General features: G+C 38.5%; 3 protein-coding genes across 5 annotated transcripts in view; 1 reads left to right on the top strand and 2 right to left on the bottom strand.

The window, feature by feature from the left end:
• The window catches only part of LOC130071368 (FERM and PDZ domain-containing protein 2-like), a 33,465-nt gene extending 29,297 nt beyond the window's left edge, over positions 1 to 4,168 (bottom strand). The window contains exons 1-3 of the mRNA XM_056236115.1: positions 3,976 to 4,168; positions 931 to 1,052; positions 679 to 842 (exon numbers count right to left, since the gene is read on the bottom strand). Coding sequence (XP_056092090.1) covers positions 679 to 842; positions 931 to 1,051 — 285 coding nt within the window. The 5' untranslated portion in view covers position 1,052; positions 3,976 to 4,168. The remainder of the gene's footprint in view (positions 1 to 678; positions 843 to 930; positions 1,053 to 3,975) is intronic.
• Positions 4,169 to 5,310: 1,142 nt separating this feature from the next.
• mapk8b (mitogen-activated protein kinase 8b) lies at positions 5,311 to 24,844 on the top strand. Of its 3 annotated transcripts, none has more exons than XM_056236096.1 (12): positions 5,311 to 5,487; positions 12,456 to 12,634; positions 12,744 to 12,873; positions 13,384 to 13,442; positions 13,670 to 13,808; positions 15,113 to 15,278; positions 15,695 to 15,766; positions 17,539 to 17,721; positions 19,561 to 19,685; positions 19,801 to 19,864; positions 20,074 to 20,151; positions 24,268 to 24,844. In XM_056236096.1, the coding sequence occupies exons 2-12, from the start codon at positions 12,513 to 12,515 to the stop codon at positions 24,414 to 24,416; spliced, it is 1,287 nt and encodes a 428-aa protein (XP_056092071.1). In that variant the 5' UTR covers positions 5,311 to 5,487; positions 12,456 to 12,512; the 3' UTR covers positions 24,417 to 24,844. The 3 variants fall into 3 exon arrangements, with proteins under 3 accessions (XP_056092071.1, XP_056092069.1, XP_056092072.1); XM_056236094.1 differs by lacking the exon at positions 15,695 to 15,766 and adding an exon at positions 16,049 to 16,120 and having other exon boundaries at positions 24,268 to 24,843; XM_056236097.1 differs by lacking the exon at positions 15,695 to 15,766 and adding an exon at positions 16,049 to 16,120 and having other exon boundaries at positions 5,312 to 5,487; positions 24,263 to 24,431.
• A 5,052-nt stretch (positions 24,845 to 29,896) lies between these two features.
• On the bottom strand, positions 29,897 to 58,736 carry si:dkey-191m6.4 (rho GTPase-activating protein 22). Its single transcript, XM_056236112.1, has 10 exons — positions 58,440 to 58,736; positions 49,464 to 49,663; positions 45,719 to 45,806; positions 38,709 to 38,831; positions 36,637 to 36,844; positions 36,419 to 36,551; positions 35,647 to 35,720; positions 35,442 to 35,563; positions 32,384 to 33,242; positions 29,897 to 30,179 (listed from the first exon to the last, which is right to left on the bottom strand). The coding sequence occupies exons 1-10, from the start codon at positions 58,480 to 58,482 to the stop codon at positions 29,957 to 29,959; spliced, it is 2,073 nt and encodes a 690-aa protein (XP_056092087.1). The 5' UTR covers positions 58,483 to 58,736; the 3' UTR covers positions 29,897 to 29,956.
• Positions 58,737 to 60,948: the final 2,212 nt, after the last annotated feature.

A 60,948-nucleotide genomic window follows, 5' to 3' on the forward strand; every position in this document is an offset into this window, starting at 1 on the left:
GAGTTATGGTCTGGCAAAAAGCGTCATAGACAAATCATTTCCAGAGAGGCGTCACCAACGGACGTCGCGGATAGACCTAAACCCAATCAGAGCGATGAAGGAGATGACGTATGCAGAGCGGCGGAGAAACATCTCCGAGTGTTGTTCTTTGCTCGGTTTTTAACAAAAAGGAAACGTTCAAATGGCTTAAAACAGACGCGATAGCTGATTGGAACGAGTGATGTTCGACGGCGGCATCCATCTTTGTAATGTAGGCTACAAAATCTGCTTCAAAATCCCAGCGCTGTCGTCATCGTGTAAAGCCCGCCCCAACGCTTCTGATTGGTGCCGCGATTTCGACGGATTGGAAATGGGCTTGAATGAGCTCTTTGCCAGACTAACTTTCAGAGCAAATCTACATTTGCCGGAAGTTGTCTGGGTTTTCCCAGGCTAGGGTTCTTCCCACCGGAGCCTCGCTTTCGATTTCAAAATGGCGGCTGCGTGAAATCAGCGTACTGTTTTTGTGTGCAGATCTCAGAGCCTAGGCTGCAGAGACGCGTTTTTTTGACGGCCTGCTTATGGGGCGGGCAGCTAGCGGATCGTTAGGAAAGATTAGATGAATGTGATCATTTATGTTTGGGCCTAAAATCCCTGATACAACCTTTAACATTCAGCAAGAAGGTCAGTAGGCCAACTCACCTTCTCCGTGGCCTGTCTCCTGGGGGAAGTGTTGCTCTGTGACAGTTCTGGGGAAGTGAAGGATCCCACGGCCTCAGATCGGCCACAGGTCTTGAAGGCAATCCTGCCGACTGCAGAAAGGAGCATGGAGCCGGGGCTGATGACACAGCACATGTTACCAGGATCTAGATAAAGGGAAGGAGGTACAATGGTGACAGATTGTGTTGGCAATGATGGATAAGAGCATGAAAAAGAGTTGAAAGAGCGTTCTACCTTTACTGGAGATGTCTATCAAGACTTCTGCAGCCCCTAGGAGGAGAGCCCAGACCTCGTCCTCCTCCAGAGGTGCTCCTCGTGACTCCAGCACCTCCGCCAGGGTCACAAACATGCTCATTCTGCCAGACGCAAAACACACACAAGCACATTACAATAGCACACACACACATGCATGAAAAGGTTGAGTTGGATTTCATAACTGGTCTTCCCTCCCTACCTACACTTTAGCATACTTTTAAAAAGAGTATGGAATAATACACTTTAAAAGTGTGAACTGAATGTAATTTTTACAGACACTTAATTGCATGTTATTTACAATTGAATGAAAATGTGTTTTAGTTTAAATTCATATTAAATGCAATTAGTTGAACTTAAGAGTGCTTTTTTGATCTTTATATGTTATTACATATTTACTTTTATGGCAATTTAGCATTTATGGCAAACTAAAATATACTTAAATGCCATTTCTGTTGTAAATTGTATGTCATGGTTATTTTATTTACTACATTATTTACATTTATTTTAGCTACACATTTGATGAAGTTGAAATTTAGTATATTAAATTTAAATGCAATATCAAATAACACACTACAGTTAAATCATAATCAAGTCATTTTTAAATCAAGTTTTATAATCAAGTATGTGCTTTAGTCTGTTTGTCAACACATGAAGATAAGTGTACTTCTCTAGTAAAGCATGACAAAAGATTATCAAACTTACACTGTAAAAAAAGGTGGCTGCCTTAAATTTTTAAGTAAAATCAACTTGGATGTTTAAGTCATTTCAACTTAAATTACATCAAACTGACTACTTTCTGACTCTTGTATAACATAAAAAAAGTAAAAAAAATGATGAACTTTTTTGATAAGTTAAAGCAATGTCATAACTTATTGATCATATAGCCTACTTTTTTACAGTGTAACGAGTCAAAATATACTTTGACATTATTACAGAGTTCACTTTTTAAAGGTGTACTTATGAAACAGTCAGTTTTCTTTTTTTAAATATACTTTTAAGATTTGAACTAGCTTACTACAAAGTACATATTCAACTCAACAAAGCCTTGGATTTCATAACTGTTTTTCCCTTGTTTGGCAAGAAACACCTTCAATCTTTTCTTTAGACTCCAGGTTCTTTGACTCGTAATGCCAATTAACTTTTGAAGACATCGTTAGCCTAGGGTTTTACATACCCTTTCCACCCTTGAGAACATTACAAAATTTGTTCACATATCATTGTGTTTTACTTGCAGACTATCTTTCTTGGCTGTTGCTTATTTGAAGGTCCCATTTAGATCCCATTTAATGACCAATGTATGCAGAAATCCATGGAAAATCCACATTAATTGTATACTTTTTCCTCAAGTACTCCCTTCCATAAGCTAGCAACATATTTGAGTACCATTTTGAGTGTCCATATGAAAGTCAATGGGGTCCAAAACAACACTGGACCCCGTTGACTTTCATTTTTTAGAGAAAAAGCATGGACACATGTTTAAGCATTTTCTTTTGTGTTACACATTAGGAATGACAAGAGTGTGAGCATATTATGACAGAATTTTCATTTTTGAATGAAATGTCCCTTTGATTGCAGATGACTGCAACCTAAACTTTAAAAGGTCCATCATTACACTACATGTAACCTTCATTGCATTTGCATTTGCGCAAGCTATGATTAGCGAAAGCACAGTCTCCAGCAAACCTCTTTACTAAAGGAGTTAAATGAGGGAAATACCTCGCTTGCATAGAACGTAAGAAAGCACTAAACACTGCACATCTTCTCTTCATCATGTCAGTCTCGCTTTTGCACACTTGCATGCAAGACTTCTCCAGTAATTGGCTTTGACAGAGGTGGATTTGCTCTAATGTGTCTTCTAACTCAAGTTAAAGCACCATAAAAATGCTAATTAAAAGACAGTTGTCATTGACATCCATGCTGTATGTTACAAGATATGACAATTTCCTCCAAAAGAATGAATGAGGTTTTTTTTCCAGTTGGATGCTGGCTCAAAGAAAGGTTAATCAGATGATCTTGTGCTGGAGTACTAATTAACACGCAAATTGGCTTGCAAAGGTTGAGTCTAAATATTTTCAATATTACTTTAAAGCATCTTGTTCTACTGTATAAGATTAATTTATATATTTATTTGTAATTGCATTTATGCAGTAAAATGCCGGTTGCCCTCCGTAGAGGATTAGCATGACTTTTGCCCCTCAGGACTGTCACTTGCATTGAATAATGGAGTAGAAACAGTGGTAACACTTTAGTTTAAGGTCCAATTCTCACTAACTAGTTGCTTATTAGCATGCATATTACTATACTGGCTGTTTATTAGTACGTATAAAGCACATATTAATGCCTTATTCTGCATGATCATATTCTACATCCCTTAATCACCCAATACCTAAACTACCTTACTAACTATTAATAAGCAATAATTAGGAGTTTATTAAGTCGTAGTTAATATAGTTAATAGTAAGAATTGGACACAAATCTAAAGTATGACAGTCTTTCCTTTACTACAATACACTAATTTCAAGAGAATCACCTCAACCGTATACAATTGAAATGAATGTTTGTCATGATTTTCTCTTCTTGACAGAATGATACTGTGATTAAAAACTTGCTGCTGCACTGAAATATTAACGTTGGCAAAAAAGCATCACCTATCTTGTCTGGACTATATGTAAATGTTGTGTTGAAAAGAATCAGATGTAGGCCACAGCCTACTGTTTCTCAAGCAAAGGGTATTATAACTGCCATGTATGAATAGGCAAAACACTCTAAACTTCATTATTGTACCTGCCATAAATGGTATAACTGTGCCAGAGGGCTTACAACTGTTTTGCTAAGGGAAAATAATTTGTTATTAAGATAATGCTGTTAAATATATATTAGAGAGAAGATGTGCCCATCTCATTCCAGTTTTATGTTCGCCACTAATACTGTGCTTCCCACATTTTTTGTGTGTGCTAAGAAATTGTATTTATCTATGACTATGTAACGTTAAACGTTCAAGGACAAGTTGCAAAGCATGTTTACCTTTCTTCATTCGATATACGCAGAGTTGTCCTCCGGATATCGTCTGCTCAGTAAAAATCCTTTCAAACATCTTGCTCTGTCCCTCTCAATTAGCCTACATACCGACAAAAACACTCTTTTTATAATTATCGATATCACCGTTGTTATACAGGAGCATTTCCTCCATTGAAATGTTGTCGCTGCCGTGTTTTAGCTTAATTAGTCCTATTCTTAGAGTCCAGCCATAAGAACTCAATTGGATTAGAAAAGGCCAGTGGGCGACTAATCAGTGTGTCCAAACCCCCCAGACCTTCACTAATCTAACTCAATAGATGTGAACTGTGACAGTTTCACTACTGTCCTGTACAGTATATTCTCATGATGCATTTACAGAATCTTATGTATGATTGAAAGGTTTTAGAGGGATATCCATCGGATGCGTTACATTTGTCGCATGAATTACTGAATTATTATACACACATTGTCATGGAAAATAAATAATAGGATGCAGCTTTCCAAGTGCAAACATGCATTAAAACACACACACACACACACACACGCACACGCACACACACACACGCACACACACACACACACACACACACACACAATGCGTGTATGTTTCTTTATAACATATTTTTAATGCTATTTTGCTTCCATAACGTCTTTCTTCAGATTAGTTGAAAGAAAGCATCCCAGAAATACACATTTAAGTACAATACGTTTTCTCAAAAAAGATTTTTTTTCTTCTTCAGAAATCTCCACTTCAGCAGCAATTTCATGCACCAAACTTTATAAGTTTTAAAGCCCTTTGAGTGCCAAGAAAAGTGCTTTATAAATGTAATTTGAATTTTTATTATTATTATAGATTTAAATTGCTATCTTCTAAAGGCGTTTACAGGTTTGGTCATTTATCATTTGGCTGATTTATGTAACTTTTTTTTTTTTTGGCTATTGTAGTAGGCCTATTTCTGATTTTATGTAGTGATCACTGATCATCCAAAAGAGAATTCCTTAACGTAAACATAAGTAGATAATGTGTCATTTGTAGTATATGTAAACACCATTTGTAGCTGATAGAAAACATTTATGATTAATGAACTGGGGAAGTTAAACTTCTTGTCCAGTCTTGACATCTTCAAATGTTTTAGAAGGTACAATGTTGATGTACTGGTTTAGTATCTGTGTTAGTTATGAAATCTAACAAGAAACAGTCAAAGAAAGCCTTAGCTATAGCGATTTCTTTCAGTAGTCAGTACAGTAGTACACAAGCAACGCGACGTCATCGCACGACCTCGATGACGTCGGGAAGAACGCAGAAACTGCGCACGTCACAGTCACGCAGAGTTACGGTGACGTAGTACGCAAGTGTCCGCAGCTCAAGGCCTGCCAGTGGACGGAAGCAGTGAGCGCAGAGCTTGTGTCTTCAAGTGGAAAACAAGACGAATACAACGAACTGCTGTGCTCTGTGTAAAGAAGACACTTGTCCTTTTATGAATCATCTCTTGAATTGTCTGTATATCTTTTAAGAGGGTGAGTAAACACTTGCAGTTTTACCGCTGATGTTTTTAAGGTGGGTTGTGGGGGAGGGTAACCCTGAATTGCTGCTGTAAAACACCACAGTAAACACCGTTGACTCGCTAGTTTAAGCTGGTCATTCGCGAGAATAATATCTTAGCGCGTTATTTCACTTATTGTGGATTAGTGTGTTTTACAGTATGTTGTACAATGTACCGAATCGATATGGCACATGGATTGAGACCGTGGTAGTATATATACTTATATATACGTTATATACTCCATGGTACTGGATACAATGATATTTACATGGTACTTTACATCAAATATCATAGCAAATGTCTTAAACATGGTATTTTATGGTACTAAAACATGGTAAATCTACCCATTTGTCACTCTGTAAATGACATGATGTGTACGTTTGAGATCCTAGATTGAATACTGACATTGCCTGTGTCTCAACCTAGTGAGCTGACAGCATTTTTTCTTAAGTTAACACGCCTATGATGCCCCAAAAATGCTGTTTATGTTTATGCTCGTTGAGTTTTGAGAGACAGCCATGCATAACTCGCTGTGTTCTGATAGTACAGAACAGAATGTCTTTCACAGTATACATACAGCAGTTTTGATTTGATTTCAATGCAGTGTAATGGACCCATCTGGAGGTGTGAGGGGTCAGATCAGAGAAATGGATGGATGGTGTTGTGAGATGTTGAATTCAGGGCATTTGGGTGCGGTTCTCAATATTATTTTAAGAGATGATTGACACTTTCCATTCACATTGATGTTAAAGAATGCAGTCTCTGAAATCTGAAGTATGAATTAAAATTCAATTAAAACCTGATCCCTCAGGTATTGATGCACCATTGAACAGTGTGCTCAAATGTGTTAATCTGGATAAGATTTAGTCCAGTTTAGGGCTGCAACTACTAGGCCTAATTAATGATAATCAAAAATGAAAATAATAAGCAATGGGTTTTATCATCAATTAAGTTTACAGTGGTGAATAACACATTTCTATGGACAAACAAAGCGCATCTGAAATATAGCGGAGGACACATGGTGCATTCAAGTCATTTTGGATAGATTGAATTTATGAGTGAACCGACGCCACCAAAAAGTGGTAAATACAAGTGGGAACTAAGCTCGGGATTTTCTTTAAGCCCGAGTTTACAAATTGGAGGCACGTCAGTGAGAGAGAAACATGTCGTAATACAGCAATAGTTAAAGGTATTTAGCAGTGACATTGTCAGCTTTTTTTATTTACAACAAAATAGGATTGTAATATGTGTAAAAAATAAAGTTTACAGTGACTTCATAAATTAATTAAAAGCATAAAAAGCAAAACACCCTATATGCACATTCCTTGTTTTTAATTATTTAAAATTAAAGTCGATTTTTTTGTATTTTGTGTAGTTAATTTAGAGAAGGGACAGCCTTGAACGCACCCGACGTCGTAAATACGTCCTTCCCAGGAGGACTTTAACGCACCAATAATATGAGTTATTGTGAGAGAAGTTTAGTCTGGTAAGAGTTAATACCACCAGTTAACATTTTGTCTACGCTTTCGTGTTTCTTTTTTATAATTTTTATGTTTAGTGATTTTAACTTAAATATTGTGGACAAGCAGTTGTTTTTTGGTTTTACAATGTAATGTTTCCTCTTTTTTTTTTTGCATGTTGTGTTAAGCATAGCCTACGGAAGCCATGTTTCCATCCACTTGTCAATCGAATTATCTTAAGTTCAGTAAAAAACCTCATGCGAATAAAGCTGGTGAAAGTGTGTTTCCATCAAACGGCTTTAAAACGGATAAAAACCTGTGCGTAATGACGTCACATGCTGTTTTGCGATCAAATTGGTATATCGAATTGATTTGAGACATGTTAAGGTGTTTCCATTCATTTTCTCACCGAATTGCACAACATCCAAGCCAACATTTGCGAACAAAGTTTTACTAGGCAAAATGGATCGCACCATAATAACGTTTCCATCCGCGTTTATCACATTATATCGATCAAGATAAAATCCGATGAGACCGATCGTATTTCATTTGAGTCGATATTCATGAAATTCAATCGAATTTGACTGTTTCCATAAGGCATTTTTCATTCGATATCACTTAATGCGGATAAAAACGTGTGGATGGAAACATAGCTACAGATAGAGATACATTCACTATATTTGTTGTCAGGATGTGGAATAACATTTAGGCTATTATAAAAAAATGCTTTTTGATTAATTGTGGAAATAAATAACCAACAGATAATCAATCGATTATTAAAATAATCATTAGTTGCAGCCCTTAATCTTCTATTCTGTACTGTATAATGCTTTTTAATGAGTTATTTTCCTGCTATTCTGATTCCTTAAGCATTTGTCAAAGACATGTATGTCATGTTAGGGATCCTTGATGCCTTGAGTGGAAAAAAATGCACCATGTGAACAGAAAACCACAGGCTGTCCTGAAATACCGGTGTAAAGAGGGCAAGTCGTGTTTGCGGCTGTCACTGCAGCATCCTCAGCATAATGTGCTACATTTGAGTAATGACTGTTCCAGCCTGGGTCATTTGTTTTCACAGTTCCCGGAGCAGTGTACCTGTTTAAATATGTATTTCTGCTTCAAGTCACTATAACGCTGACGATGCGTTAAGATGATGAGGCTTTGCTGATGCTTCTTAGGTCAGATTCGTCACCCACTTTCCACAGCGCTTTCGTGGCAGTGCATGAAGAAAATATTTTGATATTTTGCACCATTTTGATGATATTCAATATTTATCTTGATATTTATGCCTTTGCTCTGGATTTCTTTCATCTAGTTAAAAATAAAGCATGTATTTCATCATATTTCAGCTTCTTTCACAACTTGACGATCGGTGGATAGGGTCTTGGCGTCCGCAAGGGTAAAGGCCTGTTCACACCGGGACGAATTTCGTGCGCGATATTCGCCGACGTTTAACGCCTCGTGACTAAACAAAGGGCGCCAATGTGAGTGTGCACACCGACGCGAAAAACGCCACGCGTAAAAGTGTCATTTTTTTAAAGGGGTCATATAATGCCATTTTTGTACAAGCTAATATGATTCTTTAGAGTCTAAATTAAAACTTTGTAATATACTTTAATTAAAAATTCTCATTAGTATTGTAAGAAAACATGCCGTAATGTACCCTGAGTGTAAACCTGAGACGCATTCATTGTGAAGCGTGCAGCTAGCGATTTGCAAAGATTAATATAAATATTAAAGGTTAATAAAACGTTACACTCACTTCAGTTGTTTTGGAGGTTCAGCAGGAACACGAATAGTTGGTACCGGTCCAGGAGCAGCTTCTTAGCAAAACCAGCTTTATACTGATCCTCCTCGTTTATAAGCAGTCTGGTGAGAAATGATTCGCGCAAATATGAAAGCATTGACGTTGCTCGTGGGGAATATTCCCTTCGAAAACAAACTCAGCCACTGCGTCTTCAGCGGTTCGGATTTAGGAACATTAAAATGACTGCTGGGTTCCTTATTACACCCAAGAACAGAACACCACAATCGCTTAGACGCCATTCTGCTCATAGACAGAGCTCCAGCATATCAACAATGACCGCGCCGGTCCGCGCGGACTATGATTGACAGCTGGCTCACGAGCGAGGGCGGGTCTGTGTTGAAACCCGGCTGTCAATCAACAATCGTGGGAGGGGCGTGCGAGCTTGTGACGTCACAGGCTCGAACGGCTTGATTTGAGGCAGGGGAAAACGTATAAGGAGATTAAAACAAAACCACTGGATGGATTTTTATCATTATATGATGTTTGTGTACAGGCACTGCCAACACACATTTCAGTACAATCAACTTGTAAAAGTGCATGTGCCATTATATGACCCCTTTAAAAACGCCTCGGGTTCGTTTTTTTAGTTTGACGCGCCACGTCAAAAACTATCCGACCAATGAGATTGGCGCTTTTGCTCACGTGTCTGGAGCTTCTGAAGTTACAGTGAAACACAACTTGGGGGCGCTCAAACACAAAACGGTCTTGCCGAGCACACATACGCAACGGCGAAGAAGATATACGCCAAGTAGCGTCTACACTGCCGGGAAGAAATAAGACGAGGAAGATGCAAGGCAAGATGAATGTAGAGCTGCTGGTCTCGTTGCTGTCGGAACATAAAGAACTATATGACAAACGCGACAGCGACTACAAAAATCTTGATAAAAGAGAACTGTTATGGAGTGGAATTGCAGAGCAAATGGACGCCATCTAATGTCAGGGAATGAATTTGCATGTTCACTCGGCTCATCGTCAGCGAAGATCTCTTGGGTGTGAACACAAAAAACGCGTTGAAAAACGCTGGCGAAAAACACGCGCCGATATTCGTCCCGGTGTGTACGAGCCTTAAGACGACGGATTTTTGAGGTCGTCTTCGACTTGCTTCCCCAGGTCTTCCACGTTGGTGGTCATCGGCACCAGAGTAGTTTGAATGGCAGTCTGGCTCATCCATTTGGCACACGTGCCCGAACCACCGCAGGCGTGCGTCTCTTCTGTATCGCATCTTCGATCGTTAAAGCCGATAACCGATATATTGGCTGATTAATCTAAATCCAAATTTTTATATAATTTTGAGAGCCTGATTACAAAAACAAAAATCTCACCATTAATAGCCATGTCCCAAACACACAATTATAATGATGTTCCCATTATAATTTTATGTAGCCTATATGACAGACTATATTATACACTTAACTGTAATTTTCTTTTTAAAATGTATTCAAGCAATTCAAAACCATCATGTCGAACGGTTGAGCATCTGAAGTGAAGGAAATTTATTATATATCGGCCAAATTTTCTTATCTGGCCGATAACGATTACTTTAAAAATGAACATATTTTGATCTTGCATACGTCCTAATCTTATAAACTCACAGGTTGTGAAAGAGCAAGAAACTAGTCTAATGACAGAGTTAGTCTTAGGAAACTTTGGAAAGTTTAATAGCAACGTAAAAGCACATTACATTAATTGCAATATGCAAACTATTGCGCTCTTATACTTAAATATAATGGCACTGTATGTTACATGCAGCTGCTTTTATGAATTTTACCTAACTTTGAAGGTCAAGTTTCTTTGATCGCAAACCAGATTATATGTTCTCTCTTTTCAATGGTAAACACAAAACCAATCCAGACCAGGGGGCTGTTCCATAAATGAAGCTTAGAAAAGCGGGGATTAAACTCCAAAACCTGACTTGAATGAGCCTAACAAATAAGTTGGGGCTAAAGTGGTTCCATAAAAGGTAATTGAAGTTCACTCAATCTCACTAATTTGATCCAGGTTTATCTAGTCTAGATAATTGCGTGTGCACGCGTTTCTGAAGCAGCCCTAGAGGTCGATCGTGGATCAAATCGATCCACCATCAAACAGCGTATATTTTGTGCTGTTTTATGCGTTTGTGACATGTTTTTTTTTTCCCCTCAGTGCACAAATTACATTTTACAGTTATATTTTCCATCTGTAAATGTTAGAAAGTCGTGCAAATGTATCCATTTTGCTGCTAATCTTCATATTGAACGAGCGCTGCTGCGCGCATGCGCGCCAAATAGGAGCGCAATAATTCTGACTAAAATATACATTTTGCTTGGAAAATTAATATGCGATCTTTTATAACACTAGAAATATCTTCTAATTATAATAATTTCTCTTTAGGATGTTGGATAAGTTGCAGTGAACTTCTAGCTCATTACACTCATATATTTTATACTTCTAATAAAAAAAAAAGAAATTGAACAGAAGTAGCCTAATTCAGGGAAGATTTTTTTTAAAGAAACTAAATAAATAAAGATAAAAAATATAGTTTTGGGTATAGGACCTATGCTACTTTATAAAGATGATATATACTTATTTAGAATGCTGAGAATTACAGCTTTTAATGCAATCATTTTTTTTTTGAGAAAGCAAGAATCCCCAGTTTTAAATGAGTGGTTAGATTTAGTTTCTAAAGTACATTATGGAGAGGATAACATTAAATTAAGAACAAATGTATACATTTTGAAAAGATATGTGCAACTCTAAAATCAAAGAATATTCCATAAAATAAAGGAATATATATTGGCCTACATTAACTACATTTTTATGTAACCTTCCCTTTTATTTCTAGTTATTTGTTATTTTATTTATTTACTTATTTAATATTGAATATTTGATATTTAAATAATATTACTTGAATAACTTTTAGGAATTATGTGTCATTCATTATAAGAGTTTGATATATGTGAATGTTATATTTTTATTAATATTTATTTATTGTTTTATTTATATGTATGTGTTGGTATTATCACAAAAGAAAAAAAAGTAGAAGGAAAAATAAGGAATATTTATTGGGGGAAAATATGATGTCTTTAAAGGAACTGTCCATTTGTATAATTGTGTTAAATGTGTTTGAATTGAAAGACATAATAAAGTACTTAAAAAAAAAAAAAATATATATATATATATATATATATATATATATATATATATATATATATAAGAGACAGTGTAGAGAAAGAATTCTCTGATAACCGAGGCATTCCTTAATTAAAATGTCTTTATTACAAAAATGACATGTCCTAAACGGAAAACTTTAAAATGCCTTATATATGTGTCTATATTGTAGCCTTATTTAAGTTGATTTTCTGTATACTGTGTATTTATAAAGTCCAATAATGGTATTAGAGACTGTCAGTGGTAATATCATTGTGTTCTTGTCGGTCAGTGTTGAGGATCTGTGTAACAACTGAGGCTTAGCCTGACAGTTAGCCTGCCCTGGACCAGGCTAGTTTCCCAGCATAAGTTGCCAGGGTAACTGAGTTTGAACTTTTTTAAGTTTGATTTATGAAACCGAATCTACCAAAAATAAGCTTGACTAACCGAAATAAGCCTGGCTTATACTCTAATCTTGGTTTATGGAACAGCCCCCAGGACCAGATGAAAGTGTTCCACTCACTCACTCATTTCTTTTTGTCTTTACAGATTTTGAAGGTGAAGTTTTTCGTGAATGCCCAAGAAACAGTCAGTACGGTTTTCAACATGAACAGGAATAAGCGTGAGAAAGAGTATTACAGCATAGATGTAGGAGATTCAACATTTACCGTTTTGAAGCGCTATCAGAATCTGAGACCAATCGGGTCTGGAGCTCAAGGCATCGTCTGGTAAGTTTAATGAATTTAATTAGCCTGTAAAATATGAAAGAAGCAGATTATCATAAAGATGGCTCATAAAAGAAAGTGTGTTAAATTAAAAACTCGTTTTTTTTTTTAGCTCTGCATATGACCACGTCCTTGAACGAAATGTTGCAATTAAGAAACTTAGCCGACCCTTTCAGAACCAAACTCATGCCAAACGGGCCTACAGAGAACTGGTCCTGATGAAATGTGTCAACCACAAAAACGTAAGACATGTTCCGTTTCAATTTAATTATAATTTTATTAATGTAAATGTAATTTATTCCTGTGATCAAAGCTGAATTTTCAGCATGATTACTCCAGTCTTCAGAGTCACATGATCCTTCAGAAATCATTCTAATATGCTGATTTGCTGCTCATTAAACACATTATTATTATTTATTATCGTGTTGTGTGGCTTCATATTTTCATAATACTTCAGGATTCTTAAAAGAAAGAGCAGAAAAGAAGGAAAAACATTGATTACATAGAACTTTTTGTAACATTTATAAATTTGTTTGCAGTCACTTTAGATCAATTTAATGCATCCTTGCTGAATAAAAGTATTAATTTATTTAAGAAAATAAATCCCCAAAGTTTTGAGTATTAGTGTATATTGAAGTTAATTTTTTAATTATATATTTTGGATAGTAAGAAGAACTTGATATCCTCATAGATGGGACAAATTAAACCACAGCACATGCACATCTTTCATGCAGTGTGCTTTCATTTCACAGATAATTGGCTTGTTAAATGTGTTCACACCACAGAAGACACTTGAAGAATTCCAGGATGTGTAAGTTTTATTTTCTGTAGTGAATTAGAATGGAATTGAAATGCCTTTTGACTCGTAACATGTATAACACAATATAAGTTTGGCCTTGGATTAATTCAAATTCACTGTGTAACATGATGAGGGCTGTACAGTGCACTGCACGTACTACAAAAAATCTGTGTATATGTGCAGGTATGCTTGTTTATTTGTGTGTTCCTCACTCCTTTACCTTCATCTCCTGTCCGCAGTTATCTGGTGATGGAGCTGATGGATGCAAACCTGTGCCAGGTCATTCAGATGGAGCTGGACCACGAGAGACTCTCCTACCTGCTTTATCAGATGCTCTGCGGCATCAAACACCTACATGCTGCCGGCATCATACACAGGGTACACACACACACACACACACACACACACACACACACACACACACACACACACACACACACACACACACACACACACACACACACACACACACACACACACACACACACACTTCAAAGCCTAGTGAACTGTCTTCTTTCTACATAGGCAGCATCTCCATAGGTTACTGGCTTTGAAATGCTTCAGTAACGGTCACATATGTGTGTCACAGGAAAAGCTCTTCATGCGTAAATACTCGGTTGTTGTTGACAATAGAGTTTTATTTTATGATGTTGCTAAACTAATGAATTGATACTCTAATACAGGAGTTTTCACACATTTTAACGCCAGCAGTATAATAATGCTGTGCAGTTGTGTTGTCTGTCGCTTTAAATGCTCAAGCTCTATAAAGAAGGGTGGATTCTGATTGGCTGGAAAAAATATGTTCTGTAAGCAATTTGGTCAATTGTGGTGTGGACTCTATTCTTTTATATTTAGAACGGTTTTTTAAACTATATCTTTATCGTTAAAGCTCTCGTCCGTGGTGGGAATTGGCCTTAAGCCTTGGCTTAATAAACACAAATTACCTAGAAAATCAACATTTTCCGATGCATTTGCTTTATTCAAGAAATATTTATGTAATGCTGCCTTGAATTTTGGCCAAAATAAGATATTTTATTAAGATAGCATAATTTAGCTGCCAATTATATGTAGCAAACTTGATGTAGGGAGTGATGCTTTTAGGACCCCCTTATGTTTCTTAGGGCATTATGATATTTTAAGGAATATCACACAATTGTTCTTTCATGTTTAAATTCGAACTGTAATCAAAAATATAAAATCTGATTTTAACTTGATTACATTTGAAAAGATTACATTTTTAATGTTTAATGCTTTTATTTGATTACCAATGTTTTTCTAAACAATGATAAATGTGTATCAAATCATAAATCTAGAAAAAATACAGAATCTCAGAAAAAAAATCAATTGATTACACATCCTTTTTGATGATTAAAATGTAAATCAACTTTAATAAAAAAATTTAATTAAAATGGGGAAACACTGAATTTGGAAAAATAAAAGAATTTGGGAAAAAATAAAAAAGTAAATAGCGTTTTTCAAGCTTTTAATAAATTGTTAAAGTCCATACCTTTCATCCTTTCAATTAAACAGATGTGAAATTTGATTACTAAAATTTGATGTAATCATTTCATATTAAAAACTAACGTGGAAAAAATGGGCCATAGTTTCTGAACTGTGCAGTTCTCATTCCTACCAGTGAGAATGTGACCACTCTGCTGACCCTTAACCTCTTCTCTTTCCAGGATCTGAAACCTAGTAACATAGTAGTGAAATCCGACTGTACGCTGAAGATCCTCGACTTCGGCCTGGCCCGGACGGCCGCCACCGGCCTCCTCATGACCCCTTATGTGGTGACGCGCTACTATCGTGCCCCCGAGGTCATCCTGGGCATGGGTTACCAAGCCAATGGTGAGTGCTAACCTGATGTCACTGCTTTGCAGCATGCCCACATAAAGGGTCCCAAACGACCCCAGAGCACCCTTCACATCATTCTGCTGAAAACAACCTTGATCTCACCAAATGGCTGTGGTGATTTAACATTAAAGGCCCTTGAGGGATTCTTTTGTCCAGCTGAACTAGTTTCTGCATGCCCAAGCACACTGGATGGGTTTGCCTGTAGCACTGAGCATTAGTCACTGAGCACCAGTCTTACTTGGGAAGTGAAAGTGGTTCACTGCAGTGCGAAAATAACAGATCAATTTGAAGGCCGAAAATGCTGACGTTTAGTCCTAGTCGGTAGCGGTGAGGAAAAATCTCAACCAGTCGCGCTGCCCTTTTTGCTTTGCTTATGTCTTCTCTCTTTCCTCTATGCTACACTCGTGTAGTGGATATTTGGGCTGTTGGCTGCATTATGGCAGAGATGGTGCGGCACAAAATCCTTTTTCCAGGGAGGGACTGTATCCTTGTTCAGCCTCTAGTTGTTTTGTTTTATGAAGAGTAGGCCCAGTTGGATGTCTTGATCTGTTTCGGATGATTGGCCCGTGATCCTGCCTGATGTACACTGAGATGTTTGCATGCACCGTCCCGTCACGTCTGTTGCATCCACATCAGTGCACCCTGTTCTTTGTTTGATATGTGTGTGTTTGTGCATTTCTTTCCCCATTTTTATCGGCATTGATCATGCCATTTCATTTGTAAGATTTTTGGCAGTTTAATTTGGTTGTCATTTCATTTTTCAGTTGATGTCTGGTCTGTTGGATGCATCATGGCTGAAATGGTCAGAGGTAGTGTGTTGTTTCCTGGCACAGACCGTATCCTTACCTGGTCGTCTTTACTGTCCCATTGTGAGTGTTTGTTTTGTTATTTTACCCGTGATATGTGTTTTTTCATTGATGTGCAAAAAGGATTGAAATGAAGATCAAGATTAAATGTCTCATTCAAATATATATGTATATACACTCACCTAAAGGATTATTAGGAACACCTGTTCAATTTCTCATTAATGCAATTATCTAATCAACCAATCACATGGCAGTTGCTTCAATGCATTTAGGGGTGTGGTCCTGGTCAAGACAATCTCCTGAACTCCAAACTGAATGTCAGAATGGGAAAGAAAGGTAATTTAAGCAATTTTGAGCGAGAAATGCCTTGTTGATGCTAGAGGTCAGAGGAGAATGGGCCGACTGATTCAAGCTGATATAAGAGCAACTTTGACTGAAATAACAACTCGTTACAACCGAGGTATGCAGCAAAGCATTTGTGAAGCCACAACACGCACAACCTTGAGGCGGATGGGCTACAACAGCAGAAGACCCCACCGGGTACCACTCATCTCCACTACAAATAGGAAAAAGAGGCTACAATTTGCAAGAGCTCACCAAAATTGGACAGTTGAAGACTGGAAAAATGTTGCCTGATCTGACGAGTCTCGATTTCTTTTGAAACATTCAGATGGTAGAGTCAGAATTTGGCGTAAACAGAATGAGAACATGGATCCATCATGCCTTGTTACCACTGTGCAGGCTGGTGGTGGTGGTGTATTGGTGTGGGGGATGTTTTCTTGGCACACTTTAGGCCCCTTAGTGCCAATTGGGCATCGTTTAAATGCCACGGCCTACCTGAGCATTGTTTCTGACCATGTCCATCCCTTTATGGCCACCATGTCCCCATCCTCTGATGGCTACTTCCAGCAGGATAATGCACCATGTCACAAAGCTTGAATCATTTCAAATTGGTTTCTTGAACATGACAATGAGTTCACTGTACTAAAATGGCCCCCACAGTCACCAGATCTCAACCCAATAGAGCATCTCCATCACAAATCTCCATCAACTGCAAGATGCTATCCTATCAATATGGGCCAACATTTCTAAAGAAGGCTTTCAGCACCTTGTTGAATCAATGCCACGTAGAATTAAGGCAGTTCTGAAGGCGAAAGGGGGTCAAACACAGTATTAGCATGGTGTTCCCAATAATCCTTTAGGTGAGTGTATATACAATATATATTATGTTAATGTAACATTATGACTTTCAGTGGAGACTTGTCACATCACGCTGGATTAGGAAATGTGCTAGAGTCATTCTTAAATAATAAAGAGGTTAACTGCTTATAATTTGGGTAATTATGTTTATGTATGTGACTTGGAAGTCACCCAAATATATTAGTCAGGTAAGAGAGCCATGATGATGTGCTTCCAGTCAGTAGTTTTCCTTAGCATGTAATCTGAAGATATTGACCAGTGGAACAAGGTGATCGAGCAGCTGGGCACACCAGCACAGGAGTTCATGTTGAAGCTGAACCAGTCTGTGAGGACTTACGTGGAGAACAGACCTCGCTATGCTGGATACAGCTTTGAGAAGCTCTTCCCTGACGTGCTCTTCCCTGCAGACTCTGACCACAACAAACTCAAAGGTGAGGGATACGTCGTCAATATTTCGGCCTTTTATTGTTTTATAGTGCTGTTACACTGTAAATGTTGCTTTTAGAAATATATTGTTGGATGTTTAAAGATGCAAATAGTAGATAAATGCAAACTTCTGACTGAATGTGCAACCGATCATAGACTACCAAGAGTTAGGCGAATGATGCTAGACTATTGTTATATTTGTTGCAAATATTGTTTTAATTTATACTTGTAATTATTTAAGGATAATGGTATATTTTAATATATTAATTTGTTGTTTTATAGAAGTAAACTAATACTACCTGCCACTGACTAGCAATAGCGAGTAGCAAAGTCAAATCTACTGGGTTCTTAAGTGGCAGGTGTATATATATATATATATTCTTTTTTAAATTATGAATTATAATAACTTTATTTTGTATAGCGACTTTAAAAGTTGCTTTTTTCACAGCACTTTACAAGAAAGACCAACAGAATAAAATGAAACAACATTAAAACAAATGCAATAAAGAATAAGTCATACGTTTAAAAACGACAGTAACAATACAACAAATACAAATAATTATACATGAAAATGCATATTAAACCAGTAGACCAATAGTCAAGTATAAGCCATCCAAGAAAAGAAAACGTTTAAGATAAGATATAAAAGTGCTTCAGATTTCTTGCACCATTTGATGCCATTTCTAGATAAGAAAAGTGTCCACCGAAACCAATTACAAATTAAAAAATTAGGCTTTATTTTTTAATACTTGAGTATTCTTGCTACTCCATAGTTCACAGCCATAAACTATTGGCTGTATATAAAAAGGCTTGAGCCTATTAAAATGTGCCGCACCTCCTGTTTCAAAAGGAAATATACCAAGAAAGGAAACTTATCACAAAAAATTTCATGGGGTCTTCAACCAGGTCTAAAATGACTGTAATCCATGACTCCCACTAGCTTATTGCTTTAATTAAAGGTGCATTTAATTCACAATTATGCTTTGCTGTTTCAACTTGGCTTCTAAAGACACTGAATTGTGTTTGTTTCCCTTCATTAAAGGTGCAAAACGCAAGTCTCTGAGTTTTTGCAGAACTACGCCCCCTCTGGCGGCAAGCGAAATTGCAACCAATTCTGATTGTACATGTATCTAGCTTATGCTAAAGCATTACACATTTTACGCATCGTCATTTGTTGTCATACATAGATTGGCCGTATCAAATATTAGAGACTGGGCTATATATCTTACCGTTTTATAAAAAAAAAAGCCAACTGAGGATCCCGTTTGAGACCAAGAGCAGACCGGAGATCTCTCCATTTGTTGAATGCCTTCCCGAGGTTGACTCGCGTCTCACTCCGACGCCTGTCTGACTCCAATTTGGACCTTTTGGTGGCACTAGGTAACATTTTTCTTTTCTTTACTTTACGTGGAGTTTGCGTTGGGGTTTAGAATGGACTACAAGTCGGTCTCTTTGAATCCATCTTCTACCTTTGACGCACGAGTTGTCTTCGCTGATGCGGAGAATGGCGGCGCCGGCGAATACACAAACCTGCGAGACATAGCCTGGTGAGCGTGAACGCGCATGACGTCACGCCCAGTCTCAAATTCGAGCCCGAATCCCTCTTATATATTTTACTGTACAGGATTATAGAGGCAATCTCAGTGCGCAGAGAAGGGCTCATTCAGCCCATCAGGCAGTTCTTTAACGATGTATAGGATAGAAAAACAGGTATTTTTAACATGAAAAGTTGCGCAATGCACCTTTAAACCCCCGTCAAATTGCAGTAATCCTAGATCAGCGTGACTGTCCATGGCGAATTCCCTCTCAATTCAGTTTCTGATTTAAACGCAATTATTTTTCAGCGAGCCAGGCCCGAGACTTGTTATCCAAAATGCTGGTAATAGATGCGTCGAAGCGAATCTCAGTGGACGAGGCCCTCCAGCACCCCTACATCAACGTGTGGTACGATCCGTCAGAGGTGGAAGCGGTAAGTGCTTCAGTGTTCATTATTCCGGGGTGCTCGTTGACTCTCCCGAGCGCATGACGTATTATTTTCTTTCCTTTGTGATGTATCTAATTGACATTTATCTGCTTGGTTTCAGCCGCCACCGGCGATCACGGATAAACAACTAGATGAGAGAGAACACACAGTAGAAGAGTGGAAAGGTGCTCGTTTTTTAAAGTTTTGACTGTTTTTATATGTTGTCATTCATAATTTTTAGTGTCTGGTGATTTAGTGACGCATGATTATTTTGCCTTTTTATTTAGATCTTGATGGACGCATGAAATATAAGATTTGTGATAATTTGTGTAACACCTACGACTCATGTTTCCTGACGCAATCTTGTGCTCCTCTGTATCTGTTCCCTGATCAGAGCTGATATATAAGGAAGTGCTGGACTTGGAGGAGCGAACGAAAAACGGGGTGATCCGAGGACAGCCGGCCTCACTAGGTTAGTTTCCTCCTTGATTTATGAAATTAACTCTGTGGGCTTTTCACACTGTGGTTAACCTTGGGTTAATTGTTTTTAACCCCAGGTTAAGGTACGTTTTAACCCTGGATTATGAAGCTTTCCTCTGAAGCAGGTTTAGAATTAGAAGAACTTACTAATGCGTTAACTGAAATCTTGATAAAGTGTTATGTTTACAATTATTTTCCACAGTAGTTATTTGGGCTCTACTAGAATAGCTCAATAGATCATGCTTGAATGTTCAAAAACACCTTATTTTTCACAGATTCTCCATTGTTGCAGCTCCTCTCTTCCCAATCTGTCAGTAACGCTCTGTTAAAGCAGGGATACTTCAGGATTTAGCATTAAGCTTTGTATTAGTAGAAAACCTGTAGTATTTTCGAATTACTGTGCTTTCCACCCTCATATCCCCCTGAGACGAGAGATTTATGTATTTTTTGTCTGGAAAAAATCCTCCGTTTATGCAAAAAACGTCATTTTGCGTCATCGGAGGATTTTTTGGCCAGAGGCTAAAGACTACAGTCAGTAGTAGGGGCTGTCCCGCATGTTCTCAACCCGCCCATAGAGGGTGGATCTCACTCACAGAATGTACACATAGTGTCAGCCATCTTTTTTTGGAAGCTAAGCTAAGCTAGCAGGCTCTTGTTCTGTGGAGAAAGCTGAGTAGTAAGGGTTACCATCCTCTTTTTCCCGGACATGTCCGGCCGTCGATGTCCGGGATTCTGCAGTCGCCATTCATTGTTTACATGTACAGGTTTTGTTTCAATCTAACTGAATTCATTCCGATTGGTGAATCTGAATGTAGTGTTTACATGAACGCTAAACAAGTGATCGGTTGATGTGCGTTATAACATTGCTAAGAAAATCCCCGCTCCTCCGTGAGAGATACGAGAGCGGTGCGTCTCACAGGTGTCGCTCATCGGTAATCACGCCACCGGCCTCGCGCCGTTCTCCCGCGGCCCTCGCCTCGTCCTGCTCGCCACAGTAAACATGACTCGTGTCGTTCTCCCGCGGCCCTCACTCGTCCTGCTCGCCACAGTAAACATGACTCGTGTCGTTCTCCCGCGGCCCTCACTCGTCCTGCTCGCCACAGTAAACATGACTCGCGCCGTTCTCCCGCGGCCCTCACTCGTCCTGCTCGCCACAGTAAACATGACTCGTGTCGTTCTCCCGCGGCCCTCACTCGTCCTGCTCGCCACAGTAAACATGACTCGTGTCGTTCTCCCGCGGCCCTCACTCGTCCTGCTCGCCACAGTAAACATGACTCGTGACGTTCTCCCGTGGCCCTCACTCGTCCTGCTCGCCACAGTAAACATGACTCGTGTCGTTCTCCCGCGGCCCTCACTCGTCCTGCTCGCCACAGTAAACATGACTCGTGTCGTTCTCCCGTGGCCCTCACTCGTCCTGCTCGCCACAGTAAACATGACTCGTGTCGTTCTCCCGCGGCCCTCACTCGTCCTGCTCGCCACAGTAAACATGACTCGTGACGTTCTCCCGTGGCCCTCACTCGTCCTGCTCGCCACAGTAAACATGACTCGTGTCGTTCTCCCGCGGCCCTCACTCGTCCTGCTCGCCACAGTAAACATGACTCGTGTCGTTCTCCCGCGGCCCTCACTCGTCCTGCTCGCCACAGTAAACATGACTCGCGCCGTTCTCCCGCGGCCCTCACTCGTCCTGCTCGCCACAGTAAACATGACTCGTGTCGTTCTCCCGCGGCCCTCACTCGTCCTGCTCGCCACAGTAAACATGACTCGTGACGTTCTCCCGCGGCCCTCACTCGTCCTGCTCGCCACAGTAAACATGACTCGTGTCGTTCTCCCGCGGCCCTCACTCGTCCTGCTCGCCACAGTAAACATGACTCGCGCCGTTCTCCCGTGGCCCTCACTCGTCCTGCTCGCCACAGTAAACATGACTCGTGCCGTTCTCCCGCGGCCCTCACTCGTCCTGCTCGCCACAGTAAACATGACTCGTGTCGTTCTCCCGCGGCCCTCACTCGTCCTGCTCGCCACAGTAAACATGACTCGCGCCGTTCTCCCGCGGCCCTCACTCGTCCTGCTCGCCACAGTAAACATGACTCGTGTCGTTCTCCCGCGGCCCTCACTCGTCCTGCTCGCCACAGTAAACATGACTCGTGTCGTTCTCCCGCGGCCCTCACTCGTCCTGCTCGCCACAGTAAACATGACTCGCGCCGTTCTCCCGCGGCCCTCACTCGTCCTGCTCGCCACAGTAAACATGACTCGCGCCGTTCTCCCGCGGCCCTCACTCGTCCTGCTCGCCACAGTAAACATGACTCGTGTCGTTCTCCCGCGGCCCTCACTCGTCCTGCTCGCCACAGTAAACATGACTCGCGCCGTTCTCCCGCGGCCCTCACTCGTCCTGCTCGCCACAGTAAACATGACTCGCGCCGTTCTCCCGCGGCCCTCACTCGTCCTGCTCGCCACAGTAAACATGACTCGCGCCGTTCTCGCGCGGCCCTCACTCGTCCTGCTCGCCACAGTAAACATGACTCGTGTCGTTCTCCCGCGGCCCTCACTCGTCCTGCTCGCCACAGTAAACATGACTCGTGACGTTCTCCCGCGGCCCTCACTCGTCCTGCTCGCCACAGTAAACATGACTCGTGTCGTTCTCCCGCGGCCCTCACTCGTCCTGCTCGCCACAGTAAACATGACTCGCGCCGTTCTCCCGTGGCCCTCACTCGTCCTGCTCGCCACAGTAAACATGACTCGCGCCGTTCTCGCGCGGCCCTCACTCGTCCTGCTCGCCACAGTAAACATGACTCGTGTCGTTCTCCCGCGGCCCTCACTCGTCCTGCTCGCCACAGTAAACATGACTCGTGACGTTCTCCCGCGGCCCTCACTCGTCCTGCTCGCCACAGTAAACATGACTCGTGTCGTTCTCCCGCGGCCCTCACTCGTCCTGCTCGCCACAGTAAACATGACTCGCGCCGTTCTCCCGTGGCCCTCACTCGTCCTGCTCGCCACAGTAAACATGACTCGTGTCGTTCTCCCGCGGCCCTCACTCGTCCTGCTCGCCACAGTAAACATGACTCGCGCCGTTCTCCCACGGCCCTCACTCATCCTGCTCGCCACAGTAAACATACTGAATGGCGACTGTAGAACGCAAAAGCTGAATCCCGGACATTTTGGGCGATCTCGAAACACATTTTCGGGCAGACTCATCACGGAGACTCACTAGTAGCCTAGACTTGTTGTTTAACGACTGTGCTCTGTTACCGGTAGGCGTGGCCTCCTAGGGCAACGAGTTGGGAGTTGTTGTCTTCCATCCACATCAGCCAAAAATACATTTTCTGGCTTTTCTCAGTCTAGAAAGCTCCAAATTCAAAAATAATTTCACATTTCTTCTTCATAAATGACCCATTTTAAATACACATTCATCTTTCCAGAGGTGAAGTATTCCTTCTGAAAAGCACAATGTGTTCTGATTGGTCGGCTGGATCAGTGTGTTGTGATTGGTCGAGGGCTTCGAGTGTGTTTGTAAAAATGCCCCACCCCTTATCATAACCTCCAGTTTAACACACTACTAACTAACTCAACCAGGCCCCGCCCCTTTATTCTGCGTATGAATTATTTAAATGAGGAATATTGTGACGTGTTCGTTCCAGGAAGAAACTCAAGACTACAATGGAGGCGTTTCAGAGAGTTCAGAAACACTGATATAGAGAAGAACTGTAACATTACACACTAAAGAAAGATGAACACGTAAAAAAAAAAAAAAAGCATAATAGGTCCTCTTTAATATCTTACACAATCTTACTTCTGATGTACATTGAAACATTACAAATGTTTGGCTATGTAACCTTTTATTTACAATTTATCAATCAGTTTTTTTAAATGTCTAAACCTCTTTAATACCAGATCCATTTACTTGAAAAGCAACATAATGTAATATATTAAGAATATGTATAAAGCATAAATCGAATTCTAAATCTCTTGCTTGCTTGTAAATTGATCATGCCGTAAAGATGTTTAGATATTTTTACTGGTTAAAAACCTGTGTTAAAGGCCACATGTCCACGTTCACACGGTTTCATCAGTAGTACCTGTCTGATAAAAATGTGCTGTGTTCCTCATAGCACAGGTGCAGCAGTGAGCAGTGACTCCCAGGAGCCCTCGACGACGTCCTCCTCCTCCACAAACGACGTGTCGTCCATGTCCAGCGACCCCACCGTGACCTCGGACACAGACAGCAGTCAGGAGACCACAGGACCGCTGGGCTGCTGTAGATGACCATCCTCGTTCATCCCGTTCCTGCTAACATCCCTCTTCACTGGCAAACGGACACGTGTCCTCCTTTCTTTCTCAAACTTGACAAGTTCTTTTGAATCGAAAAAGTTTAAGAATGGAGGTAAGAGTTTTTGAGGGCACCTTGAAAGCTTTTACACCAAACCAGCATTACTTTGATTGCTTTCATTTGCTGTACTTTAATTTTGCATCAGCGCTACGTCATCTTGCCGTTTGGATGTGGAATGATTTGAGTTTATTTGTAAAGATGGATGGTGAATATATTTCTGAGATGTTTTATTTTTTGAGAGTCATTTTAATCACTAATTAGTGGAGGTTCTTTAAATGGCACGTCCATTTCCTGGATAAATTAATGTTTCCACACTGTTACTACTGTTTCGGTGCTGTATGAAATGCATCTGATCGGTCTAAGATGGACCTGTGTACCTAAAACACAAGTTTAGTTGAATGTTTTATTTGGTTTGGCTTTACAGATTTTTTAATAAGTAGCTACTTAGTAGCTTTTTTAATTTCTAATTTCAGTGTACTCTGTAAAAACACATTTGAACATGGTTTTCAAATGTCACTGTACATATTTCAACTCGAAACACAGAAAACAGTAACCCACAGCTTTCTTTAAGCTTTCTTTCAGCGCTGTACAGTTCTGTAAAAGACACACAACACAGTTGTTCATGTAAAGGTCTTGTTTTAACACTTCATTATATGATATGAAACCGAAATTGGATATTTGGTCCCTGCATAAGAAACGCTTTTGATTTCTTTAGTCTTTACAATCAAACTGTGTATACCGACGTGATCTTATTCATTAGGCTATGAATATTTTTCATGAATATATTTTTTTGAATAATGTTATTTTAAATGCAGCAATCAATGCTAAATGAATGAAAACATTAGATTGAAGGTTCAAAATAGATCATAATGGAAGTACCCCTTTTTATGGACTTGGCAATCTAACGTTAAAAAAAATCCCTTTTATAAAAAAATCTTTGATTATGTAATGTTTTGGGATGTAGTTATATCTTTACAATATTAGTGTATGAAGTGTAAACTCTGCTTCTCCCACTGTAAAGAATACAACACGACCCTTATGACTACAAGCTAAATCCATCACTAAATTTGGAAATGTCATTCATCATTGGGCTTTTATTTGTTTTCAAAATGGAGAAAGTGCCTGAGTCCAGCATTCATTCCTGAATGATTAGAAAGATGAAGAAATTTGGGTGAGGTTTTTCAAAGTAATCCTGTTCATATCATGTTGGAGTGTCTATTTTTCTATTGTATTGGATGTGTGTGATGTAGATTGAAAGGTTGGGGCATGTTGAGAAAATTCAAAGGGACGTTTCCTCAAGCAAGGTCTTTCATCAAAGTGATAGCGAATTGGAACATTTTTGGTATGCATATATGGCAATTTCCCATGAGGCAATGCTATCGAATGGACATGGGTATGTTTGGTGATAGTTGAGAGGATGTAGGAACAGAAGGTTTGTGTTTGCATAATGATTGGCATATATATATAATCTTTTTTTTTTTTTTAAGTGCTCTTAATTTTTCTTCCCTGTCTTTAGGCTAATGAATTTTAACTTTAGATTTTTCATTGCATTTTCTTTTATTTCATCTCTCAAAAATGTTATAATTCAGATCAAAGTAGGCTTTGATGAACTACCTCACTCTAAATTTCTAGATTTTTTTTTTTTCGACGTAGTTGCCCGTAAAATGTTAATACAGATTTCATTATTTATTTATTTCTAAAGTGAACTATTGTCAATAGTAGGCAACGTATAGTTTTGTACATTATGTATACTTCACCTAGAAGTAAAAGAACTGAAATGTAAATTTGATCTTTTTGTTTAATTTTCTTTGTACTCATTTTTTTACAGTTGATGTGCAATACCCACTGCTGTCATGCTAGTTGTAATCGGTAGATCTAGACTTATTAGTTTTAAATATGTACCCAGAGGTAGAGATATGTTTGGTACTGTCCGATAAACACTTTTTTTTTTTTTGTCTTTTTAAATCTGGATTTTTTTTTTTTTTTTTGTGGCTTTTTTCGTCAATGTTACATAACCTGTCTTACCAAAAACTAAATTCTGTGACTGATGTTAGCAAGGTTTCATGTTTAGCCACAGGACTTTGATCAACCTGGTAAGTTCAATTAAAAAACATTTGTAAAATATCTTGAATTACCAATATGTTAAGATTTGGTGCTGGTATGTAATATTTGCTAGCAACGCCAGCCCAACAATTATTAAATGGCTAACTCTGTGTGCACTGAACAGCATACAGACAATGAGAAGTGTGCACAAAGAATGCACTGGGATCTTATGATACCAATTGTACATTTACTGCAAATAAACACCAGTTTGAATCAGAATCATTTTCCCATGTCTCATTGCAGCTCAATATACAAGAAGTTTATGTATGTTTTAGATCGAATATTGTGAGTTATTTAGTTTTTTAGCAGTGGCGTTACTGAATAAATCAGTCGAGTAAATGTTTCAACGACTCATAAAAAAACTTGAATGAGTTTGGAATAAAATACTAATTGTAAAAGGACAGTTTTTCCAATAATGATAACTGTATTGATTTCCACACTAACTTACAATAATGTTCTGTATATTATAAGCATGCACTGCTGTTATAACCCTCTGGGGTCCTTCATTTAACAGTCACACTCAGGACCTTCGGGACCAAATGGTCCGAGAGGGCGGGATTAATATATATAAAAAAAATCATTGTTTTTTTTTTTTACTTGTTTTTTTATAACATTTTTTCTTTTCTTTTTTGGTGTTTTGAGATAATTTTATGATTTATAATTAATATTTATGCAATGATTATGACCTCTTTTTTCTCCTATTGAATATAATAGATTTTCTTTTTATTAAAGCTGTATTTCATTTTAGAGTCAAGCCTAGGCCTCATGAAAGCAATTTTTGAAATGAGATGGATGCCATCTGGTGGACACACTGAGCATTTTAAAATTTCAAAACAGATATATGTAATCTGAATTTATTAGTGTGTATGTGTGTGTGTGTGGATGTGTCTGTTTTGCACTCTTGATGTTTGATAGATTCACCCCTTCACTGTTGTGTGCTTTTTTTTCTGGATCGTGGCTGATTTGTAGATTGTACGCCCAAAAAAACTCTGTATTTTCACATTTTTGCCAATTTCCCATTCATTTCCTATGGGGGTCCATTTGGACCCGAAGGTCCTGAGTGTTACTATTTTTTTTTTTACAACCACTTAGACTATTCAAATCCTTTCCCCAATTTTTTTGGGTGTTCATATACCAAGTACCAACAAAGTCACCAAATTTCAGACCATTCCGATGAAGCTATGATTTTTAATATTTTTTTATTTAAATGCTTCGGGTCCATTTGATCCGAAGGACCCCAGAAGCTCTTTAAAGTCGAGTGGATTCTGATTGGCTGAAAATGTTTTAATCATCTGAAAAAATCTCCCTGAAAGCATTTTCTGTTTGGTTATCGCTATAGCGTATTCAAACCTACTTTTCTAGCAAATGAACCATAAAAAACATTGACAAGCAACCAATGGTGCTTTTAAGAAATGCTGCCCATAACCAATTTGAAAGTTGCACGGCAATCGTATGTGGATGTTGGAGATGGTGCAAAAGTAGCTCTACTGGGGCCATTTTTAGCACTACCCATACACTGTAAAAAAAAACAAAAAAAAACTTCCACTGTAGAGATTTTTTGCCAAAGTGTCCCAGATTGCCAATTACGTCATTTGGAGCTCGGGTCTTAAACACTGTATAAGCCGTGCTGGATGACAAACCAGCCACATAAAGTAGATGATCAGATCGCTTTTACAAGATGTACGCTCTTTTTTTTTTTTTCAGTTTACAATTTAATTTAGGTCTTTGTGAATAATTACATACCACCACAGTGACACATGGTAACATTTCAGCACAGCACAGAAGACTAATCGTCATGTATGACCGCAGTATAATAGTCTAATCATAATGATGTATAACATCTTCACATACTCTAAATATGCATTAAAGACTTTTGTAAAAGCTGTCGTTCTAGTAATATCCGAAACATGTTGAGCAGCAAAAAGCACTTTGCTTGAGGGCACAGTGGTGATGTCCAGTTTCTGGGTCTCTTCATCTTGAACCTGAAACATTCATATTAGCAGCCTGGAAAGTTGACCATTAGGCTACGGCCATCATGCTAATATATAATATGACCTACTATGCAATAGTTCAGAGAATGAGCTGAGTCTACATAATCTATGACACAGTATTTGACCACTCGTTTTAAGAAACATCCACAGAGCATTTCTAGACTTTCTAAGCACCTAAACAGTGTCAAATAAATAAAAAATGAGCTCAATTGACAAAAAGTCACATTTCTAGCTTCTTTTAAATCAAAGTGGCACTTTGACGTCTCAAAATACCACCTATTCAATGCTATTTTAGTCAAGTATGCTTGCGTTACATTAAGACCTTGACAAAGTCACTGTCCCAATGTCATTATAAGTGACGTTTCTGCGCCAGTGGTCCACCAGATCTGCTCATCGTCCTTATTAGCATTCAGACTGGGAACCTCGAACATGCAAACGATTCAGATGTTCCCCTCCTTCCTTTGTCAGCTGAAACCTCCAAAAAAGAAGTCGCTTTAAAACGACAGGTGTAAAATGGTTTAAAGGAACACTCCGACTTTTTGAAACTTTAGCCTATTCACCTTATCCCCCAGAGTTAGATAAGTCCATACATACCTTTTTCATCTCCGTGCGGGCTGTAACTCTATCTGACGCACCCACCGCTAGCCTAGCTTAGCACAAAGACTGGATGTAAATGGTTGCAGCTAGCATACTAATCCAAATAAGTGACAAAATAGCGCAAACATTTTCCTATTTACATATTGTGATTTGTATAGTCACAGAGTGTACAGTGAACAACTATATTCTCTGAAGGCGAAGCACTGCTACTTGGGCGGAGTGATAACCGCAGCACCTGAGACGCGCCGTGGTGAGGAGCAGAGAGCGCGTCTCAGGTGCTGCGGCTATCACTCCGCCCAAGTAGCAGTGCTTCGCCTTCAGAGAATATAGTCGCCTTCAGAGAATATAGTTCCCAGTATTTATACGGTTAAAATATGTCTGTGTCTCATGTGACTTTGTTTTTTTGTACACTCTGTGACTATACAAATCACAACATGTAAATAGAAACATGTTTGCGTTATTTTGTCACTTATTTGGATTAGTATGCTAGCTGCAACCATTTACATCCAGTCTTTGTGCTAAGCTAGGCTAGCGGTGGGTGCGTCAAACAGCCTTATAGCACGCACGGAGATGAAAAAGGTATGTATGGACTTATCTAACTCTGGGGGATAAGGTGAATAGGCTAAAGTCCCAAAAAGTCGGAGTGTTCCTTTAATAAATGTAACACTGCTGGAATGGTGGGAGCCTCCTTGAAAAAGTGACTGGTGGAATTTTGCAGACCATATAATTTATGGAGATGCCTGAGACAACATCATCTTGCGTGGTCCTTGTGTTTATTTTTTGCATTAAATGTCACTGGTGCGGCTTCCAAGAGCCAGATCCCCCAGCGTGGAGAAGAAGTCTTCCATCTCTTTCTCGAGGAGGCGATTGCGGTTTTCCGCGTCCTCACGGGCTCGTTCAGAGTTTCTCAGTTTGATCTCAAGCATTCGTTTTCTTTTTCTCTCCTGCTCCATCTCTTGCTCAAGTCTCTCCATCTGCGCACACAGGGCTGCACTTGAGTCTTCCAGCCTGTAGAGGGCAGAACACAGGCGTGAGTCAATACAAATATCTCCAACAACAGTAACAGTTGGGGTCAGGGGAATCTCAAGGGCTGCAATTTGAGGAAAAAAATGACTTTAAAAAGTGTATTTTTTCATAGATCGTAGACTTTTTTTTTTTTTTTTATCCTACTGACAGACAAATAACAACACAATTGTATTTTCAAGGTTCGTACATCGAACACCAATAGTCCTTTAGTCAGATATATGACTATACATACATTATATAAATATATATACACACACACACATTTGAAAACCTCTGACTGATGCTCAGGATAAGTTTTTTTTGTAATAATTATGATAAAAATCGATTTCATTTTCATTAATTAATTCAAATTGAATTTATCGAGTTAGAAAAGTATACAAAGGCAAATTACATTTTTTATATATATATTATTTTATAAAGTTTGGGGGACACAAATATTATCCCTTGGACCCTTGCAAAAGAGTCATATTATTTTGCGGTGCTTGACTTTTTTTGTTAATAATTATGCCAAAGACAAGATATTTTCATTTGCTTTCCATATCCCTTATGAAAATTAACCATGGTTTTATTATAGTGAAAGTGTAACCATGGTTTTTGGTGGATTGATTACCATTTGATTAACCACAGTTTTACCACTTTACATTAAATCATTTAGCAAATGAGGAGAGCAATAGCAGCAATTAAACTAACAGTAGGACAACAATATGCAAGTGCTGTGACCCTCAGGGCTTAAAGTGAGCAGGTGTTCTGACGATTCATGCTACCCATCGAGATGTGCTACTTACTGGTTATGCGCATGTGCAGACTCAGTTTTTTTTTTTACAAAAGGTAAATTTCCATGTGTTATAAAGTAATTTCACTTTTTAAAAAAAAAAATGCTAACTACCATATGAATATTTGTACGGTCAGTCAGCTGAACAAGAATAACTGAAAGTTTCAGTTACTAAGGAAAGGTGTGCTTTGACAAGTCAAAGATGAATATTTGATGATCATTTTTACTTCACACCGTTTTAAAAATAAAAACAGTATCTTCGGCGTGCGGCCGTGAGGATAAAAAATGATTATTTTCGCATGAGATTCATTTTTGTCCAGCTTTAACGTGTTAAAATATTTAACGAGAACGCGCTGTCAGTGAACGTCCTCCTGGCACACGCGCGCGCGCACACACACACACACACACACGACGCACAGAAAGACGCGCGCCAGTATCGAGTTCTCTTTCGCGCTTGAACGAACAATAACCACAATGCCAAAATGTCAGTTTTGTCGAGCATCCTCGCAAGAACAGTCTTAAATGAGTTAAATACAATCTTAAATGGAAGTAAATAGTAGTGAGAGAATGAGATGCTGAGATCCTGTCAGCAGCGACAGATCTTAAAGTGACAGGAGCCATTAATTCTCTCTGTCAGTAAAGTTAACCTAAAGAACAAAGGGAACAGAGAAAATTACTAACTGCCCTCCACTAAAGATCGCTTGTAGCTTTGATAAGGATGAATCTATATTTAATTTATAATTTATGCAGTGCGGACTGTTTTATAACCTTATTCAATTTCTGCATGGTACAGTTAAATTACATTTATTATGGGTTTAAGTGAGGATTGTTTTAAGTTCACTTAAATGAAAGTTTTTTTAATATTTTTTGAAGCCTAATGTTTAAAATTTGGGGGAAAATCATTTTCATCGAGACATCAGTAGCTATAATATTAGTGATACTGGCTTTCATTCATAAAAAGATGGCATTAAGATACAGCTTTAATTTTTTTCACTTTAACCCCTGGACCCTACCCAGTTTAGTCTAACGCAGTATATGTAATTGTTAAATTTTTTTTAAATAGATATAGAGTAGAAGAGAAAAGAAAGTGTTAGTATTAATGGATCAAGTGTTGCCGAAAAAGATGCGTCTTCAGCCGTTTCTTGAAAATACCATTTCTTGAAAATACTAATACCATGGTTAAACTGGTTAGTGTAGCAAAACCATGGTTAATTTGTTGTTATTGCTAACTACAATAACCATGTTATTTTGTTTTGTATTCTTTGTAGTAAAAACACGGTTCATTTCCGTAAGGGATGTTTGAGAAACACAAATCTGACCTTCTCTTTTCCCTAATCTAGTCCCATCCCAACAGGGTGTGTATTTTTAAACAATTCGAACCATCCTCATGGCATTTAAGAAACAGCAGCCTTACTTTTTAATTCTAGATTCGTAAGTCTGTTTCTGCTTCCTCAGCTCTTCTTTCAGCTCTGCCACGACGCTGACCAGAGATGAGGGGGTTTCTTCTGCATCTTCATCCACAACTCGAATGAGCGGTGCCACGTTCCCACTATCGCTCGCGCAGTTCTCCTCAGTGCCGCCGATGTCCTCGTGTTCGTTGGGCTTCTCTTCCTCCTCGGCTCGTTCCTCCTGAGCGCTCGGCCCGTCTTCGGCCCCTAACGGCTCGCCTCCGGAGTCCGGGACCGAGATCTCACATGATGAGGTGGACCAAGGCGTGCTGTCCATACTCAACACGCTGCCCAGACTTGAAGAAGACGTGACGTTATCATAGGTAGACAGTCTCTGAGAGGAGCCTGAATCTCGGGAGCGTTCTCCGGATCGTTCTCCGGATGAGGTGCGTCGGTGTCCCCGGAGCGAGGAAAGCCCGTTCATGAGCCAGTTCCCGCTGGAGCCCGTGGTCACGTCCACCGCGGAGACTTTGGCGGACTGTGGCCGGGGAGAGGAGCCTTTAAAGGTGTACTTCCACCCTGGAAGAGTCTTAACCTGTTTACTGGGGCTGACGGCCGTCTCTCCCTTTCCCTGAGGCACAGACTTCGAGGTGCAAACGGCATCCACAGGTGAGGCACTGCTACTGGTCGGGTCATTCTTGGCTGTGGGTGGGCAGGTTTGGAGATCCTCCTCAGAGATCCAGTCAACCAGGGTGGACTGCTGATGTGGCTGGCTTTGGTCCTTTACCTCCATCTGGTTCTGTATTGTTTCAGAGTCTTTTTCAGTATACAGGCGATCATGCTTGCTAATCAGTAACGTCATGAGATGCTGAACAAGGGAGGTTCCTGTAAAACACACATGCAAAGGTAATGCTGCATCCATCAGCCTCATTTAAGTCATATACCCTGATGTACTTCCTACATTTACAGAATTAAAGTCCCCCTGTGGTGAAAATCAAGCTTTTAATGTTGTTTATATGTTTGTGTGGTGTTTTTAATATGCTTTAAGACAAACCATGTGTAAATTCATAAGTCGAGTATTTTCTCCTTAAAACTGCAGTGATCCAAAGACGGTCTCAAAAACACGGTTTGAAATCGCTGGTGTTTCTGACGTCACAAACGACCTTGTAACCAATCAGATCAACGTGTGATCGTCAACCAGTGGATCTCTGAGCTGAGTGAGTGAGTGGAGGCGGGGCTCACTTGCATATTCATAGAACCACGTATACTAAATGAGGCAAGGGTGTCGAGTTACATTCAAGCTATTTTAAGACATGAAGACATTTTTTCAAGGAAAAAAACATTTAAATGTGTAATTTTGGTGATCAAAGATGAGTTTTAAAGAGATACAATTATTGACTACAAGGGGTCGGGACTTTAAAGTAAATGTACAGTATTTCACTAACTGATGTAAAGTTAATATACCAACCTATTGAAGTACTAATATCGGTTTTGTACCATTGTAATACACTGACAGCCACCAATAACAGGTGGTGATGAGAAAGATACATGATGAATCAAAGCTTATCACAAGTATCTTGGTTAATACACCAATAGGTTGGTATATTATTCCACAAGCTGAGAAGGTCAATTCTAGTATATAAAATCAGCACAGTGTCATTCACACAAATACTAAACACCATCCTGGTAAGGCACACGACACTAAAGTAATGCAATAAACATTAATTTAACACAATTAGATGTAACATTGAAACCCTAATGTACATAACTGGTAAGAAAAACTAAGAAGAAACAGTTATTTCAACGAAAATATATCAAATGTTAAGTGTCACGCAGGGAATTATGGGAATGTCAATTTATGTTTTTTCACTGTAAATTATACAATGACTTGTTCTTTTTTTTACTTCTAAAACTGTAAATTTACCTGTATTTTACTGTAAAATTACATTAAATATAAGGTTAGTTGCTGCCTTAAGTATAATTAGCTTGGATGTTTAAGTCATTTCAACTTAAATTACATTAAACTCACTTTAAAAATTTGTTGAATCTTGTATAACTTATTATTTTTTTGATAAGTTAAAGCAATGGAAAAATTTGTCATAACTTATTGATCATATAATGTTTTACAGTGTATTACAGTTCTTCACCGTAGATAGTAATGAAACTTTATTTTTATTTTTACTGTACCATTTTTAGTCTTTACTCTTAAAATCACAATCATTTTAGACTTAAACAAATTGGTGTAGAAACTATTTACACTCAGAAATTGCTAGTAAATTTCACAAATAATTACAAAGTAACACACTGAATTAAATGTGAAGTTTTGAAGTGGAAGACTGAAATAGCATTTTTTTTGTAAAACGTACTTTGGTCTGTTTAATTTACATTATGGTTAGTTTGCTTATTTTCATTGCATCATTTGTTCTTAAGGCTCAACTCAAGCTCTCTGTAAACATGAAGTTGCACATTATAACATTTACCATATTTTCAGAAAAATAAGTCGCACCTGACTATAAGTCGCAGAGTCGTAATTGCATTGTTGAGAGAAATTTAATTGTATTATTACATTCTGAAAATGTTTAAATATTGCTAAATAAAAAACAAAATGTTTACAAACATTATAAACACGTATCTCTCACTCCACAACAGATCCTTTAAATTTAACGGCATTCAGAACAGAACATGAATGAAAAATATCATATAAACAACATTTATTATTATACCTTTATTATAATACTACTTTTAATCCAAAAAGAAGCCTCCAAATTTGTAAACAAATAATTAGCATATTTAAATGTGCAAATAATATGAATGACTGTATCTAAAATAAACAAAAGGAGCAATAAATAAATACTAATACATTTTTTTTTATGTGTGTGTGATCTATTTCTCGATATATATTTATATGTTATGTTTACAAGTGGGGTATGCTCAAATATTTAGTAGTGCATATTATAATTGCATTTCTGTCACATAAATACGCTTAGTTTTAGGCATAGCTGGTGCAACCATCCAACAGCTGTCCAGTTTTGAAGTGTGTCTTGTTTTACAAACTAATTGGTTTGAAATTCGATAAGAGCTTACCTTCCATAATAGTTACTGGATCCTCCATTTTAGGACGAAGGATATTAGGTCCAAACACGGTGGCCAAGTTCTGCACACCCATTTTGTTTTCATTTGAGTGAGACTGCACCTCATCCAGAAATCTATAAAAATGGAGTTCACTTTGAGCACTGAACCACGAAAAGGACTGACAAGAATGTGTCTGAAACCATTATGTTGGACCTACTTGCATATATATTTCAGAAGGTTGTAATTGGCAGCTGGAAGCGTTGTCACTAGCTTCCCTAATTCTTGTATTCCCTGTGGAAACATGAAATCACTGAAGCGACTACGGCATCCTATGGTTCAAAATATTATGTTTTTCCACATTTCATGAAAATTATGCTTTTCTAAAAATCAAGTGTTGGAAACTTGATAATATGTATAATGTAATTAAATTTTGACTTCCGCTTCACGCATCTTCTGAATCTGTGCATCGCATCATGTCAGCTGGGAAATATGTGGGAGGAACATTGGCTAGCAAACCGCATACTGACTGTAACAGCTTTCTGTTTTATGAGCACACAAACATACTTTTTGACAAAACTGCAGAAATAATTGGCACCAATACCAGCAAAAAGCTCAACACAAAACAAATTCTTTATAAAAATTAAGTTTTTGCTTAATATGGCAATTTTTGTTGTTACTGTTAACATTTTCTTAATGTTATATAGTTGTTTCAAGGGGTTAGTTTGACAAATTTGAGGTTTGCAACCCTTAATATTTATGATTTTATATTATATTATTCATAGACATATGGCAACAATCACAAAAACAACTGTGTTTAAACATATCCCAGGCTAAACACCTCTTTCCACTCATCATTTGTGGGAAATGTACTCTAGTTAAAGACACATTTGGATCATGTAGACCTGTGTTTTCAAATACATCTAAATGTTGTTCCTTTAAGTTTACTTCTCGACATTTCATACATGTTCAGATATTGTTCATTCACTAACCTCCTCCTCATCTTTGGCCAGGAGCTGAGCACAAGTGAGGAAATCCTCATACTTGCAGAAGGGAACGACGGGCTCGGGCAGCTCCCTGAGATACAGCTTCAGCAGGGAAGCCACAGTGTGGACATCAGTGTTACTATAGAGGACAGTTATAGGGTTAGTGCCAACAGTTGGAGAGGGTTAATTGGTTCCATGTCTTTGCTTGGAGTAGTTGGTGGTACCTGTCAAACTGAGGTTTGTCTCCACAGTCAAAGGCCTCCTGAAGGTCCTTGACGAGGTTGGCTTGTCCTGGCATCCGGAACAGTCCTTCTTCATCAAGCCCCTGTTCCCTAATGAAATCCACACACTGCTCAACCAAGAGAGGGGCGAGACGAGGACCAAACTTCCTTTCATACTGTACGGTGTCCTCCAAACGCTGACCAAATATGCCTGTAGAGATGAATCAGTTCTTTTTTAAAACGACAGATTCTTATACTGTATGAGCAGTCAAGACAGACCATGGCATTTACTCTACTCTAGGTTCTTTAGATTAGTAAAATGTTCTTCACAATAATGTTTATTTTATTTTAAGAATGGTTCACTGAAAGGTTCTTTTGGGGAAACAAATGTTTCTTCAATGCACAAACCTTTTCCATTGCACAAAGTCATTTATAGTAAAACAAGGTTTTATTTATAAAAAAAAAAAAAAAATTTCACTGAAAGGTTCTTTGGTACAGAGCTCCTAAAGGGACATGGCAAAGAAAAAATATATATAAGATGGGAAGAAAAATAATTTGGCAACTCTTTTGCGTTCCCCTAAGAAACTTTTGAGTGAATGCAAAGTTTCTGGGGGGAACGAGAGAACGCAAAAGCATTGCCAAATAATTTTTACTCCCATCTTATATATTTTCTCCTTCACCAATCACTATGTCCGTACTTTGGGGAACCCAACATAACTAGCTTATTTTTAAGCATGTAAGGTAGGTAATTCAGGAAAAAACATAGTTACCCAGCTATTTACCTAGTCATCGGCCAGGATGGATTTTTCAATAGCAGACCCCGATATTGACAACTAAAGAGCTAGCTAAGCTGAAATGCAACAATATTTTCACAAAATATTTGCTTGAAATCCACTACAAATATGTATTATATATTTAATGATATATTTAATTATACTACCAAAACATAGTAGCCTACTTGTACTACATGCAGTATGATAGCAAAATCAGTCTGTGGTTACTGATCACGTGACTTTGTTCGTGCCGTTTCACTCTTACCACACCTGCAGTTTTTTGACTGACAGCTTTACTCCAAGCAACAACAGGACAGCAGCGAGAAGATTCGCAATTACAGTGGCCATCGAAGTATTTCGAAGGACGCGAAGTACAAAGAAACACTCGTTTTTCACGTATATATTCTCTTTCCATCGATGTCCTGTCAGCGCATCCGGGTTCTCTGAGGTAACGTTAATCTTCTTGTTTGAGGCAGAAAGTCGCGCGAACTATTGATGCGTTTCAACCGCACTAACGATAAGAAGAACACACAGAAAACATGTTTTGATGTGGCTAGCCTATAGTTGTTAAATTTGTCTTAAGTTTAATTATATCAATCCAAACTAAATAAAAAAGCACGGTCTTTAAAAAGTCAGTTAATCTTGGCGTCAGTTTGGTTGACGCGAGACACTTGGAGAAACGTTCCCGCCGGTTTCGAGACCACGGTATGAAAATTACTCTTTCGTGTTATTGTACATCAAAAGATAACATAAACATGTTGTACAAGTTTTTACTGTTTAAGCTGCTGGAGACACGTTGCCACATTGTCTCTAACTGAGAGCAGATATCTTGGACTTGCTTTCATTACTTGTTTGAACTTTCTATTAATAACAGGGCCTTTGTAATTGAATCTCTGGATAGTGAGGGATCCTACTCTGCTCAGTGATATTTTTGTGAGCATGTCCTGGTCATAGCCTATCATGTGAACATACAAGACATCAGTGGCATAGGTTTGATTTCGAAATTGGTGGGGATGGGGACATCAATATATAAATATATTTTAAGTTTTGATCGAAATTATTGCTAGGTTACAAGAAACTTGTCACCTTTTTTACTGTCTGGAGTAATATCATCAGTGTCACTGGATATTGGTAGGGACACATCCCTAGCGTCCCTACTAAATTCTACGCCCCTGCAAGACATATCCAATGGCATAGATAAGTATTCACTTGTTTTCCAACTAGCTATACAGTAGCGCTATATGTTATGTGTTTAGTGTGGCTAATATTGGTAGCTGTGCTTGTGGTCCACCTGGTATTTACCTCCTCCAAATGGAGCCCATATGACCCGTCTGATGGCCTTCACCCAGTCGTCCATGTCACTCTGGGAGTTGGCCATGAGCAGAAAAGACTCATGGCTCATGGCAGCCTTGTCTTTCTCACCAGCTGAGACAGAAATCAAGAGATGCAATCTGTGAGATGATGGTATTACCTGTTTTTCACCTCTACATCACTGTTTATTACTCAACGATTCATATCTCCCTACATGTCTTGCTTGAGTAGTTTCTTGTAAATTTATAAATTAGTGTTCATGTAAAATAAATTGAGCATATACTGCAAAAGGCTATTTAAATAGTCTTAAACATGGCTGTTATAGCTTGCAACCAAGATTATTAGCCCAGGTAAAAATATAAATGTGAATTTCTATAAGCAACATTCATTAGATGGTGCTGCTGTAAATATTTTAGTTTGAAATTATAAATGGAAGTGTACATTTATTTAGTTGCTGTAAGTGGTTATGATTTTGTTTTGTAAAATGTAATGTAAATGTTTTGTAAATGTAATGTAGTAGCCGTAATATATATTTCAGTAGTACTTTAAGTCTGTAGCATCAAACTGTGGTTCAATCCATCTGGCCATCATTGGCATGAGCAGTTGAACACCTCACAAATCATAATAGCTTAAAGCAGACCTAGAAAGAAAGAGCCAAAGTAACACAAATGCTTTGCTACAGTAAAGGATAAAAAGAAGGACAACCTCTATAATGGCTTCAGTTTATAGCTTAAAGGTGACCTATAATTCAAAATTGAATTTACCTTGGTATAGTCAAATAATAAGAGTTCAGTGCATGGACATGACATAGAGTGAATCTCAAACTGGACTGTTTTCGCGTTCTCATTTAATTCACGTTTATGAAAAACACCCCTGAAAAACGGTCGGTTCTCCACACAATACCGACTGTGACGCAATAGTCGGGATCATTAATATGTACGCCTCCAAATGTTTGCATAATGCCAGCCCTCAATGCCAGGCGGAACTGCGCAGCCGAAGCATGGCAGTTGCTCAGTGTGGATGTACACATGAACACAAAAGTATTTTTTAGTTCCTTCATCTGAGCCTTTGAAGAAACAATGGGTTAATTTTATTTTCTCTGGAAATTTCCAAACATTTCACCGAGTGTTTCCTCAACTTGGGCCAATACAGAGCTGGCCTCGGATCGAGCTACCAAGCAACACTTTCTGATGTGTAATTGTTCGAGTTCAGACAGGTAATCTTTCTCTCAAAATCGTTCAATACTGTTTATGCATCAGTAAGTCAAACCAGTGACTAAAATATCAGCTTCACATCGTTTCTTTTAGTAGGATGAAAATAATCGTATTTAAATTGTGAACAAATTATATACAGAAAGCGATCAAAGAACAATCTTTCCACACAGCGCGAGTTTATCTGGACACTTGCCAAACTCGTTATGAAATCAATGACGCACGTTACTGCACAACGAAGCTCTTACTGTATTTACATCATCGTGTTTGCATTGGTGAAAGCATTAGAGAGAGTGCAGAAACTGCTTTGCAATGATAATATCTTCAGTCTCGCGATCAACACACTGTCATCTGCTCAATGCTCATCACGGCAACATTTTATGTGATGGGAATAGATCTAAATACTTTAAAAACATCTCACGATTCGTTAATCTCGATAGCTGTTATAGTAAAAACGTATAATAGCAGTAGTAAAAGTATTCGGGAGAGAGTTTCACATGTAATGCGTTGCTATTTCATATGCAAGCATGTCAGCCAATCACAGCAGTGGCCGCGGTTACACTGAATCCCACAGAGACACGCCCCTTCAAACAGAGTGTTCAAATCAGAGGCTAAAAGCAGGCTAGGAAAAATGCCATTTATTTCTAAATTATGATTATTTTTTATCTAAAAAACATACTAACATTATAAGGGTAACCCAGGAAACATTATAAAATAAAAAAAAAAAAACATTCTAGGGCACCTTTAACAATGATAAAGGCAACATTTTTATTCTGCCAGCCAGACAAAATGACTGAAGTAATAAGTCTTGAGACGGTAAGTGTTCACAGCAGACATCGACTGAACTGCTAAACAAAGTACTGATGCAATTAAGATAAATAATACGATCAACCCCAGCGAGACCTCTGAGGCTAACGCTCTCACACAGAGTGGAAGGCATAATGAGAGTCATTTCTCACCATGGTGTGGCATTTTGTTTCGCATTCATGTCTCTTTAGGAAGTGTCAGAATGACTGCGGATATTCTGGGAGGGAAAAGAAAAACAGGCTTGTGGCGAAAGTATGCAACAGTTATCTGATTAAGTGAATTCTGGGGGATTTATTCAAGCTGGGACAATCCCCAACCATTGCACTTTGACTAGGTATCTGACTGGTCTGATATAGGTTATTCACGTGATTTGTGCAAATCTGTGTTTTATTTGGGTGGTTATATGATCTGAAGAGAACTGATTGTCTTCTTTTCATCTTACCTCTGTATGATGCCTAATGAACTAGTGTTTATATGCGCTGCTCTTCTTTCTGTACAGCATTGTTGCTTTTCAGAGAGTGAATTTGCATTTTCATTCATCCCGTCTATCAATTTTGTTCCGACCAATTATATGTAACGTACTGAATAATTTTTTAGATCGAAATGTGATGTTTATCATTTTACAAAAATTCGTTTTTGTCAAAACTTGTAATTAAACTGTTTTTTAACTATTATCGAACTGTAAAGGTATTTAAATCATATTTTTTTGTGATGTTTTTTTTTTTTTTTACAGTTTAGGATGTTACCACAGACATTGGTGTTGATTTAAAGGTACATTGCAACCTTAACAACATAGTTCTGTTCTAATATCCGAATTTTCTCAAATTATATGAACTGCTGATTACAAGAAACTTGTCACCTTTTTTACTGTCTGGAGTTGCAGTAATGTGTACCTATTACACAATGTACTTTTTGAGCCTGTTTAATTAAGCCTATTTATCTTCTAATCATACGTAAAAATGTTCCAATGTCTGATTTTATTTTTTAAACTATCATTGTAAACACTTGAAAATGGCATTCAAAAGTAGCCTAGGAAAACCCAGACAACTTCCGGCAAATGTAGATTTGCTCTGAAAGTTAGTCTGGCAAAGAGCTCATTCAAGCCCATTTCCAATCCGTCGGAATCGCGGCACCAATCAGAAGCGTTGGGGCGGGCTTTACACGATGACGTCAGCGCTGGGATTTTGAAGCAGATTTTGTAGCCTACATTACAAAGATGGATGCCGCCGTCGAACATCACTCGTTCCAATCAGCTATCGCGTCTGTTTTAAGCCATTTGAACGTTTTCTTTTTGTTAAAAACCGAGCAAAGAACAACACTCGGAGATGTGTCTCCGCCGCTCTGCATACGTCATCTCCTTCATCGCTCTGATTGGGTTTAGGTCTATCCGCGACGTCCGCTGGTGACGCCCCTCTGGAAATGATTTGTCTATGACGCTTTGCCAGACCATAACTCAGTTACAACTGAGAATGGTCTGGTTTTAACCAGGCTAATTAAAAAGGGGTTTAGATTTACAATTTCGGACAGCATTTTGATTACCAACCATATTAAAAAACAAAAAAACAATAGAAATATTTTTATATTGTGGCATCCCTAATCCAACTGTTCTGTATGAAAATAATAAATCATCATGACCCAGCATTTCTAGCTCTTTGTTTGTATTGACCCATAGTCTAACAATGCTGTAACAGTATTATAAAGAAAATGGTAGAAAATCATCGTCACTTCGATCTCCAAGTGCACGAATAAAGGCATTACCTTGGGGTAGTGGTGGTTTGTGCCTCCGTGGCTTACAGCAGCCCTGCCCCATGATGCACTTGAGGGATTGAGCTTGTATAGAAGACTAATGTTGTGCCGTGTCTCTTACTCCAACAGATTTGCCATGAACCCCAACACGGCACATGTAGTTCTCACACCACACTGAATTCATGCTGCAGAAGTGTGTGCTTCAAACCATCAAATCTTCAATAAAACACTCTCATTTACATCTCAAACATGTCCCAGAGTGGATATAAAAACACGCTAGTCCATACAGTACGTCCTTAAAAAAAAAAACAGTGAGTAGAAAGTACTTTTGTTGTCTCAGTTCAGCTCAAGCAGCACCACTTCACTTCTCCTTCTCTCATTCCCACTGACTTCTCACGGTAGACTGACAGAAGGAGACGGCCTGCTCTGTTAGTCCTTTCTAAACACCTCACTGCACTTACGCAAACAAACAGCACACCAGATGCATCAATCTCAGAGGACCTGATACTTGGGGAAATCCTCACGAACTAAATATCAAAACTTTGTGGAGGCAAGAGGAAGCAAGCATGGGTTAGAAGACCAGAGCCTGCCAGGACTGGGGTCACAATCGTGCTCGATGCTTTTGCATTCTGAATGCCACGCAAAACACAGAAGCATGAAAATCTCCAAAATAATGCCAGGCTTTTTCCCATTGGATTAGATCCCGTTTTTTGTAGCACTAGTCATTAATCTCCCTGCAATGAATGGTGCCATTGTTGGATATTTGTTGGATGTAAAAAACAACAACAATATAAGATTGCTTTAATATTTCAGCGCAGTATGATAAAGATGTTTCCAAATCTTAGTTTTCCCTTGATTTAGTCTGTGCAGCTGTAAATCACGTCTTTCCATTTCTCCATTGTTATTAATTTCCCCAGTCACAACACAATCATTTCTATTTGTCACATTATTGTTTATTTTGCATGGAAAAGGGACTTTGTCAATAAGCTTGTTTGACTCAAAGGAGCTGAAGCATGCTGGTCATGTGGTTAAGAGCTCTTCTCTCGGGAGGAGAAGGTGTGTTGACTGATCTGGCATGAGAAAGTGGTGTCGGGGGCTGGGTAACGGCTGTGTGTTTGGCTATTTTACTTTAGCTAACACAGAATTCAGTTATCTAAATGTTTATGATGCACTTTAAGGGTGAACCTTTCGCTGATGCACCCTGATTCTTAAATGATTATGGATGATTCTATAAAAAATCTGAATCATACTTTAAATACATAATTATTATTATTGAAATGCAGTAACACTTTACTTAAACCCTAAAACCTTTTTAGGTTACACTTTATTCAATGTCTACAGTGGGCCATTCTACTAGCTATAAGTAACTCGGCAGCAAAATGTCAACTAGCAGTCATTATTAAAGTCACTATTAGTAGACTTATGGATTAGGTTAGTAGAATAAATTGATCTGTACTTGCAAAGTAACATAGTAGGACCATGATTAAAATAGTGTTAGCAGATATTAAACAGTCTACTAATACTCTACCTTTTACTCTACTAATACTCTTAGTTGACATGTAGTCGCAAAGGTACTTGTAGTTAGAATGTCTAAAGTGGACCATTAAAAACCTTTATGTATAATGGATTATAAATACACTCATAATGCACACTGTAATGCATATCTTTTAAAAAATATTTGTAACCAAAGTTAAAATGCATTATAATATTTGCAGATTCCTTGTCACATCTGAAATTGGTTGTTTGTCGTGTAGCTTTCTAAAGATGTAGCATTTAATAGATAAGTATAAGAATGACAATTATTGCATTGCAAGGCATGATTAATGTATTAAAATCATATCATATCATTTTATATTATTTAGTTTATGTGCCTAAATATTATCAACCCTAATGGACATTGCTCTGGAAAAGAATACACCATGTTAACCAACAAGAGTTCGATTATTTTTAACCAGATCTGCACAGTTAGATTTTTATTTTATTATTATTTTTGGTCATATTGCTGTCTCTGACTTGAACAACACAGGGCTGCATTTTCAGAGATATAAGAAATGCAATATTTCCCTTTTTAATATGGGACATTTACAAGAGAGAGAGAAAGGGGGAAACACATCAGACATCATCTTAAGGATTTAGAGAGAATTTATATCTTGTAAACACTGGAGGTTTGCTGCAGTTAGCCGAGTGATAGGCATGTAGTTTAAGGCACAGCTGTAATGAATTATTCTGTTTTCTTTGCTATATTGTTAAAAAAACTGTAATCACTGCAACCCCAACTGCATGTCTTCAAGAGCTCTGAGGGGTGTCACACTGATGTGTTGTTTACTGTCATAAATAAAACAAACAGACATTCAGCATCAGTAAATCAGGTTGACCCCAAATGACCCCTCTGCAATCAGAATATTCTGGAAGGCCCATTTGATTTCCTGACACTCAGAAACCATATCGACTGTTACTGTACGTTCACACCCTGTCAAGGACGCTTGTCAAAATGTATGGGGAAGCTTGTTGACGCTTTGAACGCTCTGACGTTGCAGGGAGAATAGAAGTGTCACAACATGAAATGTAATAAACAGAAAAAACAAGCAATACATTGAAGAAACCTTTTATAATGACAGCATTTTTATAACCGTTTTGCTCACATTTGGTCGGGAACAAAAGAATAGTTAGCTATTATTATTATTTGCATTAGGCTATATGCAATTGGTCAAGTCGGTGTCACCGTGAGCAAATGAATTGCATTCCCGCTTTAAAACGAGCGTTCGTAAATATTTCAAATAAAAGTTGCGCTCATGCGATTAGCAAACAACGTCATGTCATAAATGATAGGAAACCTGTAGTAAACACAGCAACGGCGATTATTAGCTTCTCTTCCATTATCTCAGAACTAATGTTTTGGTAGGAACGAAAGTTTACATCGTATGTTTCTCCGGAATCAGCCAGCGCGAGGGACGTCTATATTCCGATTGGTTGCTGGCGTTTTGCCGCTGCTTGCCGCTGAACCGCGTCACAGCTCATTACCATAAAGTTGAGCTTCTTTCAACTTTCTGATTGACGCTCAAAACGCCCAAAACACGACGCTGATGGATTTGACGCTCCTTGCAGCTGAGAAAAGCCAGCTTCCATTGAAAATGAATGACTTACGGCCGCTTTGGAAGCTCAAGTCAGCGGCGGTGTGAACGTACAGTTACATGCTGGTTTCAGTATAGGACAGCGATGATTTGAAGAGTTTCTCACCTGGCATAATCTCAAAAAGGTGTCGTCCAGGTTCTTCTGGGTTGGCTGTCAGCTCATTCACTTGGCTGCCCTTCAGTGAGATGCAGCCCTGCACAGATACATAGTTACAAATGCATCACCTAACCACTTAAAAATCAGTCAAACGTAATTACCATGCGCTCTTGAATGTAATTCTTTAATAAGCATGAAGTATTCATCTGGAAATGTGTAACCAGGGATTTTGAGTACACATTTTCTGAGTGCCTCCTTCAATTAGATAAACTATCAACTGAATGAATTACAGAGATTATTCACCAGGGCAACTCATTGCATGTAGATTTGGGGTCAGAATCTCCCCAGTGCTTTTAGCTATAGGCAGCTTAATCTATTTGGCAATATTCAAGACATTTTCCTTTTATTGGAGGCTCGAAGATGTTTTGACTATGGCGATTTAAGACAATTATTTTCAGGAAATTTCAAATTCTTAAGTTTTGTCTTGTGAAATGTTTGGGAATGCAAAATGTTCTTTGTGAACAACCATTAAAAAAAACACACAAAAAAAAAAAACAGATCATGATGCGTGGGATGAACTCCTTTTATCTCAGTGTGTGATTTGCTATGAGATTTTCCTACACAGCCCTTCCACTTTGAATCCCATTGATTAAAGGCAGGAAAAGTGGGTGGGATTGACATTTTCACACACATCCTGGCCAGCACAGCATGGGCTCAGATTAATGGTGCTTGGATGAGTATTGACAGTCTCCTGTGAGGGTTAGTTGCTCATCACACACCTCAGTCTGACTGACGCGGCTGGACGGTATTGATTGCTTAATATAAATGGTCATAAACCTGTTAAAAGCAATGTGCAAGCTTCTATTGTGGTGGCAATGTAAAACAACTGGGCATAAATGGAAGAGCTCACACTTACTGCTCAATAGCTCTTTGTCACATGATGCTTTAACATAGTGCAGTCTAAAACATTTATTTTAATGTAACTTTTTCACTCTATACTAAAGGAAAAAAATACAATATGTTTGCATATATTGAGGAAACATGCTAAGTTCACATAAAAACACTTCTACAGCCAGTTATTTTACTTTGAAATGTGTGTTTCCAGGCTGGCATGTTTGTTTTTGTTTTTCATTGTCCATTGCGCTCGTTCCTGTTGCATGTGCTCAAACTGGCAACCCGCGTGAGCGCCGTCTAGTCTGAGGAGCAGGAGGCGGGAGAAACGACGATCTCCAATATTTTGAGTTTGGACTGCAGTGCCTATTTCGACCACTAGTTGTCATTCTTACAGACTGCACCTTTAAAGCAACACTAAATAACTTTTCCTCTTCGGTCGCCCTACAGGTTGGAAGCGGTATTGTCCATTACCGCTGTCGTAAATAATTTAACCTACCGCACCCTACTGTCGCAGAAAAACTAATATAATGACTATTGAAACACTTGACGCAAAGCAAGTCAAATTTTTAGTTTTCTTATGTCTCATTCGAACTACAGAAACGCGACCTGTTCTGGCAAACTTACATAGTGTGGTTATAGCAGATATAGGGCTGCAAAGCGAATCCAGAAGTGCCTTTCACGTTACGACTCGATGAACCACTGATACAATTTTGGAAACATTATTTTAAGGTAAAAAAATGTTCTTTAGTGTTTCTTTAAGTGTTCAAGAAGCAGTTTAGTTTGGGGTGTTACACCTATTGACAGTTTTTTTTTTTTTGCCATATTTTGTTGTCTAACAAGAGCCGGTTAGCGACATTTCTCAGTTTCCCTGAGAGAATTCTTTTTGTATTTGTGTTTGTGTAACGATATTCAGTTCTGTTAATGATTCTTGATTGTGTATTTTTTGCACTGAGATAAATTACAATACTCTGAGAGGTTTCTCAGCAGCATCACAACACCGCTTATTAATCTACATGAACGTTTACATATGTGAATAGACAGACACTTAATAGGATGCAACTTACAGTACACTGCATGCAAGATATACATTTAATCAGTTTTATATGATTATGAAAGAATATCTTATGAGCTGGATCTTTTTACTGAATCAAACAAATTTCTGATTTCAAAACAAATGGCTGTTATATGAGATATTTATTTGACTAAATCAAAAATGTTTACTGCTACCAATATGTTTGGCAAATGCGTTTTCATTCACAAAATTCGGCAAAAATTTCAAAACATGAAAGTAGGGGGGAAATTACATAATGAAATAAATGTTTTTCTTCAAAACACTTTAGTTACAATAATTGGCGGCCCTAGAAATTATTTTGAGTAAAACATCTCTGAAGTACATTCCCCTTCATATGTAAATGTTTTAGCTTGCCAGGGTGACTAGGAAATGCACATTTGTGAAAAGTAACTTTTGCAAACTGTGGTTTCAAAGTGCAAGTGCAATCCAATCAGAAAACTTTGAGTTTCGTCAGGCCTTTGTGCATTCAAAGAACATGTAGGCTATGTGACAAGTTAAGTGTGTTTAGCACCATATTCAGCTCCGTAATCAGTAGACAGTTGTATGCTTTTGCTTTTACTTTTGTCAACTCTGAGATGACTCAATCTTTTGGCGCTTTTCCATTACCAGTACCAGCTCGACTCGATTCGACTCGCCTCGGCTCGCTTTTCGCTCCGTTTTCCATTGCAGCAGACTGATCTCATGAAATGGCGTATGTATGACACGCCAATTCGTATTTCCATTTTTGGCGTGCTATCAACACGCATAATCGCTTTTCAGCGTGTTTATCAACGCCGTTGACTTAACGTTACAGTACTGTATATATAAATATATGACCTACCCCAACCCGTCCCTAAACCTACCCGTCACTGGGGTTGATACCATTTATGAGTCTTCCCCTACCATCCTAGGAAAGAAAATATCGCTCCCCAGATGTAGATCTACATTTTGCTTCGTTTCGCTCGGACATTTAACGGCGTGTACATACACGCAAAAGATGATGGTTCACGCGGATAGCTCGAAATGCGTATAGATAACACGCCACTTGACTTGAAAGTGGTGTGTATGTTTACGCAAAAGTCATAATGTCATGTTGATTGCAGGCAGTACCGCCACAAATAGTACCTGGTCGTCATAGCGACGCCACTGGAAACTGCCGTGACGTAATCTTATACGCGAGTATACAAATCTTATACAAAAGGAAAGTGTGCACCTCCTCGTTTGACCACGGCGTATTCCCGAGTTGCCATAATAATAGTAGTAAGTTTAGTAACTATCTCTGGCCAAACTATTTAAAAATGGCAAGGTTATTCTGGATACTCCATCTGGCGCGTGCAATGATGACGCAGTGAATAGTGACGATTCTCTCTGACCAATCAGCAGTCGGCATTGTTTTCACGTCACATTTTAGTATCGCCTCAGCTCGCTCAGAACCTCGCCGGAGGTGATACAAAAAAAAGTACCCGAAAGCAGGTACAGGTACAACTTTTACACAGTGCAAAACCAAACAAAGGCGAGCCGAGTCGAGTCGAGCTGGTACTGTGTAGTGGAAAATCGCCATTTGATTACAGTCGTCTCGGTAGCATCTTCGTATGGTAGAGTTTTGGAAAGAGGCGTGTCTAATCGAATGGGTGTGTCTGAACTTACAGTACAGGACTTTACATGTAGTGTAGCAGCCATTGGAAAACCATCTCTCCATGGTGCAGTGGTGCAAATTCGGCAGTAGTTAAGCCCAAATTTATTTTGTTTCTGCATAGTGTTCTGGAGTTGTGAAGAGAAATGCATGTAGGTCTCTGAAGCTGAACATACCTGTGGTTTAGTTTCCTCCTCATCCTTATAGAAGTAGAGATGGTCAGCACGAAGCACGAACCAGCGCAGCTGCCAGTTCTTCATGATGCTCCTCTGCTTCTTCAGCCAGCCAGCCTTTAGCACCCCCTCTTGGAGACTTGGGGAGGTGGGCCGACATGAGCCACGTGATGCCTCTCCCATCACCATGCTCTTGGACCTGGCTGTAGGTGAAGAGATGTAGAGTCAATGAGACCTATCTAGACTTCCATGATTTAAGGATGACAAACACAGAAGCAGAGGGGAAAATGGTCATCATTTACTCACGTTGTTCTTGTGTGGAACACAAAAGGGGAATTGTAGTGTATTATATGGCTTCAGAAGACTTCATGAGTCATACCAACCATTTTTTATGAGAATTTTATTGTGCTTTTGTGTCTTTTTTTAAAGCTTGCCAGCGTCAGTCTCCTTTCATGGCATAACTGCATGGAAAAAGTGATCAGTACGTTTCTTTAAAAGTCCTCTTTGTGTTTCATGAACGGAAGAAAGCTTCACCAAAAACATGTAGCAAGGATGAGGTGAAACGTTTCACCTGTGTGGCAGTAAAAGATACTAAATATTCAGTGAATGATGCTAAATAATTTTAGTGTCATTGAGAGCAGATATCATGAATAGGTAAGAAACAGCTTCACAAACACATTTTTCAACATCACAGTATGGTTACAAATAATCAAATTATAGTACTGGAATAAAATGTTATAGTTCGGAACCATAGACTGTAAAAAAAGATGGACGACGCCCCTTCGCTCTCTTCCATTGGTCAGAACTGCGAAATCAAGGCCCCGCCCTCACTCTCGCAGAATCAATCGCAAGCACACGCTCCTGCACTTTAAAAAAAAATAATTATAGAAATTAAGATATTAAATTTAAAGCTCCAATCTCCTCAGTCCTCCGAAGATCCCGAAAGAAAGTCTTCAGTGACTACTTCGCTCAGAGAACCTGTCAATCATGACGTCACACCACCGCATCAAATAACGAACTAAAAAGAAACTTATTTTAAAAACAAACACTTGAAATTACATCAGCGTGATTAAGAACTACCATAAATGACAGAAACCATCTTTGGAAATACGATATTTGAAGTGTAATTTAATTGTTTAGTTGGTCTCACGTGCCGTTGAATAACACGGGGAGGCGGGGTTTATGACCTATACTAGGACCGGCCACCGGGGGGCGATCGAGACGTTTTGTATATGGTAGTGATCATAATAGATTTGATTCAAATCACCTTTTGAAAGTAACGTGGCACTTCAAATAGCCTAATGATTATATTGACTACATTGTTACACCAGTAGGCCAGGAATCATTCATTCAAGAGATACGTTCAAAAACATCCAGTACTCAAATAAGTGAAGTCGTTATAAGTAAGTCATTGAATCATGCATTCACACATGATAAAAAAAAAAATTCATTCAAATTAATTAAACATTTTAAATAGACTGCAGCAATTAAACTGGTCAGAACCTCTAGTAAATTGCATGTTATTTTCTTTACTTCAGAATTGAGAGAATCGTGATCTTGAGAAAAAAAGAGTGCTTCTTAAATTTTTTTAAATATTTTTAGTTCTTATTTATTTGATCTTAAATAACAATATCGTCCGTGCTGTGATGTTCTTTGTTTGCTTTGTGCTCAGCTTCATCTCCTGCAGCAGAATACAAACCATCATCCTCTTTGGTCTGTACCAGTTGCCCTCTGGTAAATGTATCTGGGGTTCTCCTGTATCAGGTGCTTGTTTTCTCATGACCGAAGGGAGTGAGTGCTCATACTCTAATAGGATCTCCAGAGTGTAATTTAGTCAGAGGCGCACTTGATATAGAAACCTCTGCAGTTTGCCATTTCACATAATATAGAGAAGACAGCACTATTTTGTAGTCAAACTACGATTATTGGAGTATTAACTATTCGGTAATGGAATTAAATATATAAAATATTTTGGGAACAGATTTTGACTGATATAACCGATTTTAAAATGTGGCTACTCTGACAGAGGCCACACACACACACACACACACACACACACACACACACACACGCTGTGGTGCTCGAGGCTTCAGGCTGGACTATGAACAATCTATGTCACCATGGATTATTTATCGCAGTCAGTCCTGCACAAGTCATCTTATGCCTTTGGGCTGTAGAGTCGAAATCAATGCATGTGTGACTTTTTTAATATTATTTTTCACTCCCAATCCACTGGTGAGTGTCTCAAATTCATGCATATAGGCTAGCATGCAGCAGTCGGGTTCGAAAAGTAGAAGTCCCATTCATTTTCTCCATAGGGGAATCCATTTTGAATGATAAAATAAACCTTTAAAGACAGATCTACTGTGAGCTACACAGTTGTCAATAGTTGTAATCGAAATTATTCAACCCCCATTGCAAATCAGGTTTATTAGCTAAATGTACAGACTTTCAGCTGTTTGCAATGAACAACAAATCAAACAAGAGTAATTGAAATGGCTCAACACAACAAATGTTTTAAGTAGTTTCCCACTTTCAGAACCAACAGCGCTAAAATATGAGATACTTGCGTCTGATTGGTCACAGCTTTAAACCAAAGTTTTTAATATTGTTATTCTCCTCGTAGCTGGTTTGTTCGGTTCTTGGCTCATAACGTTTTAAAAAAGACTTTTTTAAAAACTTCCGGAACCAACGTCGCTAAAAAAAGTGGGCCGGCACTGTTGCAGTCTATTACGCGGTTCTCTCGAATACTTGATTCTTATTGGTCACAGCATTCTCAACTCTTTTTTTTTTGTATATTGACTCTAAATTGTATAATTTACCATTGTCCCAAACTTTTTTACAACATAGCCATGATAGATCTATCGTATCACTCTTCCTGTATGTGTAAGGAAAAGACCAAATGTTTTTGGATTGCCACTAGCCGGCACTGTAAAAAATAAAATGCCATTTTTACGGTAAAATACCGGCAGCTGTGGTTGCCAGAACTTTACCGTCAAAAATATGGTACAGACGTTATTGGTTTTACAGACTTAACTTAAAATTTACAGTAATAAACCTTATTTTATCATCTGATATAATGTTAATTTACCAACCTATTTATGTATTAATATCTGTTTTGTACCATGTAATACATTGACAACCAACAATCATCCCAGCAGTGATGAGTCACATGATATATCAAAGCTCATCACAAGCAGCTCTTCCACGAGAAAGTTAGCACTAATTAGTAGTAGCTGCACAGTGTCATTCGCACAAACACTAAACACCATCATGGTAACACACATGAAATTGTAAAAATGCAATAAACATTAATTTAACAACATTAAATGTAACATAATACTCTAATGTACATAACTGATAAGAAAAGATCTAAGAAAACTAAGAAGAAACATAGTTATTTCAACAAAAATACATCAAATGTGAAGTGTCACGCAGGGAATTGTGGGAATGTCAATTTACGGTTTTTCACTGTAAATTATACAATGAGTTGTTCTTTTTCACTTCCAAAAACTGTAAATTTAACGGTATTTTACAGTAAAATTAAATGTTACCGTTAGATCTATCACAGTTATTTACTTACCGTAGTAAGGAAACTTTCTGTTAACCTATTAACAGTTTTTCACTGTAGCATTTTTACAGTCTTTTACCGTTAAAATCACGATAATTTTTTACAGTGTGGTTAAAACCAGACCATTCTCAGTTGTAACTGAGTTATGGTCTGGCAAAGCGTCATAGACAAATCATTTCCAGAGGGGCGTCACCAACGGACGTCGCGGATAGACCTAAACCCAATCAGAGCGATGAAGGAGATGACGTATGCAGAGCGGCGGAGACACATCTCCGAGTGTTGTTCTTTGCTCGGTTTTTAACAAAAAGGAAACGTTCAAATGGCTTAAAACAGACGCGATAGCTGATTGGAACGAGTGATGTTCGACAGCGGCATCCATCTTTGTAATGTAGGCTACAAAATATGCTTCAAAATCCCAGCGCTGTCGTCATCGTGCCGCGATTTCGACGGATTGGAAATGGGCTTGAATGAGCTCTTTGCCAGACTAACTTTCAGAGCAAATCTACATTTGCCGGAAGTTATCTGGGTTTTCCCAGGCTAGATTGCCACCCTTTCTCTTTGCTCTTTTCCTTAATTTTTCTTCTGTTGGTAACAACAAAAACAATCCGAACATTCAAAATTTCCCCAAAATTAGCAGTGGACAAAATTCAGCGAAAGGAATTTCCTGCAAAAAATTTCCCCATTTTGCTTATACATACTTTGCCATCTCCACTAGATTTAAATGTTTACTATGGAGGTACTGAGTCAGGATCTTAGTGAACCAAATGTGTGATGGCTGCTGGGTCTGTCTCCAATGGCCTTTTCCATAATGTCTCCTCCTCATCAGCGCTGCAGGCTTCTTGATTATATTAGCTGTGTCTCTGGGTGTGGTGGGTTCAGTAGCGATGCTCTGTCTAATAGAGGCCGGAGGAAGAGAGTGGTCTGCATTGGTAGAACAGGGGGGTTTCTGCATGGCGTTCTCCATATGGTTATGATATAGGCAGAATTTCCATGTTTAAAATCCCGAACTGCCAACATTTAGCTACCATTATACACAATTTTATAGTTAGTTAGCCATCTTAGGCCCTGTTTACACCTGGTGTTAAGATGCATTTTGGTTCAAGTAGACAATGGAGACACATTCCTGTTTGCACAGTTTTTTAATCCGTCTCTTTTGTCCACTTTTAACCATTTCTGTCCTGATTTCTGCGAGTGGAGGGTCTATTAGCTGGTAAATAAATATATGGGTTTTTTTTCAGATCTTTTGATCTGATGGACAAAATATCCCACGCAATTTACATATGAACACGACTAGAGACGACGGAAAAACATACGGAGAGCAGCAACTTTACCCAAGCGCTGTGAGTGTGTGTTAGAAATCAGGAATGGTGAGAGAACATTGTGCTTGATGTGTTTTTCATCTCCAAACCAAACTTGGGTCTCCAGCCAAAGTTTAAATCCCATCTGGCAGTGCTCTTCCCATAATGTTGAATCATTAGGTAAGTAGGCGAAGAGTAGATGGTCTTTTGTGGCTGTTCGAACGCATTCGACCACATTAGGGTTTAAAGCAATCCGGTCGAATGTGTTTTCGACTACCTCTGCGGAAGATAGTGTCCTGTATTTAGTGTATTTACCTGTATTTAGTGTCGTCCGCTTGTGATCCGATCGACCAAAAACATAATACCAGGTGTCAACAGGGCCATAAAGTTGTTAGAAAACGGGTGTTTTTTGCAGTTGTGTATGTGGTTAGTCTTGTTCTGCTGTGTGAGATTCGCATGATTCATATTCTGCAGCTCTAACCCTGAAATTGATGTAAATCTCAAGTTTCGACATTTAAAGGAGCTGTATGTAAGAAATGTTTTTCAATTAATCATAAAATGGCCCTGGTTTGTCTCTAGACATTAAGAAATCATGTTCATTTCAAATACTTATATCACTGACAACAGTAGTACGGCCACGATATTGTCATTTAAAAAGTGAAGTTGCAGCGCTCAACTGATGTTGATGTTGTCATCTTGTGTTTTGGCCTGAAGCCCCACCCTCCACCTATCTACCAATCACGAAGTCAGTAGTGTTTCGGCATCTGGGTTGCCAGCTCTGCTCTAGTTGAAAGCTCCTTGTAGCAGCCTACGTTCCTGCTGGATCCTGCAGCCTATCTGGCAACCTCGAGTCAGGGGGGAGGGGGAGGGGATGCACCGCTCTACAGTAATTTGAAAGTGATTGCAGTACCAGTTTTGGCCACAATCTTGCATACAGCTCCTTTAACATTATCCACTCACTAAATTTTGATTATGACTTGGTGTGGTGATCATTTTAGGCTTTCTTTTAGTAGTTAAAGTTGAACTAAATTAGCATTTTATTCTATCACAGGTGAACACTAGGAACCAGCAGTGTGATATTCGCTTGTACGAGTAATTCATTTTATTTTCTGTTAATAGAAATCGAACCTTTCGGCTTTGATGTGTTTAGCAGAAATACAAACATTCAATGTTTTGTAAAACCTTCCCTCACAGCTGTAAATTTGACCTCATGGCTGAAACGTTTTCACTGCGCTCAAACGTTTTGTGCCAATTAGTTTTTGAAAGGATTAAGCATTTCAGTGCCGAAGTCAAATGAAACCAGTGTGCAAATCTCTCTACACGATGATTCATACCTTCCCACTTTGTCAGGGGCGTTTCTAGGATGTGGTCACCAAAACTGCCTGTTTTGGCTCGGAGGGGATCAACTCGGAGAATACTTGCCTCTAAAGTTGCAATTAAAATATACTGGAAAGAATGTTTTCAAGTTGTGCATGATGACAGTGGCACTGGCGCCACTTTTGTGGCATTTAAATTTGGCACCCTTAGATAAACTCCACCTCAGATTAAGATTAGTAACTATAAGACACAAACTAGAGCAGGGGTTTTCAAACTTTTCTACCCCTTGGCATGAACCCCTAAATGTGATGGCAGCTTCATTTAAGAAAAATAGGGCTGATATTATATCGTATTATGTGTTCTTTTCTAAATTAAAACATTGGCTTTTATATTATTATATAAAAGAAAATTATATCTAGAAATAGTCTGTTATAGTTGTATACAATTATATAGATATATCAAATTATATATGTAGATATATAAAATTATTTTTAAAAAATGCACAGATTTTTGATTACATTTTATTATTTTATGTGACTGTAACCAACAGCATATCACATTCCAACATCGAGCAAGTAACTTCAAGGTAATAGGGTCCATTCCCAGGAAATGATAAACTGATACAATATATACCTTGCAATGTAAATGCAAATGGCTTTGGATTAAAGCAGTCCTTCGGGAAATAAAGAAAGTATAATGTACAGTCAGCCGGTGGTTATTGCAAAACAAACCCCTTCAGGGTAATGCAAGACCCTGACGCAATTTATTTTTTGCGAAAATGGCCAAGTAACTGTTAGGCTTGCTGCGGTATCGGTGTTACCGGTGATTGGCCACCGCTGCATATCACCCACTGCCGTTTTGCTTTTGTATAGAAATATATATATTTTTTTTAGTTCAGTTGGACAAAAGACGCTACAAGCAGCCGTGATTTCACTTGACGATCACGTAACGAAAGTAAAGAGAGATGACTGACAAGAAGAAGGCGGAGGATATGGTGCGCAACAGATCTGGAGCATCATTGACACATCTTATCTTGTACAATGTGCGGTCAATGAACAGCAAAGAGTGCATTCAAGAGGGATCTCAATACCCAACATATTGATAGCTAACACCCTGATGCCAACATAACCCAGTGTTATTATTAGCAATACTGGAGTTTTTTAATTTTTTTAATTATTTAATAAGGGACAATGCACATTAATGAACATAAGGGCAATGTCCAAATGTAAATGAGCCAGATTTAGCTGTACAGACTAATTTTCATCTGGAGTCATATTACATGGATAGTTAATAAATGAATGGAAATATAAATTTTAATAAGAAATTGGAACATTAACTGAAAATAGCACATCTTTGTTGGAAATCGGTTGGGACAGCGTTCAGTTTTACAGCTTGACGGTCTTTATACAAATCCATACGACCGAAGAATGCTGTGATTGACCAATCAGAGGAAAGTGTTCCAGAGTGCCGTGTAAATAAATTCATGTTTGGTGCTTTAACATCTCCTCCCCGCAGATGCCTTGATGTTCAGCAGGTACTGTAGCAGAAGGCATGATGGGGGATGGGCAGGGAGCTATAAGCAGGTTTGAGGATACATAAAGGGGTAAATCACTCGGCTTCTTTCTACGCATTGAGCTTTGGTTATTAACACAACGTCATCCATCAAGTTGATGCATGATGAATGAAGCCTTGTGCTTCAGATCTTCCCCTGCCTGTATTTCACATCTCACCCAAGACTGTGCTATAGGCTGCTGATGAATGATGATCAGCCGCTGTGGGCGTGTGTGTGTGTAGAAGCTGAACAGCGTGTTGCGGATGATAGTGGAATGTGTGGCTTGATGTTCATCTGTCGAGGTGTAATATGCATCGCTGGATGGTCGTGGTTTGACGTATGGTCAGCCACAGCACAACGAGAGCCAAGCAACGGGCTCTATTTATTGTGGGGTTTCTTGTGCATTTTAAAGTTTTTTTTTTTGTCTTGCAGGTTGTTTTAAATCTAATTTTTGATGGTGAACATAGGTTGATTTATCAGTTGGACAGCCATAGACGTCGATCGATGTGGGTGTTTATTTCCAAAAATGGGTATTTATTATGGCAAGGCGAATCTCATCAATTTACACATACTCTGAAACTACAACATTTTTTATTACAAATAAAAAGCTGACATGGTTATCAGCCAATGCCAATAATTACAAAATAGCAAAATATCAGTAAATATCAAAATCTGTTAAAATATTGGAAGTTTTATTAGCCTAGTTAAAAGCAATATATATGTCACAAATAGGTATATCTTACGTTCACAATCAAATATTTTTTTTTTTTTTTTTTTACATTTTGTAATTTGCTGCTTTTTTATGAGAATATTCAATTTGAATGAGAAGCATGCATCTCTCTATATAGAAATTTATAATTTATCAAACAGAATTATTTTGATGATGATCATACATTTTAATGAGAAACAGGCATCTCTGTTATGAAAGCAGCAAATTATGAAATGTAATCCCATTTATTTATCGCATAAAAATGTGATATATATTTGTGAGATTATGCCACTGATCGATATATAAAAATGTATATATATAACATTTTTATTTTTTAAAATTTATATAAAAAATGATCAGTTGCTTAATTCCACAGTCAAAGTATCAGATCCAGCCAATATGGTGAGAGCAGCTGAAGCAGAGATGCTGTGAGATCGAAGCACGTACAGTGTGTGTGTGTGTGTGTGTGTGTGTGTGTGACGCGGCCCCTGAGAGGTGACAGATGATGAAATACAAATGCAGAGTACTGTACCTCTCCTGGTCTGTCTGATCTTTGGACTCAGCATGGCTGCCATCGATGGGCTTCTCTTCCTCTGCTCTGCATATTCCTCTTCCTCAGATCTTCTCTCTGTACATTCTCCCTCTTCCTCTCCTCCTCGCTCTCTCCGCTCTTCCCCGCTAGCTCGCTGACCTCATGTTGCAGGCACCGGCTGGTTGGGGGCTGGGGGAGGGATTCCTCACACACACATTGACGCGTGCACATGCTCACTCTCCGGTTCTTACTCGCAGACGCACACACGCACGCTGGTCCACACCCACCAAGCGTTGCATTATTCATCATGCGCTCCTCTACATTGACCAGTCAGTGTGTGTGTGTGTGTGTGTGTGTATGATTACAGCAGGCTGCCCAAAGCCACTCACCTTCTAATTGGTGGCAGGCATGTGTGCTCGCGCTCCCTCCATCTCTGGGGAATCTCACCCTGCATGCCTCTTTCATATGTGTGCGCACACATCTCCATTAGGGATGTGCACTATTAGACTAGTCCAGCACTTATCTTGCAAGAAATTAGTCAACCGGTAAAATAATACTCAAGTTATTCGCGAATTGCATGTTCAGGCACCAATCTCTTACATAAATCTTGCTGTTTTCTGAATGTGTTAGGAGCTGCTGATACAGTGCTTATATATATATATATATATATATATATATATATATATATATATATATATATATATATATATATATATAATAATAATATATGTGATAGTAATAAAGTGTGTATATATATACAGTATATATATACACTACCGTTCAAAAGTTTGGGGTCAGTGAGAATTTTATTTTTATTTTTTGGAGGAAAGAAATCAATACTTTTATTTATCAAGGAATAATTAATTTGATCGAAAGTGACAGTAAAGACATTTATAATGTTACAAAAGTCTTTTGAACTTCCTATTCATCAAAGAATCCTAAAAACAAAACAAAAAAACTGTACAACTGACAGACCAACAACTGTTTCAACATTGATCATAATAATACATGTTTCTTGAGCATCAAATCCTCATATTATACTGATTTGAGAAGGATCATTTGACACTGAAGACACTGACACTGGTGATGCTGAAAATTCAGCTTTGATCACAGGAATAAATGACACTTTACTATATATTCACACAGAAAACAGCTGATTTACACTGGAATAATATTTAATATTATAACTGATTTTTGTTGTATTTTTAATCAAATAAGCGCAGCCATGGTTAGCAGAAGAGAATTCTTTTAAAAGTATTTAAAATCGTACCGACCCCAAACTTTTGAACGGTAGTGTATATATATATATATATATATATATATATATATATATATATGTGTGATAACACACACACATATACAGTATATATATATATATATATATATAAGAATCTAATCGTAATCTTAATTTGCTACAAAACATGTACACCATTAAACTGACATCCATTTTTACAATTATTTTTATAGGTTTGGAAAATAAGTAAATGATAACAGATTTTTTTTTTTTGGGTGAAATATACTTTTAATTCATATTTTTATATCTTATAAGAATTGTCATAAGAAAAGGTAAATCTCATGAAATGAATGTTTTAACGGTGACAGTCTAATGTTTGTGAATAAAACCGTTTAATTTCTCATGTAGTATGCGTCATACTCCATATTTTGTTTTTACATTTTAAGTGATTATACAATAGACTATGTGCACGTTAGCATATGCTACTTCCGGCTGCGAAACCGATAGGGGGTGTCTAGTTTCCGGTAGCCTGATGGACGACGTAGAAGTAACGTTAAACATTGTTTACTTTTCACAATGCAGCAGCGCCTGGTTACCGTAATTCCTCAAATAAAAACCGGTATTCAAATAAACGCCGGGCCTCTGATAATGGCCGGGTGCGTGATCAACGCGGACAAATAAAGGCCGGGGGAAAATTAGTGTGGATAATCTCCTAAATGACTTTCATTGAAGAGATGTTACACCTGTCCACTTCATGCGTGTTCTGTGATCTGATCGTGAAAAGACCATGTATAAATGCCATCCGAAGCACATTCGAGACAATTTAAATCCGATCGCTCAAACCACTTCTTCAGGAGGAGATCTGAGACGAGATTCCAGACGAAACTGCACAAGTGTAAATCAAATGCATCTGATTGTTGAAACCACGTATCTAAATTTTACTCCTCCCAAAAACGCAAAAAAATAAGTGTGAGAGCGTGTTATAGGCTATGTAATGTTATAGCAAGATGTGACAACGCTACTGCAACACGCATCACGGCAGCCGAGCATCTATCCATAAAGCCAACGTGCAAACTATTGCAAATTAAAGTGAAAGTAAGTCGCAGACAATTCTCCTCATCATTAAAAGTAAAGAAACGAAATGATCTTACCAGGCTTGTTGCCGCTCTCGCTTATTGCGGTCTTTTGATTTAGAAATGAGCTGATCTATCAAATGCAGCTCATATCTGTTGCTTTCGGTGACGTCCACTCCATTAAATCCGCATATAGCGTGGG

This window comes from Rhinichthys klamathensis, unplaced genomic scaffold, assembly GCF_029890125.1.
Source record: "Rhinichthys klamathensis goyatoka isolate OS25496 unplaced genomic scaffold, OSU_Roscu_1.1 h1tg000438l_1, whole genome shotgun sequence".
Classification (NCBI taxonomy): Eukaryota; Metazoa; Chordata; class Actinopteri; order Cypriniformes; family Leuciscidae; genus Rhinichthys; species Rhinichthys klamathensis.

Coding starts and splice junctions, on each gene's coding strand:
- si:dkey-191m6.4 (XM_056236112.1), bottom strand. CDS start 58,482: ATGGCAGCCATGCTGAGTCCAAAGATCAGACAGACCAGGAGAG. Junction 49,664..58,439: donor GATCAGACAGACCAGGAGAG/GTACAGTACTCT, acceptor CTTCACCTACAG/CCAGGTCCAAGAGCATGGTG. Junction 35,564..35,646: donor CTTCTGAAATATATATGCAA/GTAGGTCCAACA, acceptor CCATTTTTATAG/ATTTCTGGATGAGGTGCAGT.
- mapk8b (XM_056236096.1), top strand. CDS start 12,513: ATGAACAGGAATAAGCGTGAGAAAGAGTATTACAGCATAGATGTAGGA. Junction 12,874..13,383: donor AATGTGTCAACCACAAAAAC/GTAAGACATGTT, acceptor TTCATTTCACAG/ATAATTGGCTTGTTAAATGT. Junction 15,279..15,694: donor CATGGGTTACCAAGCCAATG/GTGAGTGCTAAC, acceptor ACACTCGTGTAG/TGGATATTTGGGCTGTTGGC.